The 72,089-nt window shown below is 33.8% G+C and overlaps 4 protein-coding genes across 4 annotated transcripts in view; 3 read left to right on the forward strand and 1 right to left on the reverse strand.

Annotated features, from left to right (window-relative positions):
• Nucleotides 1–17,334: 17,334 nt before the first annotated feature.
• LOC141668899 (BTB/POZ and MATH domain-containing protein 4-like) lies at nt 17,335–25,959 on the forward strand. The gene is made up of 4 exons (XM_074475965.1): nt 17,335–17,884; nt 20,317–20,662; nt 20,900–21,170; nt 25,442–25,959. The coding sequence occupies exons 1-4, from the start codon at nt 17,487–17,489 to the stop codon at nt 25,627–25,629; spliced, it is 1,203 nt and encodes a 400-aa protein (XP_074332066.1). The 5' UTR covers nt 17,335–17,486; the 3' UTR covers nt 25,630–25,959.
• Nucleotides 25,960–45,541: 19,582 nt separating this feature from the next.
• On the forward strand, nt 45,542–53,782 carry LOC141708730 (short-chain dehydrogenase/reductase 2b-like). Its single transcript, XM_074512488.1, has 6 exons — nt 45,542–45,612; nt 45,821–45,951; nt 51,474–51,586; nt 52,130–52,207; nt 52,298–52,483; nt 53,405–53,782. The coding sequence occupies exons 1-6, from the start codon at nt 45,542–45,544 to the stop codon at nt 53,780–53,782; spliced, it is 957 nt and encodes a 318-aa protein (XP_074368589.1).
• A 3,955-nt stretch (nt 53,783–57,737) lies between these two features.
• Nucleotides 57,738–60,014, forward strand: LOC141668908 (F-box/WD-40 repeat-containing protein At5g21040-like). Its single transcript, XM_074475974.1, has one exon. It carries the CDS (start codon nt 58,107–58,109, stop codon nt 59,784–59,786), a length of 1,680 nt encoding a protein of 559 aa, XP_074332075.1. The 5' UTR covers nt 57,738–58,106; the 3' UTR covers nt 59,787–60,014.
• Nucleotides 60,015–67,040: 7,026 nt separating this feature from the next.
• The window catches only part of LOC141708745 (uncharacterized), an 11,698-nt gene continuing 6,649 nt past the window's right edge, over nt 67,041–72,089 (reverse strand). Inside the window, exon 6 of the mRNA XM_074512513.1 lies at nt 67,041–67,049. Within this exon, the coding sequence (XP_074368614.1) occupies nt 67,041–67,049 (9 nt within the window). The remainder of the gene's footprint in view (nt 67,050–72,089) is intronic.

The following is a 72,089-nucleotide window of genomic DNA, read 5'->3' on the forward strand; positions in this document are numbered from 1 at the left end:
ACAACTTTTCTCTTCTCAATGCTTCTACCACTATCCTCAGATATTCCGCATGTTCTTCCTCCATTTTAGAATAGACTAAAATATTATCAATAAAAATAATGACGCACACGTGCAAATACTTTTTAAACACTCGATTCACAAAGTCCATGAAAGCTACTGGGGAATTCTTTAGCCCGAACGACGTCACCAAGAACTCATAATGTCCATACCTCGTGCGAAATACGGTATTTGTCCCCTGTTTTAATCTTCAGTTGGTGATATCCCGTTCTTAGATCGATTTTCGAAAAGTGTACAACTCCTTCAAGTTGGTCAAACGAATCGTCAATTCTAGAGAGAGGGTATCTGTTCTTAATAGTCAGCTTATTCAGTTCCCTATACTCTGTGCACAATCGCATACTGCCATCCTTCTTTTTGACAAACAACATTGGTGTGCCTCATGGTGACACATTAGGTCTCATCATTCCTTTGTTCAACAGTTCTTGCAACTGTGAAGTCAATTCTTTCATTTCAACCGGGGCTAGCCTATATGGGGCTTTTTGAAACTGATGTCATTCCTGATGCTAATTCGATAGCGAACTCTATCTCTCGGTCAGGTGATAATCCTGAAAGGTCTTTGGAAAACACATCCTCAAATTCGTTAAAAACTGGTATGTCACATACATCGGGGCTTCTCTCTTGGTACCCGCCACGTATGCTAAATACGCTTTGCTATAATTCCTCAATAATTGCTTCGCTTGAGCAATATTCAAAAATTTCTGGGTCTGACGCTGACCCTTAATCACAATTTCCTTACCGTTAGGCATTCGGATTTTAACTTTCTTTCCTTAATAATCAATCTAAGTACCATTGCTCGACAACCAATCCATTTTTAAGACCACATCAAATTCTCTCAGCCTGAAAGGAATTAAGTCCAACTTAAAGTCCTTCCCTCCTAGTTCCCACTTGCAGATTAGATGAATCTCATTAATTGGAACAACCTCTAAATTCACTATTTCTATTCGCAATAATTCTCGCATTGGAATCACATTAAGTTTTAACTTGGCCAAAAATCTCGCGATATAAAATACTTAGTTGCTTCAGAATTAAACAGAATATTTGCAGTAACCAAATTGAGTAAAAGGTTACCTGCTATCACGCCCTAGCTGGGTTGGGGCAGTTGCTAGAATAATGTCTTGGTTGGTTGCAATTAAAGAACCTCAGTAGCTCTTTTCCCAAATTACATACCCCGAGATGTTTCTCCCCACATGACTTATGATCTGGTAGGGGTGACCGAAACTGGTTATAAAACATAGTCCTATATTGACCACCTCCCTGGGCGATACTCTTGCTTACCGGTTCGCTAAACCTGGTACCCACTACGGGTTGGGACACCGCTCCCCTCTCAGTCCTAATCGGAAACTTCTATTTATCGCTCTACCGCCTTGGCTTCCGAACTCCTCTTCTTGCTCTCTTCCTCTTTTTGACCTTGCTCACTCTCTGCCTCTACAATCGAGGCCTTTTTGCACATAGTCTGTTATCTCAAGTAATGACACTCGGTCCTGAATTCATTGTTTCAGCCCTTACTGAAATCTCCTTGCCTTTTTCTCTTTCGTGTTCACAAACTCCGGCACGAATCTCAACAGTTCAATAAATTTGGCTTTGTACACAGCCACTGACATCTTATCTTACTTAATCTCTAGAAACTTCAACTCCATCTGAGCCTCCATAAACCTGGGAAATACTTTTCCCCATGTGATAATCACATCAGTCTCCAGGGTTCCTTTAGGTTCCCACTAATAATTTGCTTCTCCTTTCAACATATAATTGGTGAACACGGTCTTTTGTGTCTCTTCTATAGGCACTATCTCAAAGCTCTTTTCCATTTCTTTCAGCCAAGCTCTGGCCTTAACAGATTAGCAGTCCCTTGAAATTTCTGGGGGTTTTAACAACCTAAAGGCCTTAAAGACATTAGTAACTGGAACATGATCAACCTGGGTTGAGGGTGACAATTTAAATTATCTCGAAGAAGATTCATAATTTGGTCCATGGGGTTTCCGCTCTGGCCTTCCCCCTCGTTAGTATCCATAGTTTCTTCTTCATTGTAATCCTCTAAGTCGAATTCATTATATTCGACTTCCTCGTGTTCTTGGTTATTTTGGTTTACCAATTCAGCAGGGTTTGCTCTAGTTCCCCAATATGTCGGGGTGGCATCGTTATGCTAATATTAAAGATCACCAATATAACATTATTCGCGTCTCTCCTCATTATGTTAAAGTCGCTTAATAACTCGCTTTGCCACAAATACATTCTTCATTCCTCTTTAGTTACTCGCAACGTTGTGCCCACGCACCTGATTTGATGCGTTAACAAAAGACGACATCCTGTCGAGAATATACACGTAGCTCCTAGTGATATCCCACTCTTGCAATTCTGCGTCAGACTTATTGGTCTTCTCCTCCAGCAGTTCGGAGCTTGCTGCGTTGATTGCAGGAGCATGAAACTTTTCGAAAATTATTCTGTCGATTCTCGCTTTCCGTGCCGAGCTATAATGGCTTAACGGACGAAATGATTTCATATTATCGCATAGCATTCTCATCTTGGGACACGCTAAAATCTTCCTTATAGGACATAGATTCCTCAATAGTATAGCGAATACCCTTCTTGGTAGAATCGCTGTTTATCATGTATTGAACCCTTATTATCGGAACAATACTTTCAACCAATTCAGGTAACGTAATAACCTTAATAGTAAAAGAATTAAGAATCTTGATTCTTGCCTAATATGTCTCCTCAAGGACCCTCTATAAAGAGCTATGAGTAGCAAGACTCGGGTTTTCCAATCAACCCATGGTATTGGGGTATCGTTTTCATCCCGCTTTCTCCGGAGACTTAGCTCCACTTCTATATCAACATTATAAAAATCATGTACAATTTTCTCCTTTCCTCATTTTGTCGATCTTAAACGATCCCATCAATTTCCGTATAACACTTCACATAAACACTTCAACATAACTCCTGGTAGTCCATCAACAAACTCTATCGGCTCAACCAATGGACTCTCTTTTGCATATAACTCTTAGCACTCTTTTCTCTGAGTGCTACAACTCATTCTCTTCCCTTAATGTCGGCTTTTCAATCAACTGTTAATAACTCAACCAATGCCTCAACTCTTAAGGCTAAGGTCCCCTTGGGTACTACTGTCGCGACTACTCCATAGTAATCCGACTACGAACTCGATGAAAGTTCTTGTTAACTTTTAGATCCTCAGTCTACCCATTTTACTCTTACTGTTTCCAAGACTTATAACCTTTGGCTCTGATACCATTTCTGTAACACCCCCAAATCCAACGTCGTGAATTCGGGTTGTTACGATCACTTATTAATTAAATAATTCTCTTTTCACAATATTACTCGACCTTTTATTCAGACTCACACACACACAGGTTATATGCTTGGAAACATTATTAAATAAATCATTTCCACTTATCTACCTGACGGGGCTGGCGCACAAAAAGCCTACGGAACTCACGAGCGTTCCTTACCCGCCTAAGGACAACAGTCCTGGTCTGATCCATGCTGGTAGTCTGTGGTGATATGATATATAAAAGCAAGGGTGAGCATTAAAGCTCAGCAAGGTATATATCCCCATAATTAAGTATGTAAGGATAAATAAAACCAATAATTATACTTTGTATCTCCAAAGCGTTCTGAAAGTTTATATGCTTATCAAATTTATAAAATTCTCAAAATCAACTACAATAGTATATCCACTGAATACTTGTATTCATCTCCTTCTCAAAATCATTTTATACTCGTACTCATTTTATTTCAAAATCTCAAGATGTTACTCGAACCAAGATTCTCATATGGGTGTGATATATATTCGTCAACATCCCAATTTAAAACTCAGCCTTATCGGCAGATTTCTCAAATGGATTTGATATATAATCATCAACATCCTTATTTAAACTCAGTCTTATCGGCAGATTTCTCAAATGGATTTGATATATATTCATCAATATCCTTATTTAAAACTCAGCCTTATCGGCTCTCTGTTGTATATTTCACAACAGTTTTTCCAAAATGGAAGAAAGGGACTATACTGGAATAAACCACGTATCGGTGATCAGCCGAATACGAAATTTTCTCTACTAGTAGAAGGAATACAAACCTAGCCGCCTTTGGGCTCATCAAGACACTACACGGTGGTTGCCCATTGCCGTGCAAGTCCGAAAGTCAATGGTCACATAGACCATATAACCGTACAATGCGCCACTCCGCGCTTGCATAATGCGCCACTCCGCGCCTGGTCACTGCCCGATACCACTCCGTGCCGGGCAGGCCACATTCCAGTCCCAAAACATTTATATCTTTTGCTCAAAATCCTTTTTCGAAGGAATAGGTCGTTAAAAGTTGACCTGTAAATAAGATGTTTTATTCATTACTTTTAACTCAATTGATCTTTGGGAGTTGTCGGAGTTTTGAATTTAAAATCATTTTCAAATCCCTATCTGTAGTAGGGTGACACATATATTACTCACTTGTTCTTTATTGAACGAGGAAGCAAAACTCTTATGCTTCTAGACTAAGTTCCCTAAGGTTTTGATACGTTTCAAATGATTAATCTCTTTCAAGAGTTTTGAATAATTTAGAAAGTACCTTTGGGAAATATGTCTATTTTTAAATAAGTTTTTAGAAGTCCGAAGACATTAAATATCTAAGGTCTCATAATAATCTAAGAGGGATTTAATGAATTGATAAAATCTTATAAATAAAACATCTCTGTATAAGGTTCAATGAATTGATAAAATCTTAAGTACAAAGTATTTCTAATTAAGGTTCAATGAATTAATAAAAAACCTTAAATACAAAATATTTCTGAATAAGGTCCAACGAATGGAGACACCTTAATCAAATAATCAAAACAGGATTTGGTATCCTATAATTGCTCTTTGAATAGTTAAATCTTTATTAAATAACGTGAAATGATTTATAAACTATTCAGTATATTTTTAAATACTTTCTTTATATTTAATAATCCCTTAAGTATCGCTTTATAAAATAATCAATCAAGTAAGGGTGTCCCTTAAATGAATAAACCAATATTTCTCGAAGTTTAAGTCAAAATCTCAATCGTTCGCTTGATATATATATTACGCGAACGTACTTTGTTTATCGAAATAGAAATCTTTCGCGTTCGGCTCTCTCCGGAATTAAATCGTTATTAAAATATTTCCGACTCCCATTATCCTATATTATATTTGAAATACGTTTCAATTTCTCATACTCGTGTAAAACGAAATTTGTTTTCGTAAACAATCGCATAATTCGTATGCATTGATATCATAGACAAGCATATATATTTGAACTGTAAATCATGCCATCAATATCACAACAGTATATAAATATATAGCATGGATAGTATGAGATAGGGTTTCGAAAACTTGCCTCGAGTAATCGAAGTGGTATGGTATCTAGTGTTTGGTTGGCGATCTATAAACAAGAACCAACAGTCTAAGTTAGTACGCGATTAACGTCTCGCTTTTATTAAGCAACTTTCGCAACTACTCAAGTATAACGAATCTCCGATCGTCACATTCTCAACACTTATATTCTCACTTTATAACATGGTCGAGTTTTGAAATCGATCGTTCGCTTTAGAAAATTCATTTCGAGTTTTAAGCTCGAACGTGAGAAAACGCGCGTCAAAACTTGGTTTTTATGCGTTTCTCGCTTGCGCTCGCTTTACCAAAATATTTTTATAAAATCGAAAAATTAATATTTTCTCAAAATTCTTTTTGGAAAGTCTTCTCTACTGTCATATCCATTTTTTATAATTTTTCCAGAATCTCGAAATTATTTTAAGTCCTTCAAAATCACCATGCAAGTGGACTTAAGTGCAGTTGGCTAATCGCAGAAATGTTTTACACTAAAACGACCATAACTCCTAAACCGTAAATCTCCTCATGATGATCTACACATGTATAGAAACTACAAAACAAGATCTATCTGGTTATGGCCAGTGGTGTTCAAATTTTAACCATTTTCATGGCCGAATGTCCTGCAGAAAACAGATAAAGTGCAAGAATGCCCAAACTCAATTTCTACTACTTGATCTTAACACAATCACTACCTATAACCATCATAAACACAAGTACTTCTCAAGATCCACCCACATACACCTTATATGCTCTATATAGTACCACATACATGGATTACAACTCAACATCTCAAGCCTTTAGCAAGAACATAATCAATACAAACTCAAACAAACACAATCCTTTGGATCTTAACACTACAACAAACATAACTCTTAAATCCAACCATAAAACCTTAAAGGGTTGAAACTTATACCTTCTTGGACACTAGAAAAGGTAGTGCTAGGATTATTGAGGCTTGGTTTGCTTAGAAAACACTTAGAAGGGCTAGCTCCTTAAGAAACAAAACCAAGAAACAAGTTAGAATTTCGGAGTTACATTTCAGCACCTCATTCAAACATTTTTATAAAATTGAAAAAAAATAATTTGAGGCTGAAATTTGGTACGAAGCTTACCCATGATATAGAGAAGATATGGTAAAAATTTCATGATATTTGAATGAGTATATTTTGAGTTATGAATTTTTCTTTCTCCCTTGCTCAGAAAATCCGAACTGCTGGAATGAAAAATGGGAGAGCTTTAAGTGAGGGAAAAGGGGTTGTTTTCTTTTGTGGCTAAAGTGTGGGAGTGTATAATGAATATATGGGATGTATGCAGCAGATTTGACAATAATTTGGCAAAGGTATGGGTTGGTTTGATTGTGTGGTGAAGTGAGAAAAGGGAGAAGTATGGCTTGTGTACTTGTTTGTCTCCCATCACTATTCAACACTATTCTACTAACTATTCTAGTTAGCTTCTAATCATCTAGTTACACTCCTAACTACTAGTTAGGACTTGGTTATGCATGGCCAACTTGCATGGGATTTAATTTCTCATTCGTTTATTTATCGTAAACGCAATCGTCGTTCCATTCCGATAGTTTCCACGTATAACGACTTGTTTCGTAGCGATTTCTTTTATCGCTTATAATCCTATAACCAATTCCATTCCTTCTCTTGATCATAGAAACACCTTGATATATTATTTATTTCACGTAGTATTCCCGGTTCTACGCCATTCTTTATGGATACGAAAACACGTAGTATAATTGTGAATCTTCGAATTCCGTCGGCTTTTACATTCACTTATTTTCCTCGATAAACAAGAATATGATCTCGGATTCTCAAAATTCCACTATTCATTTTATGATGATCCCCATACGTATTACTTAATTAGCTCAAGTTACTATTCACAGAAGTTTTAAAATATTACAAAAATCAGGGTTCTTACAGTTCATCAGAGATAGGAAAGACAGAGATGTTTACCAGCCTCATGAAGGTCCCGATTACGGAGGTTAGTGCTCTAATTGAGAACTATGGTTCTAATTGAAAATGGGCTTTTTGTATTCTTGTACATATATGTTCGATTAAGGTTTTATTTTGTTAGAATATGAATTTATAGTTTAGTTTTGAATCTTTTTGTTTGTTTAAAGTGTTGCATGTTCTTCGAGCTGTATTCATGTGGTCCTTTTCGTTTTTATACTAAAAAGTGATAAAAATATGTTTATGGTGCTCCCTTCTGTTTCATCAGGAGTGTACAAATAGTCGAAAATGATTGTTTTTTTGTATTTTAGGTTTTGTTCTGTACTATTAGGGTTTGCACTGTTTTAAGTGTATAGAGTATGAATTTGTATGCAGTTATTTCTTCATTTTCTTTGCAGAGTATCCAGGACTATTTAGTATTAAACTACACTATGGTGGAAAGTTTGAAGAGAACCCTGTGAGATATGTAGGTGGAGAAATTGATTTTGTTGACATGTGTGATAGTGACACCATGAGCCTTATAGAGTTAGGAAATATGTTAAGGGATTGTGGTGTATTAGGAGCACACACCTTGTCATATAAGTTACCAAAGACAGATATTTCTAGAGGTTTATGGCCTTTACAAAATGACAGTGATATTGTTGAGATGTGTGAACTAATGTCTGCTGATAGAATGATATATGATTATTCAGAGACCATGATACCTCTGAGTGCTGTTGATATTGATGGTGTACCTACCCAAGACTTTCAACCTTCACAAGATATGAACATTCAGTATGTTGAACCTATGAATGATGTTGAGGAAAATGTAGAACAGATGGGTGATGTTGAGGAAATGGTTGATGATGAAGGTGATTTACAGAGTGATGGGGACAGTGATGAGGAGTACATCCCAGATGAGCTAAGTGAGTGCAGTTTTAATTCTGATTCCTCAAATTTAGACAGCACTGATGATGAAGTATGCTACCATAAGAATGAAAGACAAAAGAAGAGCAAGGAAAAAGCTAAGAAAAAAGGTAAGGACAAAATAACAGTCAATACAACTGAGATGCAAGGTCAAAAAAACTGATGAAGAAGGCAAGGCCAATGTGCAGATGGAGAAGGAAGCAGATTGTGTTAGTGAAGATGAAGAAGGGTATGAATCTGATGCTTCTAGTCATTTCATAGACAGTGAAGAAGAGAGGATGGCCTCTAATAGCACTGATGAGGATGAGATTCCCTATCCAGTATTCAACCCTAAGACAGACATGAAGGAACCCAAATTTCAGATTGGTATGCTATTTGCAACATCAAAAATGTTTAGAGATGCAGTTAAAAAATAAGTTATACTGGAGAGGAGACCTATTAAACAGTACAAGAACTATGGAAGTAGGGTGAGGTTTATTTGTGAAGGGAAATGTGAGTGGAAGATATATGCCTCAAAGCCACAGAGGACAGACACCTACCAGATCAAGGTGTATAATCCTAAACACACATGCACACAGACTTTTCACCAGAATAAGATAAATTCAAAATGGATAGCTAACTATTATGAGGATGATATCAGAATGAATCCCACATGGCCCTTAGCCTCATTCCTACAGAAGGTGGTAAATGATTGGAACTGTCATGTTTCCATTTTTGCAATAGGCAGGGCAAAGAAGAAGGCATTGGAGAAAATTATTGGGAAACATGTTGATCAGTATGGGAAGTTGTGGGAGTATGGTAATGAGCTGCTGAAAGTCATGCCTGATAGCACTATCAAATTGATGACTGAAGAACATGAGGTGAGTGATGGTAGGAAGAGATTTAAGAGATTTTATATTTGTCTTGGGCCATTCAAAAGGGGATTTAGGGCTGGATGTAGGCCTCTCCTGGGTTTGGATGGTTGTCACTTGAAAGGGCCATATGGGGGCCCATTACTAGCTGCCATAGGTACAGATGCCAATGATGGCATGTACCCCCTAGCTTGGGCCATAGTAGAAGCTGAAAATTCTGACAGTTGGAACTGGTTTTTGATGAATGTTAAAGAAGATTTGAATATAGAAAATGATGGAGGATGGGCATTCATATCAGATAGGCAGAAGGTAATTGCTTTAATCTTGTCTCAACTATACATGTACCATAGTCTCATTAATTGTGCACCTTCTAATACTATTTTTGCAGGGTCTGATTAATGCACTTGAAGCTGTTTTCCCCAATGCTGAGCACAGATTTTGTGTGATGCATCTCTATAGGAATATGTGGAAAGACCACAAAGGAATTGGAGTTAGAATGTTGTTGTGGTTGGCAGCTAGGGCCACCACTGACTATACTTTTAATAAATACATGGAGGAGCTAAAGAAGGTATACATAATCTATATTGTCTTTACTGTCTGCCTTATCCATAACACATCTGATATGTTGTTGACATGGGCAGCTGTCAAAAAAATGCTATAACTGGTTAGCTGAGAAACCAAGAAGCCAATGAAGTAGGAGTGCTTTCAGAGCAATATGCAAGAGTGGCATTTTTGTCAACAACCACTGTGAAGTCTTCAACAGTAGCATCACAAAGTATAGGGATCTTCCGATAATATCAATGTTGAAAGCAATTCACAAAGATGTGATGAGGATGATACAACAAAGGAGGGACAAAATGCAAAACAGCTATGCTCTGAACCCCATATGTCCTAATGCCATGAGGAGACTGAATAAGTAAGTATTTTTATCCTAATTACAGTGTTCTCTGTGTGTGTTTTTAAGTGACTTATATAGGCAAAATAACTATTTGTATGTAGGGCAATTGACCAAAGCAAATGATACCATGTTTTATGGAGTGGTGGTGCAAGATACTTGGTCACCATGACAGCTGGAGGTTATGAGATGGTGGTTGACTTGGAGGCACATAAATGTGCTTGCAAGAAATGGGAATTTTTAGGTATCCCATGCTATCATGCTTGTGCATGCATAACATGGAGTAAAAAAGGTTATGAACCATTTATTCATCAATGTTTTACTAAAGAACTCTTCTTGAAATGCTACAAATATATTGTTGAGCATATCTGTGGTGAAGAGGAATGGACCCCATATCCTAAACCTCTTCCACCAGAGGTCAAGCCTCGAACAGGTAGGCCTAAAAAGAAAAGGAGCAAGAAAAATGATGTGGTTGGTGTTGATGCAACTAGGTTGAAAAGGCAAAATACAACTGTTAAGTGCACCTATTGCACTGAGTATGGACATAATACAAGAACCTGTCCAGCAAAGGTAAATACCAAACCTTTTGTCAATAATTTGGTAAACACACACATGTAGTGCTAATGACTATTTATCCATGTGTGTTAGGCTTCAGACATTGCAAATGGATGTGAAAAGACAGTTAAGACAAGGAAGAAGTACATCCCCAAGAAGAAGGCACCAGAGGCACCCACAACTGGACAAACTGATATTCCTCCTGTGCAGAATCCTAATTCCTCATGAAGCTAGAAATGTGACTCAGACTGACATATCAGTTCATGAGGTGCAAGGAAGAAGGACATCACCAAGAAAGATAGTGAGAGTAAGGCAGAAGTACACCCCAAAGAAGAAGGAACCTGAAACACAAACAAATGTTCCTCATGTGCAAGATCCAATTCTTGACAAATCAATTCCAGAAGTTGGTGGTGGATCCTGTGAGGGTACCCAAGGTGGTGTATTCAAGACAAATAAATGTCAACAAAAGTCAACGAACACTCCTCTTGGAATTCAGCCCAAGATAGTGAGCACCAGGAACAATGTCACAACCACTACCTATGAAAATATTCAGGCCAGGAGAAGAGAAATGCAGTCCAAACGTAAGGACAATCCAGTTTGGAAGATTTAGATTTGTCATGACTTCTTTACTATGAAAGATTTTCTGTGGTTTTTTTATGCTCTTGGACTATTTATGCCTTACTTTTGGATGTAATCTGATGACTATTTATGCCTTACTTTTGGATGTAATTGGTATGTGTTAAGACAGTTGACATTACATCATGTAATGACACAAGACAATGGTTATGTCAAGGCACTTGATTACTTATGCATTTGATTTTATATACCATTACTGTAGGGACTTCTTATTGCTCATACTGGTATATGGCTAGTGAAATGAAATAAACAATACACAAGATTTTTCAGGAAATACAACCACCACTACATTCTTTCACTTAGATTTGTTCACAATAAAAATGATCATAGTACAAAACAAACTGATTGCATAGAAAATCAAACTAAAACACTTAAGCAAACTAAACATAGGTGTACCCCTCTACTCGTCGATTGAGTCGTAACCTTCCTCGTCCACACTGACTTATCCCAATGACTGCAACATCATGTTCATCATGAGAGAGAAAAGGACAAACATTGCAATGACTGTAAATTCTTCCTTCCTCTTCAGCTTATCCAACTGAGCTTGGTGCCTTGCAACCATTCGATCCATCCTCCGCCTGAGCTTGTCGATCACATCAACATTTCTTTGTTGTAGCTCTTCAATCACCTCTACTGCTCGAGCACTAAGTGGTGGGTCGATCCACTTGTGATACCCGCAATTATCATCTCCACATTCTCTGAACCTCCTTCCTGCATTTACTCCAAACCAACGAGTCTTCACAACACTCATTCGGTAACAATCACACATGATATCGATCAAGTCTTCACCAACAACAACATTGGAGGAGGCCATTGTGATGCTCACTTTCTAATTAGGGTTTAGAATTCGGTATATACATGTAATTGGGGTAAAAGGCGTGTATATATAACTGATGTAGCCGTTGTAATAAGGATATGACAATCATACCCCTGCAAAAAGAGACGAAGTTAGTGGAAGTTAACGGAATCACGCAAACTGTAAAAATTTTATTACTGCGGTATTTCAAGTGAGAGATAGTGGAAGTTAGTATTGCAAGTGGTCTGACACCCAAAATGTAAGCACATAAAGTGCTTTTTACTCTTATTTTAATATATATATATATGTATGTATATTAAAATTGAATATTTTAAGTCTTTCCTATCTTTTTCTAAAATGACAATTTAGTCTAATAATAAGTTTAAATATTTAATAATATTAAAGGAAATATAAGATGTTAACTATATTTTAAAAGTTAAACTTATATGTTTGACAATTTTTTTCAAAAATTTATTTATTTTTTTAAAGTTTTTGATTTTTTTTGTATGATGACAAATCTAATTTTATACTCCCTCCGTCCCACTAGGTTTTTAATATCTGAAATAAAAAATTTGGCACGCATTTTAAGACTCTTATTTAGTATAATTCCATTACTTATTTTTAAAATTTTATTTTTCTAAATAAAAGTTTAAAAATTAAACTTTTATTCAAAAAAAAATTTTAAAAATAAGTTATGAAACTATTCTAGATAAAAACTTTAAAATGCGTGTTGAACTTTCCATTTCAGATGTTAGCCGGGACAAAGGGAGTATAATTTTATAGATCATAGTAACAGTAAAGCAAATATAAGACGTTTACAATTTTTCTTGAACAGTAAAATTTATAAGCCTTACAAATAAGTTTGGCCTGATTGGAAATTACATACATATAAGTGGTTTATTTATTTAGAAGGCATAAGTGTTTATCTACGAATATTTGTCGACCTAACATATAAGTCAAATTTAAAACTAATAAGCTGATAAATTGAATGTTAGTAATGACATACCTTTTTCTCGACTTATTTTAATTTTTTATTTTTTTATTAGATTTAATTTTAAATTTTTTGTTTTTAAACGTTAATCTAATTTAAAATTCACGAATCACGATAATTATATTTAAGAACAATTTATTTTAGTTCATTTAATTTAAAAAAATATGACTTATAAGTAAAATTATCCAAACCCTTATATAACTTATAAGTATTGATCTACTTATCATTTGTAAGTCATTTGCTAATTTTAAGTAATAAATTATTTATTTTAAAATTTTTCAAACTGACACACATATATAAGATAAGGTTTGTACTCTTAAAAATTAATATTAATTTCATCAAACAATATAAGATAAAATTTGTACAAGTAAAAAATCGAACCTCTCTTGGGCTCTTGCCTTAATCAAGTTATGAAGTGAAATCGAACACAGAATGCAAGAAGACAAGAGATGAATCATTACTAATTAAATTATTTTATCACACTCGTAATTTCACAAAATTATATTAATTTCATCGAACAATATAAGATAAGGTTTATATTCATAAAAAAATTATATTAACTTAATATGACAGTATAATATAAGATTGAAAGATAATCCAAAATATCTCATTTTTAAGGTTTAATTGTCCAAAATATCGAATTTATGAGCCATAGCATGAGATTAAATGTGGTTTAACTTGGTTCACGTTAGGGGAGAGTACGGTTCGGTTCGGCTCGGTTTTATGATAAAACCGGAGCCGAAACCGAAGATCCTCGGTTTTAAAAATCAAAAACTGCAACCGCAACTGAATTATCGATTTCGGTTTCAAAAACCCCGGTTTTTGTTGTAATTTTTGGTTTCGATTTTAAAACCGGAAAAAAAATATTTTTACAACTTGAATAAAAGGAGTTCACTTAATTAAAGAAATTAACACCATCATCTGAGTTTTTAATTGAATCGAAATAAAAAGTGACATTAGAAAGTAACATTGTCCGAAAGCAAAAAAAATTGATTAAATTCATCAGATATCTTCAATTTTCTACCCTTTTCAATTTCCCCTCGCTCTTTGTCCTTTGCAATTTGGATTCACCGTGTACTACCTGAAAATAAAGCAATTAAAAGTATAAGATGTTAAATAATCACAGAAATCCTGACCTAAACACACAAACATAAATTCTGGTAGATTAAATAAGATGTTAAATAATCATGTACAACTGTGATATGGCCTAAACTTTGGACATGATTAAATGCTCTAAGTTATACATATATACCATTTTGTTTGCAATGGATTGAAAGCAAAAAGAATGTTGGAGATACTATTACTCAGTCTTACGCTTGATAACTGCCTACGAGCAAGTAAGATTAGAATTATACGTCAGGAGAATAATTAGAAGCAAAATCCATGAAAGTGTGCTCCTGAATTGTTTCTCCAATACTATATATCTTCGAAAATATACGTATTGTCTTATTCTTTCTATAACTGATTAAAGACAAATACTGAATTTTAGAATAAAAGCTAACCAGCTGAGCAGAGCTCCAGAATTCCTAAATAGAATGAAATATGAGGTATTCCAATTTCGTAGTCCTCTGATTCTTTGTATAGTCTTTCAAACCATCCTTCACCACCAAATTCAAGATATGAACACAACATCGTATATGTAGAAACTTGTTGTCCAAAATAGCCTCCGGTCCTCTAAGAAACTTTTTCAAATGTGAGATTGCAGTGTCATTTGAACTTGCATTATCTAGTGTGATAGTGAATATACAATCTAAACCCCATCTTGCAAATAATTCAACCAACATCTTACCAATTGCATCACCTTTATGACTTCCAATTTGGCGAAAGTTTAGAACTTTTTTGCAAATCTTCCAATCTTTATTGATCCAATGAGCCGTAAGACACATGTAATTTATGTTTTGGATTGAAGTCCAGGTATCCGTAGTGAAAGATACTCTTTTGGAAACCAAACTTTTTTTTTCAATTTCACCAACTCCTCACCATATATCTTTAGACAATCTCTTGCAACGGTCCATCTATTTGGCATCTTAAACCTCGGCTCTGCTTCATTCAACAATTCTCTAAACCCCCCATGCTCTACAATCCTAAAAGGTTGACTGTCTTTAATACACATCAAGGAAACCTTCTTCCTTAGTCTCTCTTGATTAAACGTATGACCCTTAAGTGTGTGAAATTTATCATCCTTCGATAATTTCTCAAATTGTAATATTTTTTGCAATTTATCTAGATTCTTACGCAACGTCGATTTAGGACACACTAATTTTAAGTGACTCATCATAGCGGATGTACCATTTCGAAAAGAATTGCACGCAATTATCACACCACAAAATTGACATTTAGCCTTCTTAAAACCTTTTGGACATCTTGTTACAATATCAAAGTAGTCCCACACTTGCGAACTTTTTTCCCAATAGTATCACATTTCCCCCTGATTATCATCTTCTTTCCCTTTATCATCTACCAAGTCAACATTTATCTAAACATGAACAAATATAAAGGTAAATATGTAGGCAGCAGCAGCACTCTAAATGACTAAATATAACCAATTAACTTGTTTCTTCTAATACTACACAAATGATACTTTATAATTTGTATATCCGACAAATCAATTCATAATATTACACAAATTAAAAAAAAGTTGCATAGGATTGTAATATCATACCATTGGAGACGGAGATACTGTTTCTTGGTGACAAGTTTCTTGGTCGGACATGGCAACTCGCGGGCCGCGACAATTCGGCAGTAGCACTGTAGCAGCTTCAGGCTTCAGCTCGAAGTCTGAATCCTTTTCGGTGGACTATTTTGAGCGGCTAATTGTTAGAGACTCAGAGACCTAACCTGAATTTTGTGTTACGAATGGACTGGACTTATCCTAAAGAACTAAACTATGAGCTCTGTTATGGATTTAGACAAGCTCAAATAATAAAAAGTACTGGCCCAAAGTTTAATTTCTTAAATTAATTATTTATATGTTTATGATATATATTTTATACAATATATATATATTTATTAATATATTATAATAATCAGTTCGATTTCGGTTTTTTCGGTTCGATTTAACTCCAAAACCGAAACCGGACTTTTAGTAACGGTTTGGTTTTTCGGTTTCTCGGTTTTAATTCGGTTCGATTTTTATCGATTCGGTTTTAATCGGTTTTTACCTGTTTCGGTTCGGTTTCGGCTTCGTTTCGATTTTTCTGCTCAACCCGAGTTCACGTGGTTTGTACACTATGATCCCGTGGGTTTTACCCAATACGTACCCAAAGGTTAGGACCGCGGTCTAAAATGTGCATTCAATTTTATAAAAAAATAATTCTGAAGATGTGTACCCATTACAAGATAAAAATAGAATATTACATGAATGCACGTCCTTTGTTATGTTTTTAAAAAAGTGGATACCAATCTTCCATTTAGTGAGCATTTTGAATGAAATATCCCATCAAACCACTTCTTAAACATTTACCCCAAACAGTGAGTATTTTATTTTTTCACCAATAAAAATTGTAATAATAAGAAATCAAACATTTCTTAGTTTCTTGGCTTTATGAAATTATTATTTTAAGAATACGGGGCATATATTTTTAGTATAAAATATTAATCACATTTTAATATATATATATATATATATAATATTTACATGAGAAATTTTTATAACATCTCTATGAATATTTTTTATAATATCCGACAAACTTATATAAGTTAACCCCAACTATTTTACCCGGTCAACTAAAAACATTAACCGCACAAAATAAAGTCGAACATAATATTCCCTTGATTTTAAATAAGTGCCGCTTTAACTTTTAATACATATTTGAAGATGTACAAAAAGGGACTTTCCCTAATCATTTTTATCGATTTACTTTTTTAATAAAAATGTAATATTTAAACTTTTATTTGAAAAAATAAAATTAAAAAAATAATGTATTTTAGTCACTTTTTTGCACCTTAACTTACATGTAGAAGTACTCCCTCTATTTTTTTACATATTTTTTTACATGTTATTTGTCTTTTTTACATACAATTGTAAGTCCTTTGACCGCATATATAAAATAATAATTTTAATTTTTTTTTGTAAATTAAAATTTTAGTGGTAATTTTTTATTCACAAAAATAAAATTTTAAAAATTATTATTTTAGTTATATGGTCAAAATATTTTAGTTATAGGGTCAAAATATTTAAGAGTGTGTGCATAACATTTAAAGGTGAGGTAAAAAAGGAGCAGTATTTAAATTGAAAAAAAAGTCAACCAAACATAACATGCTGACCTCTTTTAACCACGGTTAAATCAAAATTACATATCGTGTGTATAATTCTATCACCCCCTTTCCCCTTTTTAACGTACACATTTCCAAACACAAAACACCAAACCCTAATCTCTCTCCTCTCTCAATCTCTCCCAATCTCTCTCAAATTCCACCTCAATTCCACCTATAAACACACACATCTCATGCATACACACCAATTCAACCCATAATCAATGTCAGAACTCGCAATCACCGACCTCAAAAACCCCTTAGGGACTCCTACAAGCTCCCGATCCATCACCGAGACGGTGAATGGGTCCCACAAGTTTGTAATTCAAGGTTACTCGTTGGCGAAAGGCATGGGGATTGGTAAACATATTGCTAGTGAGAATTTTACGGTTGGAGGGTACCAGTGGGCGATTTATTTCTATCCGGATGGGAAGAATCCGGAGGATAGTTCGACTTATGTGTCGGTTTTTATTGCGTTGGCGAGCGAAGGGACCGATGTGAGGGCGTTGTTTGAGTTGACTTTGATTGATCAGAGTGGGAAAGGGAAGGATAAGGTGCATAGTCATTTTGATCGATCATTGGAGAGCGGTCCTTATACGCTTAAGTATCGTGGCAGTATGTGGTATGGATTTCTCGATTTTCGTTCCGTATTTTATGTATTTGGATGAATTATGATCTTGTTTTGATTTAGATGATTGTAAGCTATGTTTGTAGAAATTACGATTTGTTTATTTAAGATTAGAGGTATCTTGATAAGTGACTTACCAAATATGTATAATTGGATTTAGATATTAGTTTAGTTAACCTAAAAGATATGAATTCGAATATGTATTAGCTTGAGGAAGTATATATGGTTCTTTGTGATTGGACTAGGTGGATTTTTTTATATTGAGAAGGATTTGGAGATTTGTTATGTGGAATCAGATGTCTGGTAAATGGAAACAAAAAACCGATTTTATATTGGGGAATGTTTGGTATGATTTACAAATAGGTTCTTGAGTGCTTACTTGTGGTGCATAGATAAATGGGAATGCTTTCTGGAAGCAGGGGAAATTTTTTCTGAAACATGCATAAAACACAGAGGTGTAATGTGCAAAATATTTTTTTGGATAGTTGCTTTGTGATTAAAAAGAAAAAAGTTACTGATGACCGTTGACCATGTAAGCTTTGTGTTGATTTCTTCCATTCTGATTAATTAAATTCAGATTCACTAAAAAATCTCAGTGAGGTGTCTCCAAATTGATGTAGGTTTAGAATTTTTATAAGGGATGTACTAACACCATCAGATCAAGTATATTTTCCATTGAAAGTCTCCAGCTATGTAATATTTAGCAGTGAAGTGTTCTGAGACACCCATTTTGTTTGTCATCTATTGGCTCTAAATAATGTATATGTTTGAGTTATATCATATATGCACTGCTTTGACCTTGCTATGATTTGAAATGAGAGATTTTATAATAAATGATAGGTGTGGTCATGTGGATAATTGAAATAGGTTTGGCCACAATTATTATTAAAATTTCAGTTTGGTAGAAAGCAGGGTTTCTTCACTTGCCAGCCGCACTGCGCACCGGATTCTTGGGGATCTTTGGTGCACGGGGATTATTCTCACCCACAAGTGAGAGAAGTTAATGTAGATACTTAGTAGTTAACATGTAGTCCCATTAATTACGTTAAATTGCATCAGTTGTGTTATCAGGTAATAATGATATATATTATTTAGGGTAATAAACGGATAATGAACTTATTTAGTCCACTCTTTAGTTTACTTTAAATGAAACTCTTAATATATATTAACATTTGCCGAATCACCCCGCACCCAAACCCCCATATTTTTAATTTTGTCAAATTCCCGTATCCTTGCACACACACCCGCACTCGCACTCATGCTTCCTAGATTACTTTGATTACTTTGTGAAATAATATTTGCAATTTGTTATTTTTTTATAGTATGTGAATTAAAATATTGGGTATTGTTAGATTTGAGAATCATGATTTCTCACAGATTAGTTTGATGATAACAAAAAGTTAGGCTGTCGGATCATATTTTCTTAAACATTGGAATTTCTTTTGTCTATAAATGTCAAATTGTGAAAAATGCACTTTATCCATATATTTTTATTCTCCCAGTCCCTGGATTGTTCGGGTGGCAAATCACTAGAATCAACGCAAGATTGAATAATTTTTTTTGTTAAGTTAGCGATGGAGGAAACCTCTAATTTAAGGAATTAGATCACTTACCAAATTACAGTGAAATGTCATGGCATTTGCCAATAGGATGCTATCGTGGCAATTTTATTTTTACTCGCCTAGCACAGTGTAACCTGATGTAACTTTGGTTAGACTACTAGACTATGGCCTTCACAATGCAAGGATCATGGATCAGATAAGCTGTTGATGCAGCCTTGTCAGTGCGCATGTGCATGACTTATCCTCATTATGTTGGACCTCATTGTTGTCCATTATGATGATGATAGACAATCATCTTCAGGCTCCAAACGCGGAAAAGATACCACTTTGTTTGGTACCATGCGCATAATGGCTTGCAAAGATTTTTTTTTTTAATTCCTGTTAAGGCTTTATTTACTTCGGCAAGTTCTGAAAAACATTTATCAAATGATTACTAAATGTTGGTAGTTATTGGCTTAATCTTTATTTTCTTCTTTTTATTCACTTACTACTGTTTTTAGTGGTCTTGTTAGTTTTATTGTGGCACTTTACCCATCAGAGGAAATAAAGGGTGTTGGTCTAGTGGTCTGTTTAGTTTTGTTTCGTATACAAGGAATTATATTGTACTATTATAGAGGTTCTACCTTGTGTCCATGTTTGCAGTTTCATCCATTTGTTAGGGTTTTTTTGGGTGGATAACATATTTTTTTATGAATAAGTTGATGTGGTGGGAGGATTTAAACCCAATACTTTATCATGTGAAAGGAGGTGGAGGGATGTTTTACGTTTGATTCTCTTTACTTTTGACTGGCTAATTTTTAAGGCAACTTATTGCTAAAAATTCAAAATTTTCCAAAATTTTAATTATATTTCATTTCCTGTCAGGGGATACAAGCGTTTCTTTCGAAGAGCAATGCTTGAATCATCAGATTACCTGAAAGATGATTGCCTGAAAATCAATTGTACTGTTGGAGTCGTAGTTTCTGCAATAGACTGCTCAAGGTTACACTCGATTCAGGTCCCAGAATCAGATATTGGAGCACATTTTGGTATGTTACTGGACAATATGGAAGGTTCGGATATCACCTTCAATGTTGCTGGAGAGAAGTTCCATGCTCATAAGCTGGTTTTGGCTGCTCGTTCCCCTGCTTTTCGATTAGAGTTTTTTGATAAAATGGTGGGAGATGAACAAGAGGTTTCTGTTGAGGATATGGAACCCAAGGTTTTCAAAGTGAGTAAATGTTGAAGTGATTCCCATTCATTCAGTACCACCCATATTTCTGCATAAATTGCTTTATCAGATGTCTTATCGCTTTTGCTACTTGTCTATTATTAATATATGTATTTTATTTATATGAATAATGCTGGCTGAGACCAAGATCTTTATTGTGATTGTCTTTCCAAATGCTTTTACACTTCTCTTTCTTCTGGTCTGAGTTTTGTGCTGAAGTTATTTGATTCATGGCAGGCTATGCTGCACTTTGTTTACAGAGATGCACTTCCAGAAGATGACTCAGTTGCTTCTGGTTCTTGTTCTCCTATAGCTGAAACAATAACAGCAAAACTCTTAGCAGCAGCTGATAAGTATGATCTCGGAAGACTCAGAAGGGTGTGCGAGTCTCGTCTCTGCCAGGATATATCTGTAAACTCTGTCTCAAGAGCTCTTGCTCTGGCAGATTGTTACCATGCCACAGAATTGAAAGCTGTTTGCCTTCGGTTTGCTGCTGAAAACCTTGCAGGTTTGTGAACTCTGTATTATTTTCTTTTTCCATGTATCATGCTTTGGTGATCAAACTTTCCTCTAAAACATCGTTGTAAATAAAGGAAAACCTGCATTATATAATTACTGTTACTTTGGGACCTTGTTTTTGGACTTGCTCATGAGTAATCTGTAACAGCTACTATGGTTATGTGTGTTACAGAGTTATCATCGAGATTCGAGCAACACAATTAGAATGAATGTAACCGCGGAGTGGGGTTTTTTTTTGGGGGGGGGTATGATAGTGTATATAGTATGATTTGATATAATATGTAATTGCAGTTCTGAACCATGTAACTTTTATAAACGCTACATTATAATGTACATAACTTGTAAATTAAATAAGTGAACAAAATTTGCGATCCTTTTCTAGTTTTACAAATAAAAGTTCCAAACATCATGGTCACTCTGGCATACTTTGAGCTATAGGGGGCAAATGTTCAAAGCTCCACCACAGTGAGCAGATGGGCAATGTACTCTTGATTATTGACATTGGATCCTGTGAATGCTTTATGATCAACATGGACTTTTTAAGCCATGGTGTATTCTTGCGCAACAGCCTTTGGAAGAATTTCAGCCCCATTTTCTTTTTCCAGACACCGTCCTGAACATTCCCCAGATTTAGATTGTATATAAACTTCACAAAATAAAGAAATAAATATACAAGACATCCAGAAAGCCAATAACACAATAAAGCTGCTATTTTTTATATTTCCGTAACTAAATGAGCATTTACCGAATGCCGTACAGAATACACTATTTTGTAGTTTTGTATGGAACAGTGCATTTCATCCATCTGTAATATGGGAGAGAACTTGAGTCTCTGCAGGCCTTTACCATATAAGCACACACACACATACACATATATATATAGGGGGCTGTTCCCCAGCCCACTCACCTGCGGCAATAAAACATTGCGGCAGCCCACAATGAAATATTGCGACTGGTGTATTCCAGCCAAGTATATTTTGGGGGGGGGGGGTATAATGATATTAGCTGGTTTATAGGTTCTATATTATTTTATTTATTGTCACCATACTCGTCTGAAGAAAGGATGGTATTATGTTTTGTTGAAGTAGTTTTTTATCCAATGGAGTTCATTGAATCAACAAACCTTGGGGCTAGGGAGAGTTCAGGTTGCGTTTGTATATGGTGAGGGTAGTTGGAGCTCATTGTTTTTATCTCAAGTTCACTGCTAGTATTTAATGAATGGAGGACTTCATTTTGGGTAGTCCGTGGTGCTCAATGAAACAAGTGAATAAGCCAGATTCTTTTATTTCGTATACCATGTGATTTGCTATTTTGGCTTCTTAATGACCTTAAATCAGTATCTTCAAATCATCAGCTATGTAATTATGAATTATGTTCTTATTTCTAGTAATCTGTTTGCAAAGATTAATCAATTAAAGTATCATTTTTTTCTGACAAGGTCAGTTTTAAAGTATCTCTTGTTCTGTCAGTCCAAAAGAGGGTTAAATATCAAAGTGGTCACTTGACTGAAGGTCATATATCAGTTTAATTATCAAACTTAACGGGGTATCATTTGGATCACTAAAGTAATAATAAATATCAAATAGATACCTCAAAATATGTGCTCGAGAATTAAAATTTATTTTATGGAGTTCTAAACATTTTTTTTAAATCTTATTACAACCAAATGAAAAGTTATATATTGATTTTTTTAGATTTTTAAAAATTTATCTACTAATTATTTTTATTTAAATAAAGCAAATGACTTCAAAATTAAAAATAAATAGTAGATAAATTTTAAAAAATCTTATTATATTATACAAAATACTAAAATTCTTACATTTTCATTTGGTTGTAATATAATTCAAGAAAAATATATAGAACTCCATCAAATAAATTTTAATTCTCGAGCACATATTTTGAGGTATATGTATGATATTTATTATGACTTTAAGGATTCAAATGATATCCCGTTAACTTTGATGATTAAACTGATATATAGCGTTCAGTTGAGTGACCACTTTGATATTTAACTCGTCCAAAAGATAAGTGACGATGTTTAGCTACAGTGATTGATTTTTTTCTCTTCATTTATAGGTCTGGTCTGTTAATGCGTCTAGTCATAGACAACGTTATATAATTTCATAAAGCATATAAATTAACACACTCCGCCTCTCGCTGTCAAAGTCTTTAATGCAATCATCCAATATGTTTTCCTATAATGTTATCATTGATGTTGAGTGGGTATGGTGTAAGATATACATGTATATATTGGAAATTAAATATGTTCTATAAATTTATCAGTGGATGACGCTGAAGTTATGCTAGTTTAATTTAGATTGTATAGTACGTTATTGCAATAGGTTGTATATTTTTAAATATGTATTATATAGTTGTAAATGTATAGATAACCATCAATAGTTGGTTTTTAATTAAATTATGTTAAACATAGTATTTTATCTGCTAAAAATTAGTCTCAACTACTAAAACACATTGAATTATTATGGTGATACAAGAATTGTGCTGTTCGTTTCATCATGTTGTTTGTATTGTGTTCTCTTCCTCGTTTTATGTCTTGTACTTTTTGTCAACTGTATGCAGGTTTATTTCTGACTTGAGTTTTCTTGTCATATTAAATCCAGAACCTCGGGGTCTCAGATTTGGGTTTTTGTAATGCAAATTTGTTTCCAATAATAAAAAAGGATGTTGATAGGCTGAGGCTCTAGCTTAATCTCTTGTTCTAGTCTTGGCTAGTGTGCAATTTTATTCGAAGTGTTCTCTTTGTTCCTCTTTATTTGTTTCCATTCAGTTTTTTTGCATCTTGTCTCTTTCCTACTCTTTCGCTCATTGCTTTTATTTTGTTAGCTACACATCTACAGTCTTCTATTCACTTGATATTTATGCATGTGATTTATAATCCCAGCGGACGGATAAAAAGATGAGCAATCATTTTCATATTTTAGATAGTTAAAAGACATAGCTTTATAGAGGATGGGTACAAGTAGTTGTACTCAATCACAATATTACCCATATGAAATTCTATGTATACACGTAGCCATTCTGAATAACCAAAGATGGTTACTGTTCCCCCTTCTAAAGTAAAGGTAAATTTAAGATTGTATGGGAATTATGAATTCAATTAGGATATAATTGAAAATCAGCTTTTATTATCTTTTATTTCATGCCGAAACAAGAAAAAAAGTTATATATATATAAACAACAATAACTCTGTAAAAGTTTAGCAAAAAAAAGGAACAGAATAACTCTGTAAAAAAGCAAATATATCGAAACAGAGGCAGTGTTATGCATGAAGAGAAATTATACTCCATATAAATCTGTATTATAGCAAATATATAGTTAGCATAGTTGCTCATGCTATTGCACCTTTTTTTCAGATCTTAATACTCTGTATATATATTCTGCGATTGTATATTTTTAGGACTGCCAAATGGCAGGGTTCCAATTATGGCTACCCCACATTTCTGCTCGTGAGCAGGTGCTTATTGTAATTTTTCCTCTTGGTATGCTTGAGAAACTTTTCTTTGGCATGTTAGTTTTTGGTGTGTTAGTACTAAGATGTAACAGGTTGAATATTGAAATGGGGTACATCGTACGTTGTCCGTGTAACTCATGCTTGCCCTTTTAGTAGTCTGCAAATGCCCCCCCTCCTTTCTCTTCATATTCAAAATTGAGGTTTGCTTGGGGATATTAATATTATTACATTTTCTTAAGTTCTTGGGTTTACGAATGGTAAATTATTATTTAGAGGTTTTTTCACATCTAGATTCACTTTCACCGTATAAAGTGGCCTTGTTGGCATATCTGTTTCATTTTTTCCCCAGTATATATGTTTTTATTATGTAGCCTGTAAACCAGTTTGATATGTATGAGATGATGTGTGCATGCACACTTAGGTTTAGGATGAATTATTAAGTTTTCGTATATGGGGATGTCCAGTTAAGAAAGGAATTGCATACTGGGCAATTGGTCTGGTCTTTTAAAGGGCTTAGCAGTAAGAGAGGCATTCAGTTTATTGGAGTGCTGCAAATGTCAATTTGGTGATTTTTTGCATGTTGAGGAAGCGATTTGAGCTCTTGATGGATTTGGTACATTAATTAATGGGTTAGGAATTATATGTTCAGAAATAAATCCTCACGGAGCTCAATTTGAAATTAATCACTCGTCAGAGGGTTCCATCTTCATGAGTTTCTCAAAAGTCACTAGATATTGTTTATTATTTTCTATGCCTAAAATAATTGTTGTTTATTATTTATGCTGTAGCGGTTATGCGATCAGATGGTTTTGAGTACCTTAAAGAAAACTTTCCTTCACTACAATCGGAGCTCTTGAAGACTGTTGCAGGCTGCGAGGAGGATTGTAGTAGTGGAGGTGGCAAGTCCCTAAGTGTTTGGGCTCAACTTTCAGATGGTGGAGATACAAATGGTAGGAGGGTTAGGCAGAGGACCTGATTGATACAGACGATGATTGCAGTTATTGTTGTAAAATGGAAGATGGTCATCTCTAGGAGAAGCAGGTGAGATCATAAACAATGAAGTGCTACAGAAAGCAAATTATAACATAGGCTCGTGTTTTTTTGAACACTGTTGTAATGTTAATGTTGCTTGTAGGATTTTTATTTTGAACATTTTCAAAGTTGTGTTTAGGACTGGGGCCAAGTATGCCAGTACTATTGTCTGGGGCCAACTATACCAGTACTTTGGTTAATCAGTACTATTGTATACTAATCTTTTTCTTGACGGGGAATTCTGTTCTTTAGAATTGGTTTGATTTATTGCCTATTTTGCCAATCTCGTATTCAACAATACTTGAAACCTTGACTTCCTGTAAAGACGGTGAGTTTGACACAGAGCAGGAGCTCACTGAACAGTCTTTTTCATGTTATTTGCTTTTGCTACATGTTATAAATTGGTATGTCAAATTCTAATATGTAAGCTTGTTATTCAAATGGGTTGAATTTGATCAAATTCCCGATCCAAATTCCAATATATTGGGTTGGGTGTTAGAAAGAGTGTCACATGCCGCCCAATCCAAATTCTCATAGCAACTCCAATAGGGCAGGGTGTTAAAACGAGTGTCACATGCCATGATGTGAACTCTAATTGGCTCTGCATCGAAGTAGCAGGAGTCGGTCAAAATTGCCGGTTTTTGGCACCCAGTGTCACCCTACCCTTCAACAAATAGAAAAATATGTGTTACGTCCAAGTGAAGACATTTATCTTTGTATCTGGTTTTTTTTACAGGATCTTTGTATCTAGTGTTGTACTTGTATGAAAATATTGGTGACTTTGTGTTGGGAGCAAATTTTAGTAGAAAAGGTTAGTATGGAAGAAAGACAAAACAATTTATTAGTATATTTAATGATTTGACAATATTATCAATTCTGGTCGACAGCTCTATTGGTATTAGATACACTTTTAGTACTTTTAAACGCCAAATTTGATCTAATCCGGTGTTTGAAATTGAATCCTTAATACCAAACAAGCAATTGTTAGTTGCCTTTATGTAGATGAGAGAAAAGTGGAATGGAAGATGAACATAATTTTATGGGCCTTTTTGGATGATGCCAAATAAGTGTCTTATTGACTTATAAGCGCTTATGGATTTATAAGCCTATAAGTGCCTATGGATGAGTGTTTGTTATAAGTTGAATTTATAACTTATAAGGTGATAAAGTTGAATGTTAGTGATGATGTACTTTTTCTTAACTTATTTTGATTTTTCGTTTTTTTTTAAATTTTAATTATGAAATATATGTTTGTAAATGTTATTTAAATTTAAAATTTACGAATTAAGATATTCGTATTTTAAAATTATTTATTTTACTTCATTTAAGTAAAATAAATTCTGACATATATATAAATTATCCAAATACTTATATAACTTATAAATATTTCATCTACTTATCACTTATAAATTATTTATGTATTCTAAATTATAAGTTACTTATTTTAAAATTTTCCAAACAGTCACTAAATCTTTGTTCTAGAGAAAAAGTAGCTTTGATAAATGGAATATACTAGTGCTTGTCAGAGTAAAGAAAAAAATACTCCCCTTATCCCTCTCATTTGTTTACACTTTTTTTTGGATATGCCTTCCAATTGTTTTTACATTTCAAAATTTTCTAAAAATAGTAAAGTTTTTATAATTTTAAAATAACTTCATTCACTGCTTCTCTCCATAATACCCATTTTATACATATAATATTAATCGGTCCCACTACTTTACTCATTTTTTTTTAACTTTTTTCCATTATTTTATTATTTTTCTTAAACTCCGCGTTACTTTGATAATCATAATTATATAGGACATTTCAAGTAAACTTTGGAACTTATCAAGTACATTCATGAGTTTAATATATTATTTACTAATATCAGCAGTTAATTACTACGTACCTATTTGGGAAATTTTAAAACAAGTAACTTATGACTTAAGATGTATAAGTGATTTATAAGTGATAAGTAGATAAAAACTTATAAGTTATATAAGTGTTTGAATAATTTATTTATAATTCATTTTTTTTACTTTAATGAACTAAAAATAAATAATTTTCAAAGACAATTCTCTTAATTCGTGAATTTTAATTTAAATAACATTTACAAACATTAATTTTAAAATAAAAATTAATAAAAAAGTAAAAAATCAAAATAATTTGACAAAAATATGTCGTTACTAACATTCAATTTACCATCTTATAAGTTCTAAATTCAACTTATAAGTTGGGTCGACAAACACTCGTCGATAAGTATTTACGGACTTATAAGCTAATAAATTGCTTATTTTATAATAATAAGTACTTACAAGATTACAAGTTAATAATTTGCTTATTTTGTAGCAGCCAAACGCGCCATATCTTTAGCCATAGATAGACTCATTGTATATGTTTTCAAAATCAACTAGGGTTGGGCACAAGAACCTTGAAGGGATTGATGCACACGTGCTTCAAACTTTAAATCTATCCCCGATCATTTTGGCAACAACTATTCCCTCCCTCCCCAAAATGTTTATATTTGGGTTGGTCACAAAATTTAAGAAAAATGATAAAATAATTGAACAAAATTTATAAAGTGAGTAAAGTAATGAGACCGATTAATATTATATATATAAAGTAGGTATAGTGAAGAGAAGTAGTGGATATAATTATTTTAAAAATTATAATTTTTTTACTATTTTTGGAAAAATTTTAAATGTAAATAATTGGAAGAGACATTCCTAAAAAGAAAGTGTGAAAAAATGGGAGGGACAGAGGAAGTATTCCTTCTGTTTTTATATATGTGTCATTTGACTTTTTTTGCACACATCTCAAGATGCTTTGATCGGATATTAAAAATAATTATTTTTAAAATTTTATTTTTCTAAATAAAAATATATAACTTGCACTAAAATTCACAAAAAAAGTTTAAAAAATAATTATTTTAACTACATAGTCAAATTATATTAAACTACGTGCATAAAAGTGAAACAACAATCGAATAAAAATGGAGGGAGTAGTAACATGTAGTAGGCTAATGTTGACCTTCTCGTATTTCTCTCATCATCCCCGTCACAATTCCTTTCTAATTAATTAGACACGTAAAGAGTTGAATTCTTGACCATCGGAAGAAAGACACGAAACCAATGCATCAACCCTCGACTCAATTATCACATTTCAAAATTTCAACATACGTTTTTACATAATAATTAGCTTTTTAACCCGTGCAAGGTACAGGTAAATTTTATAATAATAATTATTTTTTCTAGAATATAAGATATATCTAAATATTTACGATAAATGATTTAGTGTTAAATTATTTATATGATCGATATCTTGACATGATATAACGTATTTTATAATATTAATAATCCCCTTTATTTAATTATTCTTATAAATATGAAATTTTGATATTTATTACATTGATATGAGTTTATATTTGTTTATAGTCTAAATATAATTCAATAGGAAAGATGGCAAACGGATTAGATGTATATATATTGCTACATGCATGCGTATTATCTATTTTATAATTTACTTTTTATGATACGTAAATTATGATTATTTTATAAAAGACTATTCATATTAATTTGCATGTGTATTCTGAAAACGTCATTCTAAATTCATTAACAAATTCTTTCACATACTATTAATTAACAATCGATACCATAGTAAATTTGGTATTACCGTTATCTTTAAAAATATTTCTCATTTTTCGTGTTCAGGTGCACTAACTCTAACAACGATTTTCCTTGAATATAATCGGTAAAATAAATATATTCCTTAAAATGATTAATTTTAAACATTTTTTTATCGATTTGTGTTAATATTATAATATGATAAATATAATTAATGTAAAGTACTAAACTGTTAATAAAAATAATTAAATTGTAATGCTTATCTATACTATATTATAATAGAAGAAACATTAAAAGTTCGGTAGTCGGTACTTGCTGAAATTACTCAATTAACCTTACTTAACTATATTAATAATTATTGTGTCGATCAATTCTGTAATGTATAATAGATGATGTCAAAAATTACTAGAGCTAACAATGTCATTAGCATCTATGATCTAAGTAGAAGATTAATGTAAAGTGATTTTCAGTAATTAGTTAAGCTTGAGGTCAACCCTAAGTAAGTTGTATTGTTATCTAAATTTGTATTTTGTACTTGTAACACTTAAAGTCTGTAAAAATGCAAAGGAGTAGACTGAAGTCTTTTTCCTAAAACAGTATCAAGCCTAAGGATTCTATTTGGAAGAAGATCAAGAAGATCATGCCTCAGAAGAATTTTGAAGAAGCTTTGAATTGAATAAATCTGTTTGGAGAAAAATGTTCTAAGTCAAGATATCTACAAGTCACAGATTTAATGTTATAGAGAAGTCATTCGAAAACTCCAGAATGGCTTATCGAGAAGTCATTCAAACTCCAGAGAGTACCGACGGATGAGCAAAATCTACTCGATAGATGAGCAACTTCTACTCGATGGATGAGCAGTGTCTACTCGATGGATGAACAACTTCTACTCGATGGATGAGCAGTGTCTACTCGACGGATGAACAATGTCTACTCGACGGATGAATAATGTCTACTCGACGGATAAGCCTTATCCACCGGGAGTAGAGAAGTCAGGAAAGCTACTCGAGAACTCAAGAAGATATCGACAAGTTATTTCTTCACTTGAGAACTCAGAGTTATCGAAAAGTCTACATTCATTCGAGAACTCAGAGATATCTACAAGTCAAAGTGAAGATATGAAGACTAGAGATCTCGACAAGCTGAAGACCTCTACAAGCAAAACTCATTATGGAGTGCTAGAGATCTCGATAAGCGTATGTACTTATCGAGATGTCAAGTATTCTATTAATTCAAACTGGAGATCTCGAAGTACAGTCTCAAAGTACAGAATTGCAGATCAGTTCAATATCCAAGATAAACAATCAACAAACAATCCAACAGCTGGATTGACAAGTCTACAAAAAGCAGCTTGAAGAGTGTGCAAGATCAATGGCAAAGATTAACTAACAGAGGAAGATTAAAGTAAACACGGGATGCCAAAGATATACTAAGCCAAAAATGGAAGATTTGCTTTTCTATAAATAGAAATGACAAGTGACAGTTTAGAAAAGTTAATAGCATGTTTATTATCCATTGTGTAAACCAGTAGTTAACTGAGATATAAAGTTAACACTGGTCCTCTAGTTAGAAGTAACAATTTAGATAAAAATTCTTGTAACACTCTCGAGAAGAAGCTGAGCTCTTTAACTTCAAAGAGCTTAGAAATTTTTTAGCAAAACATCTTAATTTTTAATACAAAAATTAAGTGAGTTTTGAAGATCCGTGTTCTTTATTTTCTGCAAGCTTATATTCTGCATGAACACTTTTCTATACAAGATTTAATTTACTTTGTTCAACCATTAACTTTCAAGAAAACCCTAAAATCAGAAAAACACATCCCCCCCTCTATGTGTGATTCATTACCTAATAAGTGGTATCAGAGCAAAATCTGAAAGTAAATAGATTCAAGATCTTGGAAGAATGAATACACAGAAAATCAGTAGCATCAAAATTCCTACCTTTGACAAAGCTAACTACACTCTTTGGAAAAAGAAAATGATGTTGTTTATCAGAATGGCCAATCCACTCTACATTCAGATCCTCAAGAATGGACCCTTCATTCCTATGGTAATAGTTGAGGAATCTACAGATGGAGACATGGTCATACCAGCTCATTATGCTCCCGAAGATCCAGCTGAGTATTCTTATCCTGAAAAGGAGAAAGTCTCCCTGGATAGCAGCTTGCAGTTAATATTGATTGAGTCACTTGACAATGTGATGTACAAAAATATTGTTAACTGTGACACTGCCAAGCAAATATGGGAGAAGATTGAAATACTCTGTGAAAGAACTGAGGAGGTTAGATCTAATCAAAGAAGGATATTGATTTCACAGTATGAAGGTTTCATGGCTAAGCCTAAGGAAAGCATTACTGATGTGTTTGAAAGATTCAATAAGCTGATAGATGACTTGCAGCTTCATGACAAATTCTATGAAGCTAAAGAAGTGAATATGAAGTTCTTGCTTACTCTTCCTGACCATTTGGAACAGAAAATATCAGCAATCAGGGAAGGGAGAGACTTGAGCAGAATAACTCTGGAATATATGGAATTCTTAAAACCTATGAACTAGAGATGATTCAAAGGCAATCTTTGAGATCTGGGCAAGGACATGTTGTAGATGGTTCAAGTGCTTTAATATTAAATGAAGGTCAAACATCTAATGATGAACCAAGATCTCATATTCCAGTTGCCTCAACAAGCGAGCAGAGAACAATTGATTCGAAAGTCATATAGAATTGGAAAAGGATGAGTTCTATACTCTTGAAGAACTGGATGAGCTAGATCAGTCAATGACCTATCTGGATAAAAATTTCTCTAACATTAGAGTAAGGAAGCCAAGATACTTCAAAAGTAAAGGACAGTCCTTTAACAAAGACAACAGCTGGAAAGAGAAAGGGAAGTACAATTATGATAGCAAGAGTGGTTACAAAACTGGAACTGTTGACAGATCTAATATAAGGTGCTTCAGCTGTGATGAACTAGGCCACTTTTCTACAGAATGCAGGAAACCCAAGAAGGCAAAGAAAGATAAGGCTTATCTTGAACTTGAAGCAAAGTATGAAGCTCTTCTGAAGAAACGGCAAAGCAAAGCTTATATTGTAGAAGGTAAAAGTTAGGATGATTCTGAAAATGATGAAGATGAAGAACTTGGAAACTATGCACTCATGGCCTTGGAGCAAGGAGAATCATCCTCATCTAAATCACAGGTACCAACTCTTACCTCCACTGATTTAAATGTAAATCAATATAAGGAAACTATTGAAAAGATGAGCACAAAAATGTTTCACATTCATACAAGCATGGTTGCTGCTAATGAAGAAGTTGGCAGATTAACAAAGTTAAATGAGAAGTTTGAAAGTGAAAAATAAGAAGCTGAATTGTTGATAGTGGAGCTTGAAGCCTTGAAACAAGAAAATGGCTATCTGGAAAACAAGCTCAAGTGTGCAAATGAGATTGAGGGTGTGCTAAGGGAAAAACTGGAGAAAAGTGAAGTAAAGTTGAAGTCCTTCAAGAATGCATCTGAATTGGTTGGTCAGTACCATGAGAAAAATAAACCCATGTGCAAAAATTGCTATTGGTCTTAATTATGATGCCTTAAACAGCAAAAAGAAAAACACTGGTGACAGAGGAAAAGCAACAAAGAGTGAAAATGTTCTAGCAATGCTGAGAAATATTGGGTCACCTGTGTTTAAGACTTGTGAAGTAAACTTCAGTGAAGAAGAATTGATCATCAAGTAAGAAATTATCAATGAGGACAATGAAAAGAAAAATGCAGGTTCAATTCAATCTTCTAAAGCTGAAGAAAATCTTATGGACAATCAAAGTACCAAGACTCCTGTCAAAGAAACCAAGATTGAAGATGCAAGAAAGAAGAAGAAAAATAGAAATGGGAGAAAGGGGATAACCAAAAGCAATAATCTGGCCTATGTTGCAGATGTTCCTGGCAAGAAGTGTGGAAAATGTGGCTCTACAAATCATCTAACTCACCTTTGTAAAAAGGGTGTTAGTAAGCCAACAGAAGGAACTTGCAAATATAATGAAGCAGATTTAAATGATCCCTACTCATTCTGTGATAAGTTTGATTACATCCCCTGCAACTTAAAAGTGATGAAAAGTTGCCACAAACTGAGAGTAGATCTTAAGGAAACAAAAAATGAGTCTACATCAGAAAGGGAAAATGCACAACAATCATAGAACTCTATTTTATTTGAAATAAATCACTTTATTTCTGCCAAATTAGTTAACAAGAAGAAAGTATCCAACACTGCTTGGGTCACTAAACACACCTGAATCTCATTGTGTGCAGGGCAAAGTGAAAAAAGTCATATGGATCATTGACAGTGGATGTTCCAGATATATGACAGGTGATAAGGCCCTGCTATCACAGTTTGAGGAGAAAGATGGCCCATTGGTGACCTTTGAAGACAACAACAAAAGATTCATAATGGGATATGGCAAGATTGTTTCTGAAAATGTTGTCATTGATGATGTAGCACTAGTAGCTGGTCTTGAGGTGAATCTTCTCAGTGTTAGCCAATTTGCAGATAAAGGCTTTGAAGTTTTATTCAATAAAGAAGAATGCACCTTTATCAGCAAGAAAACTGATGAAATTTCTCTGAAAGGGGCAAGGAAAGGAAGCTTGTTTGTTGCAGACTTGGACTCAACAAATAAGGATGGTATTTGTTGCTTCTCCACCAAGGCATCAGAAGAACAAAGCAAGCTATGGCATAAGAAGCTGTCTCACTTGAATTTCAAGGCAATTAACAACTTAGTCAAAAAGGAGTTAGTGAGAAACATGCCCAAGCTGGAGTTTGCTCAAGTTGAAGTCTGTGAAGATTGTCAGAAAGGAAAGATGAAAAGATCTAATCACAAGTCAAAAACTGTGAATTCTATTAGTGCACTCTTGCAGCTTATTCACATGGATTTGTTTGGGCCAATAAATGTCTTATCAATTTCACGGAACAGATAAGCACTTGTGATGGTGGATGATTTCTCAAGATACACTTAGGTAGAGTTCATGTACTCTAAAGATGAAACTCCACATATCATAATTGAGCACATCAAGAAGATAGAAAAGAAGGCACAAGATTACAATTGTGTGAAAAGACTGAGAAGTGACAATGTAACAGAATTCAGAAATGTTATATTAAGTGAATTCTGCAAAGGCAAAGGCATTGTTCAAGAATTCTCAGCTGCTAGGACACCTCAACAAAATGGAGTAGTTGAGAGAAAGAACAGAACATTGGTTGAAGCTGCTAGAACAATGCTGCAAGTTTCTGGGAAGAGGCTGTCAACACTGCATGTTATACTCAGAACAGATTTCTCATTAACAAGGCACATGGCAAGTCACCATACTCAATCATGTCCAAGAGAAAGCCTACTGTAAAGCATCTTCATGTGTTTGGAAGCAAGTGTTACATTTTAAAAGACAACTCTGCATATGTGGGAAAATTTGACTCAAAGGTTTTTGAAGCAATTTTTCTGGGATATTCACTAGAAAGAACAGCTTACAAAGTCTATATAATTGATCAAAAGAAGTTTATGGAAATCACAGATGTGACCTTTGATGATGAAAAGTGTCCAGGCTTGGAATGCCTTGATGATAATGAAGCTGAAGCCCTTGCATTTGAAAACCTCAGCATTGATAGTGATTCTGATGGAGAAGGTGAAGGTATTGCACAACAAATAATGAATGAAGAGTCTACTGAACAGGAAAATCATGGGAATGGAAGCTCATCTCAAATACCTGAATTTGATAGCACAAACTCAGGGGGATAAAGAGAAGAAGGATTTGCCAGTCATACCAATAATGGAGAAAATGATGAAGGCACAAGTCAACAAACTCACACAAGGAAGTGGGATATAAGTCACTCTAGAGAAGCAATTACTGGTGATCCTACTGCTGGTGTGAGGACTAGAAGTGCAACAACTAATGAGTTCCTACATGCATATTTTCTGTCTCAAGTAGAGCCAAAGAAAATTGATGAAGCTCTGCTTGATCCTGACTGGATATCTTCCATACAGGAAGAGCTGAATCAGTTTGAAAGAAGCAAAGTCTGGGAGTTAGTTCCTGCACCAAAGAACAGAAGCATTATTGGAACAAAATGGGTGTTCAGGAATAAAATGGATGAAAATGGTATTGTTACCAGAAACAAAGCAAGGTTGATTGCAAAAGGCTACTCACAAGAAGAAGGGATTGATTATGATGAAACTTTTGCTCCTGTTGCAAGATTTGAAGCTATAAGAATTTTTCTAGCATTTGCAGCACATTCAAATTTTAAAGTGTATCAAATGGATGTGAAAAGTGTCTTTCTGAATGGTGAGCTAGAAGAAGAAGTTTATGTGCAACAGCCTCCTAGCTTTGAGGATCCAAAATTCCTAAATTTTGTGTATAAGTACTCAAGGCTCTTTATGGACTAAAACAGACACCTAGAGCTTGGTATGACACACTATCAGATTTCCTATTGAAGCATGGTTTTACTAGAGGAACCATAGATAAGACTCTCTTCTACAATAAACATGGTGAAGATATAATCCTAGCCCAGATCTATGTAGATGATATCATCTTTGGTTCTACTAATGAGAAGTTGTGCCAAAGATTCTCTAAGCTTCTGCAAAGTGAATATGAAATGAGTATGATGGGGGAACTGAGTTACTTCCTTAGACTTCAAGTCAGTCAAAGAAGTGATGACATCTTCATCATCCAAACTAAATATGTCGAGGATCATTTGAAAAAATTTGGAATGGTTGATTGTTCACCTGCATCTACACCTATGTCTACTGCAACAAAGTTGGATGAAGATAAAAAGGGCAAGAGTGTAGATATCTCAAGCTACAGAGGGATGATTGGATCATAGCTTTACTTAACAACAAGTAGACTAGACATCAAATTTGCAACATGTCTATGTGCAAGATTTTAAGCCAATCCAAAAGAATCACATTTGATGGATGTAAAGAGAATTTTCAGATATTTAAAGGGAACTCCAAACTTGGGATTATGGTATCCTAAGGGAACTGGTTTTGAAGCTGTTGGATACACAGATGCAGATTTTGCTGGATGCAGGGTTGACAGAAAGAGTACCAGTGGAAGCTGTCAATTTCTTGGACAAAGACTTGTATCTTGGTACATCAAGAAACAACAATCTGTATCAACTTATACAGCTGAAGCTGAATACATAGCTGCAGGAAGTTGTTGTGCTCAAGTGCTTTGGATTAGAAATCAGCTAATGGATTATGGCCTAGTGTTACACAAAATTCCTATCATGTGTGACAATACTAGTGCTATATCTATAGTAGCTAATCCAGTTAATCATTCTAGGATGAAGCACATTAATGTGAGGTACCATTTTATTAGAGAACATGCTGCAAATAGTACCATTGAGCTCATTTTTGTACCAACAGAAAAATAACTAGCTGACATTTTTACTAAACCTTTGGATGAAGCAACTTTCACTAGACTTGTAAGTGAAATTGGAATGCTCAATTCTTCATCCTAAGGTAAGAACTCAGCTAAAATTTTGCAGCAGATTAATCTCCAGTAAATCAATATTAATTTGATTAAGTTGGAAATTAAATGAAATATAAATTATAAATATTTCAGAAATCTTTGCATATTTGTTTTTCAAATTCATTTAACTTGGGATTTTTCAATTTCTGAGTAAATTGCTTAGTTGTTAATTTACATCCTTAATATGTAAAATTAACTCAAGACAGAATTACAATAACCAAAAGTATCTAGAGAAGTGAGTTCTCGATAAGCATAAATTGACTTCTCGACAAGTCATTTTTGAACTTCTCGAGTGAGTCATCCATAGGTCAACTTACAGACTTCTCGAGTGACTTCTCGAGTGACTTCTCGATAGGTTTAAAATGACTTATTGATAAGTCCTTGTAGAGTACTCTAATAAGGATTCATTCACAGAGTTCTCTACAAGTACAATTCTTGACTTATCAATAACTCAGAACTGAGATAATTTAAATTGATAAATTATTTTGGTAAATTGCTTTTGGAAAATTTATTCTAGTTTTATTTTGAATTTATTCAAATAAAAGTTAAAATTAATTAAGTCCTTTTTGGACAAACTGAGTATTTATCTGACATTTCGATAAATCATTTTTGAGTTCTTTATAAAAGTAATTTTAAATAACTTCTCGATATGTACTTCACTTCTCTAAATGACTTCTCGATAGACAACTTTTAATGTCTATTTTTGAGTTCTCGACAAGTCATCTACTTTTACTATAAATACCCAGACTTCTCGATTATTTTAACTTGGAATTTCTCAAAGTTCTGAGTAAACTGAATATTTATTAATTCATATCTTCACTATATGAAGTTAATAAATAGCAGATCAAAAGAAGCAAAAAGTATGAAAAACTGATATAATTTAATCCATAAATTATGTTCAGCAAACTACTTTTGACATACCTTATCTACAATTACTCTGACTTATTGATATATTTACATGCTTTTTATTTTTTGTCTAATGGAAGTAGACTAGTATATAACTGATGTTTTGAGATAGCTGTTAATAGTTAAATTATTTGACTATATGCTGATAGGAGAAGTTACTTTTATGTAGGGAGTACTTGTTTATTTGTATGGGGAACAGTTATTCTAAATAGTGAACTAATATTCTTGAGTACTTGCATGGGGAATAGTAACTAGTCATTTCTAATTGTCAAATGTGCTTATGTGATTATTACTCTTATTATCCGGGCAACTCAAGGGTCTATTGGTTTCTATCTTTACTCCCTCTATAAATTAAAACGCTTCACTCTTTATCATTCATCACTCTCCTATTCTCAACAAACATCTAATTTCAAACTCACCTCCTGTTCATCTCTCTCTCTCTCTCTCTCTCTCTCCCTCTCTCACTGAAATGGATGCCCCAGTCTTTTACAGACTTAATCATGGAGCTTACCAGCCTGTCCATCACCTAGATGAAGATAAAATTTACTTTGATCCCTTCGAACTTTGTGTCTGTCTCAGGGGGGTTGTTTGCAGCCCCTTTGATATTCCAAGAGAGATCTTTGATGAACTCTCATGGGTTGATCAACTCAGCATCCTTTTCTTTGAGATGGAAGTCTCTCTCGAGCAGGAGAGACGTGCAAGAGTAGCTGAGCAGCAACGCCTTGCTGCTTTGGAGTTGCAGGAGAGAATCATTTCTCTTGTGCACTCCATGTCCAGAGCTTACCAGCGCTGGGCAAGGAGGTTGGAGGCAGAGAAGAAGAAGCCCAAACTAGAGTAGTTAGGATTATGATTTACTTGTTGGAATCTATGTCTTAATGTACTCTATTTTCATTATTAATGAAAATCCAAATTCTTCTCTGAGCATTCTCTTGTTTGTGTAATGATTACTATGTGCTTATATTTGTGTTGAATATTGTTTTCTCTGCAATAATGCTTGAAACTAAAATATCTTACAATGTATTTGTCTAATGAAATTACAAAAAGATACATATGTTCAATGTATTATAGGTCCAACACAATCTACTAAGACAACAACAGGGAATTCAGATAATCAATCCACATGTATTAGTGCTAAAACTGCAGCTAAAACATTTCAAAAAAAACAAATTGCAGTTCACCCAAGCACAACAACACAAACACAAACTCAAACATAATCCCACTCAGGTAACTCTCAAAAGGAATTTGTCTTCCAAAAGGACAGAATCCCCAGAATGTTCTCAGTTGTTTTGTTGTTTGAGAAAAGAAACATGGTATCACAAACATGGAAACCCATCAGTTGTTTCATGAATGTCACTAATGCACTTTCATGTGCAAAACAGTCTTAACAGACTGATAGGTTTGAGGGTAGTACTCCTGAGGGGGAGCTATCTAAATCCTCTCCAATTCAATTGGAGGTTCCTCAAGAAGGAACAACTCCCCTCACAACTCTAGCAGAAATTGCCTCTGCAGTTGAAGCTAGGAGTACAATTGCCCATAATCCTGTCATAGGGGAGGCAAGCATAGCACATTCAAGTGCCAGTATGTTGCAAGACACACAAGGGTTTGAGGCTGGTGCACATGGCAGTAACACAGTCAAATCCCCTCCAATTCAATTGGAGGTTCCCACTACAAGTGGAGGACAACATACTGTCAAAACCACAGAGTAATATGTGAGTCAAACTGTGATCCTAGTCATAGATGTTTATGAACTCATTCTTCTGATGAAATGAGTATGATTAGACCCATATGGATTTCCCCTAATCATATGATCACTGATAAACTTTTCTCAGCCACCTCTTATTACTGTAGGTCAAACAACATTTGAGCCTTTCATGTGAGAATAAGAGAAAAGATTGAGTGAAAAAAACCAGAGAATAAGAGAGGTAGGATCCTTCCTGGAAACATGAGAGGTAGATGATTGTATGGATTTAGTAATCCTTGTGAGGGAACTTTGACTCTCAAAAGTCATGAGACTAGTGCAATGAGAAGTAGTGAGACTACTTATTCAAAAGAACAGAGAGCTTAGGATTGTTATCACTGACAGACTTTTTCTGCAGATCTAAGTAAAACTTCTATTCTATTTGATAATCTCATCACCATAAATCTCAATGAAGCTTGAAGCTGCAAATAGTGTTCCAAATGGATAATGACAGCAGCTTGAACAATGTGCATTTAGGGTTGATGTTTAAAAATACCCATTTTTGGGGTATAATGGTTGAAAATACCCATTTTTAGAATACATGGCTGAAAATACCGTTTTGGTTACGCATTTTGAATTTGGGTAAGTGTAATACGCATTTGAGAATTGGGTATCTAAGAAAATTACTAGAAATACGCATTTGTAGTTTGGGTATTACCATTGAGATACGCATTTGCCAAATGCGTATCTTAAAAAAAATAAAAAAAAATTGGATACCCATTTGACAAATGCGTATCTAGTACAAAATAGGATACCCAAATGGCAAATGCGTATCCAAATTGGTATTTTCAGCCATCCACTTCCAGAATGGGTATTTTCAGCAATTTGCCCCAAAAAATTGTTATTTTTAACATTTTTTCCTTATTTAGCTAGATCCCTCTTCCTGGAGATAATGTCAAAAAGGGGGAGAATATATATATATATATATATATATATATATATATATATATAAATGCCAAAACAGCTAATGGATGTAATCTAAATGCAACTCAACAAAAGAAGACCTGATGGGAAGATTGCTTTCTGCATTTAGTTAAAGTTTTGACATCATCAATCATAACTTGTGCATAATTTCATAATGAACAAGTTGGGGGAGATTGTAATGTATAATACATGATGTCAAAGACACCTGGAGCTAACAATGTCATTAGCATCTATGATATAAGTAGAATATTAATGTACAGTGATTTTCAGTAATTAGTTAAGTTTGGGGTCAACCCTAAGTAAGTTATATTGTTATATAAATTTGTATTTTGTACTTGTAACACTTAAAGTCTGTAAGAATGCAAAGGAGTAGACTGAAGTCTTTTTCCTAAAACAGTATCAAGCCTAAGGATTCTATCTGGAAGAAGATCAAGAAGATCATGCCTCAGAAGAATTTTGAAGAAGCTTGGAGTTGAATAAATCTGTTTGGAGAAAAATGTTCTAAGTCAAGATCTCTACAAGTCACAGATTTAATGTTATAGAGAAGTCATTCAAGAACTCCATAATGGCTTATCGACAAGTCATTCAAACTCCAGAGAGTACCGACGGATGAGCAAAATCTACTCGATGGATGAGCAACTTCTACTCGATGGATTAGCAGTGTCTACTCGATGGATGAGCAACTTCTACTCGATGGATGAACAGTGTCTACTCAACAGATGAACAATGTCTACTCGACGGATAAGCCTTATCCACCGGGAGTAGAGAAGCCAGGAAAGCTACTCGAGAACTCAAGAAGATATCGACAAGTCATTTCTTCACTAGAGAACTCAGAGTTATCGATAAGTCTACAATCATTCGAGAACTCAGAGATATCTACAATTCAAAGTGAAGATATGAAGACTAGAGATCTCGACAAGCTTAAGACCTCTACAAGCCAAACTCATTATGGAGTGCTAGAGATCTCGATAAGCCTATGTACTTATCGAGATGTCAAGTGTTCTATTAATTCAAACTGGAGATCTCGAAGTACAGTCTCAAAGTACAGAATTGCAGATCAGTTCAATATCCAAGATAAACAATCAACAAACAATCCAACAGCTGGATTGACAAGTCTACAAAAAGCAGCTTGAAGAGTGTGCAAGATCAATGACAAAGATTAACTGACGGAGGAAGATTAAAGTAAACACGGGATGCCAAAGATATGCTAAGCCAGAAATGGAAGATTTGTTTTTTTATAAATAGAAATGACAAGTGACAGTTTGGAAAAGTTGATAGCATGTTTATTATCCATTGTGTAAACCAGCAGTTAACTGAGATATAAAATTAACACTGGTCCTCTAGTTAGAAATAACAATTTAGATAAAAATTCTTGTAACACTCTCGAGAAGAAGCTGAGCTCTTTAACTTCAAAGAGTTTAGAAATTTCGTAGCAAAACATCTTAATTTTTAATACAAAAATTAAGTGAGTTTTGAAGATCCGTGTTCTTTATTTTCTGCAAGCTTATATTCTGCATGAACACTTTTCTATACAAGATTTAATTTACTTTGTTCAACCATTAAATTTCAAGAAAAGCCTAAAATCATAAAAACACATTCACCCCCCCCCCCCGGCGTGTGTGATTCATTACCTAACAAATTCTAATTCTACTTGATATTGAAGTCAACTTCCTATGTTGCTTTACCAATTTCAATTCTAATTTATATCGAACTCTATATATCATTATAATTTATATTAAATTCAACTTCTTCTAACAATTTAAATTTTAATTCATATCAATATCTATATTATTCTAATTTGTTACTTCAAATTTAAGCAAAATAAATACAATTATGTAGATTTAATTGATATAATGTGACCCAAGCTAAGATAAATAATAATACTATCAGTCTTCCTAAAAAATTATACTAATGAAGTTGGATAAACAAAATAATATATTTTATTTATCCAGAATAAAAAAACATTATGCAATTGATTTAGACTAACACAAAACTAAAATAAAAATACAATTCGACCAACAAAAACAGAATCATATATACTAATTATTTAGTCTAAAACAAAACTACCTTATTGATCTAAACTCTAAAAAAAATAAAATTAAACTAAAAATAATTAGTTTGATTTGATCGGTGTAGGGGGCATCGGGCTAAAATAAAATTATGTAAATCACTTATACGAGATAAATTAAATTAATATTAGACTAGGTATAATTCGTATCCTATTGATTTGAACTAAAAAATTAAATTTTAATTAAAACATAATTTTTTTTAAAAAATACACATATAAATATCAATAAAACTATATCGTTCAATTAGTAATATTATCTTTTTCAAATATATTTTATATAATTATAGTTAATCAGTTAAGTAATCATCATGCTAAAATAATATTTTTTAAGGTCCCAAAATAATGGAGACATTATATTATTTTTTTATCGTAGGTAACCCGCAGCTGCTACCCTTCGGGTTCGGGTGCGCACTGGGTAAACCCTACGGGCTCACATAATATTTTCCCCACTTATACTTACTAATGATATCACTTTAAATAAGTTTAAATGTTCTAAAAAGTTTTGAACATATACGTCTATTAATATAATTATCATGAATTCATATCATTTAAAGTTTTTAGATAAATAAAATTAATAATTGAATTCAAATTTTTTTTTTTAAATTATATAATATTAAAAAAATTATGTGCCATCTGTGCATGACACGTGTTTTAAGCTAGTATGTAATAAAGAGAAAAAATGCCCAAAATACACCGTTTTTGGCTTTCAACTGCCCAAAATACCCAGATGCGCGAGAACCGCCCAAAATACCCACGAAATACGCATTTAAGGAATTTACATTCAAGCTTCTAGAATTTAATAAAGAATACGCATGTTGTGCGTATTCACTTCTGTTTTAAAAAAGAATACAGATGTTCACCATGCATATTCACAAAAAAAAATGTGAATACGCATGTTGAACATGCGTATTCTTTGTTAAGTTTTTAAAAGCCGAATACGCATCCCCCAGATGCGTGTTTCATGGGTATTTTGAGCGCACAGTACCGTCAATTGGTATTTTGGTCACTTTACCCCAAATGGTGGGTATTTTAGTTTTTCACCCTAATAAAGACTAATACGTGTATATTAAATTAAATTCAATTCCTATAAAAAAAAATACAATTGATTCACATGTGTAATCGTTCCAAATTTATTGACAAATTCTTTCACCCTACGATTAACAATCGTTGTCATAATCAATTCGCCATTTATGAAAACTCCAGTCCGTCTCTATTTATATTTAGTTTTGATGGAACGATATTCTTATAATAATCTCCATTACCTCTACCAGTAAAAGTTATCTTAAATTTTTCGTGTTTAAATCTACAAACTCTAATAGCGTTATTTTTCTTAAATATAATCTATGTAATGAATATATCCCCTCAAAATAATAAATTCCAAACATTGTGTTATCAATTGGTGTTAAAATTATAATGAGATAAATGTAAAATTAATATAAAGTACTAAATTGTTAATATAAATAATGAAATTGTAATTATTAGATGTAATAAGACTAATTAATACATGTACATAAATTAGATACAAATAATACATGAGTATTAAATATAATATTCTTAATGAGAAAAGTTCTATGGAGACCACATTTTTATCGGAGACTTCGGAGACCACCTATGTTCTGCATTCAAAATACTATGAAATATATTTTTTGTGAAGTATTATCTACGAATATCACTAATTCATTAAAATTGTTGAAAATCTTTTAAGTTTAATAAATATAATGTGTATATTCTGTAATTTGAATAAAAGTTCTGCAAACTAAACATATTTCGCGGAATAGAACATTTTGTAATGTTCTACATGCAGTATATGCATGATATTCAAGATTTTTAATAAAATAATGATATTTGTAGAACATAATTCGCAAAATATTACGTTTTGCAATATTTTTATGCAAGATTTTAGTTGTAGAACATAAGTGGTCCCTAAGGTCTCCATAGAACTTGACTCTATCATTAATATATAATAATATGAGGGCAACATAGTAATTTCAACATGAATAAAATGTCTCACAAACCCCCTATTTGCTCTATTATATATATAATAAATTTTATAGCTACCAATTTATATATGGTTTATGGGGTCATCTCAATATAATAAAATTCGGGAATTAGAAGAGATCGATCGAGTTAATAATTTAGAATTAACAGAAGGAAAAAGTGGATACATTTTATATTTGAAATTATTATTAATTTTATATCCTTATTTTAATAATAATTTATAAGTTAATATATATTAATCATATTATATAATTTATAATTATTTAAATTTAATTAAAATTCTATATTATATGTATATAATATAATAATGTGAGTCAAGTTATATGGAGACCACGTTTTTGTTGGATATCTCGGAGACCTCGGAAACCTCAGAGACCATCTATGGTCTGCAATCAAAACACTATCAAATATATTATTTTGTGAAGTATATTTTACGAATATCACGAATTTATTAAATTTATTGAAAATTATTTAAATTTAATAAGTATAATGTGTATGTTCCTGTGATTTGAACAAATATTCTGCAAACTAAACATGTTTCGTACAATAAAACATTTTGTAATTTTCTACGTGCAGTACATGTATGATATTTAAGATTTTAGATAAAATAATGATCTTTGTAGAAAATAAGTCGTAAAATAATATGTTTTGCAATATTTTGATGCAAGATTTTATTTGCAGGACATAGTCTCCGTGGTCTCCAACAGAAATGTGTTACCCATAGAACTTGATTCATAATAATGTATTTGTAATATACCAATCAATAAAAATACATAATAATTAATAGAATTTCAAAAATCGAATTGGTCACATGACATTTCAGGGGATTAATCTGATTAATTGTTAAAATCAGGATCTTTATAACCACGGGTCACCTCTCGAGTAACCCACTTATGACTGGACACAGACATAACCCCTTTGTCTAGACAAGGATTCATCTGAGGTAATATTGCATTCAAGTTCCATCACAACCCAGATTTTAAATCCAATGATCCAAAATACTTTATATTCAAATAAATGGAATCTTTGTAAGCCTTTAAGATATAATAACAACAAGGGATACCAATTTCATGGCACTTCAACAACTTATCAGTTCACAAGCATAGGTAGCAGCAGAAGCAAAATGAAGATGGTATGTATCCAGCATGGTTCAGCAGCAACATCAACAATGTTAGTTCATGGAAAAGATGCAAATGAGAGGTACTTAAACAAATCTTGTACGTATTAAGTTACCAACTAATCTAAATTTTTAAGGTGTCAGATGACGGTCTCAACTGGATCTTATATTATAACGAGAGTTTTACTTTAGAATTTTGATCTTCGATAAGTTAGTTTTGCAATGTTTTTGGATGTTATATTGGACAAGTTTATCGATTATAGGAGAATGTAGTTTAATGTGTGTGTTTAGGTATGCAGTGGTGACAGGAGCAAACAAGGGGATTGGGCTTGAGACAGTGAGGCGACTTGCATTAGCAGGAGTGACAGTCATATTAACAGCTAGAGATGAGAAGAGAGGTTATGATGCTGTGGCTTCATTGCTGTAATGGAATATAATCGATTTACTCACACAGACCTCGATTTATAATAATAGACTGAATTACTGAAACAAGAGTTACTACGATTGACAATTACAACTGAAATTAGCACTCGGGGCGTTCGAGAGGCCCGTCTCTCCCAAACCCTAATTAGACATCACCCAAAACATAACATTCATTCAACGCCCTATTCCCCAGTACATACTTCCTTCCTCCCCTGAAATGTCTCTTTTACCCCTGTGACCTATTTGACTACTGACCATACGATAACTATACATTTTATTTATCTCTGTTGGTAACAATTACTTCCTTGCCCCTCTGTCTTGCCCTTGTATATACTTTTAAAGCTTTTGAATTACTTTGCTGCATGACAATACCCCCGCCCCAAAGAGTCACCTTGTCCTAAAGGTGAAAAGCAGGGAACTGATTTTGTATGGAATTTACGTCCTCCCAAGTAGCTTCAAATGCTGGCAGATGCTTCCATTTTATTAATGCTTCAACACGCACTGTGTTACCCACTTGAACCTTTCTCACTTCCAGCAATGCTTCCGGTTCGACTTTCAACTCTAAATCACAGGTTAGTTGCGAAGGAAGCTCCCGCGAAACCGATGACTGTCCCAAAGATTTTTTTAACTGGGAAACATGAAAAACTGGACGGATTTTGGCTGAATCTGGCAGTTTGAGCTGGTATGCCACTGTGCCAATTTTCTTCACAATCTGGTATGGTCCATAAAATCGAGCAGCTAGCTTTTCATAAGGCCTACGAGCTAGAGATTGCTGTCGATATGGTTGTAATTTCAGATAAACGAATTCATCAACCTCAAAGGACACTTCCCTTCGCTTTAAATCCGCAGATGTCTTCATTATCTGTTGAGCTTTAACTAAATAAAATTTGAGATCGTCCAGAATTGCATCTCGCTCTTGCAGTAATTCCTCCAAGCTACAAACAGGTGTTTGCCCTGTTCCCATACGCATCAGGTGGGATGGGTCACGCCCATAGACAGCTTTAAACGGGCTTATTTTCGTAGACACATGGGGTGATGTGTTATACGAATATTCAGCCCAATGTAACCACTTGGCCCAAGAATTTGGCTTGCTTCCAATAAAACACCGTAAATAAGTTTCTAAGCTCTTGTTGACGATTTCCGACTGGCCGTCGGTTTGGGGATGGTACACCGTACTTTTCTTTAATTCCGTCCCATGTAACCTGAACAGTTCACTCCAAAAAGTACTAATGAAAATTCTGTCACGATCCAAAATTATCGAAGTGGGGAACCCATGTAATCGTACTATTTCCTTGAGAAATACTGCAGCTACCTTGAAGGCATCAAATGGGTGTTTGAGACCCACGAAATGAGCATATTTCGACAGTCTGTCGACTACGACTAACACAACATTGACTCCATGAGACATGGGCAGGCCTTCTACAAAGTCCATGCTTATATCACTCCAAATTTGTGATGGAACAGGTAATGGTTGTAATAGCCCGACAGGTGAACGCTGTGACACTTTTTGCTGTTGACAAACGCTGCACTGCTGAACATAACGACTGACATCTTTCCTCATTCCTGCCCAAAACCAGTCAATTGCCAACCTGAGATACGTCTTAAGTTCACCTTTGTGCCCCCCAGTCACACTATCATGGTACTCCTGAAGTAAGGTGTTCTTGAATGTTGAAGTTTGAGGTATCACACGTCGTCCCTTATAGTAGAGTTTGTCATTTACTAGACTGTAATTGGGATGCCCCTTGGGATTGGTGACTAATTCCTTCCTTAACAACTGAATAACCCTGTCATTCTTAATTTCCTCTTCTAGTTTCGCCCATGACACAACAGGGGTGGTTAGCATAGTACTCAAAACTACTTCGCCATCTTCTTTTCTTGAGAGTGCATCTGCAACTCTATTAGAGGCTCCCGTTCGGTACTGTATCTCAAAGTCAAACCCCAGAAGTTTCGTCACCCATTTTTGATACTCGGGACTCACCTCGCGTTGCTGAGTGAGGAACCTAAGACTTTGTTGATCGGTGCACACAATAAAATGTCTTCCCATCAAATATGGTTTCCATTTCATCACAGCCAGGCAAATGGCAATTAGTTCTTTAGCATAGATGGATTTTTGTTGAGCTCACACACCTAAAACCTTGCTGAAATACGCTACTGGTCTCTCTTCTTGTAGCAACACCGCCCCTACTCCGTAACCCGAGGCATCCATCTCAATCATAAAAGGAAGGCTGAAATTAGGCATCGCTAACACAGGTGGCCTGACCATTGCCATTTTGAGCTCCTGGAAGGCTTTTTCAGCTGCTGTACTCCACACAAACTTATCTTTTTTTAATAACTCAGTAAGGGGCCTTGCAATGTTGGCGTATCCAGCAACAAATTTTCGATAATACCCAGTCAACCCGAGAAATCCTCTCAATTCTCTCAAGGTTCGAGGTGGCTTCCAGTCCAGCATAACTCTTACCTTATTCTGATCCACCTGCACTCCATCCTTAAAGATTATGTGGCCAAGATATCCAATCACCTTCTTGTCGAATTCACATTTTTTTTGATTAACAAACAGTTGATACTCCATCAGTTTGTCAAAAACCATTGTCAAATGTTGTAGGTGTTCCTCTTGTGATCTGCTATAAATTAAGATATCGTCGAAGAAGACGAGAATAAATCTTCATAAATACGGCCGAAAGATATCATTCATTAACGATTGGAAGGTGGCCGGCGCATTCATCAATCCAAACGGCATTACGAGAAATTCGTAATGGCCGTCATGAGTACGGAATGCCATTTTATGCGTATCACTTGGCTTTACCAAAATCTAGTGGTAACCGGAACAGAGGTCCAGTTTGGAGAACACCGAAGCGCCCTGGAGTTCGTCCAACAATTCGTCAATAATGGGTATCGGATACTTGTCCGGGACTGTTTCCTTGTTCAATACCCTATAATCGACGCAAAAGCGCCACGATCCGTCCTTCTTTTTCACTAATATGACTGGGCTAGAAAACGGACTTGTGGAAGGTTTGATAATTCCAGCAGCTAGCATCTCCTCGATCAACCTCTCGATCTCAGCTTTCTAAATTTGGGGGTACCGATACGTTCTAACACTTATTGGGTTGCTACCTTCCTTCAGTGTGATTGAGTGTTCATGATTTCTAGAGGGGGGAAGTCCCACAGGCACCTCAAAGATTTTTTGGTACTGCTGCAACACTGGTGTCACAAAAGTGTTTTGCTCCCCCACTCTAATCTCATTTCCCCTGCCTGCTGTTCAATCACTTTCTCCACACTGTTACATTCTACCCAAAATCCGCACCTGTGTTTCTTCAAAGTTCTTCTCATAGCCTTTAAGGATATCGGTGAGTGTATTAGGGAGGGGTCCCCTACCAGTGTTATAGGCTCACCCTTAATCTCGAACTTCATTATTTGAGCCTTCCAATCGGTGAGTACCATCCCCAATTTCTCCATCCACGCGATTCCCAGGATAACATCTAAGCTGCCCAGTTTTAATGGCAAGAATTCTTCTACCACTTCTAACCCACCATCTAACTGTAATGTCACCTTCTTGCATACTCCTACTCCCTGAATAACCTCTCCATTCCCCAAGGAAACACCAAAACTAGTTGTGCCCTCTACTGGTATTCCTAACTCAGCCACTGTACTCAAAGATATAAAATTATGGGTCGCGCCTGGATCTATCATTACGATCAGTTCTTTATCTCCGATCAACCCCTTTAATTTCATGGTTTTAGGATTTGAAATCCCCACCACAGAGTTCAAGGACACCTCCGTTAGTATCTCCTCAATTGGGGAGGGAGGTGTTTCACTCCCTTCTCCTTCCAATTCCCCTTCTTCTTCAGCCATTAACATCACACTTAACTCTTTTTTTTGCATCTGTGGCCTACTGCCCATTTAGCATCACATCGATAACACAGGCCCTTGGCCCTCTTCTCTTGCAGCTCAGTTTCTGTCAACCGCCTTACATCCCCATGGCTTTACGGAGAAAAATTGGAGTGAGTGGGTGAGTGCACAAAAGCCTGAGACTCCGCCGCACGACTTCCCCAAACTCGTGATAATGGTGGGCTAGGTGGGGATGTCATGGTGTAAGGCCCAACAGAACTGGTCCCTTTGATGTAGCTCAAAAAACTGTTGAACCTTGTAGCATTCGAGTTTGTTCTCCTCAAATTAGTCACCCTCAACTTATCTTCTACCCTCACCGCTTGTTCCATAGCTTGTTCAAGGCACATAGGGTTTATCAATCTTATCTCAGCCTTTATTTCCTCTCTCAACCCATTGATGAAATGGCCCATTAACATATCTTCCGAGACACTTTCTAAGGGCCCTACAGTCTCAATAAACCTCCGACGATAATCATTTACTGTCGTGGTTTGGACCGTAGACAACCATTATTCGTACAACGTCCCACCACTCACAGATCTGAATTGGCGCAATATGAACCCCTTCAAGTCAGCCCATCGTGTAATCGGGTGGCGCTTATTCTCCCATTGAAACCACCTTAAGGCGTCTCCTTCCATAGCCACCACCACTGCCTCCAACATCTCCTCTTCCGATAAACGATAAAAACCAAAATACCTCTCTACCCTTAAAATCCATCCGTCTGGGTCGGTGCCGTCAAACACCGGCATATCAAGCTTCCTATACCTCCAATTACCCTGACCAGTATGTGTAACATTACCCGACCCATATCCTAACCCATCAACCCCCCACTTATTATTGAGTCCCAGATTCGAATTAGGGCTGGTATTAAACAACTCACCTCCATTAACACTGGTCTCGCCCTTCTCCTACATCGATCCGTGTATAGCTTGCAACCCCGCAATGGTGGATTTCATTTCCGCTTGAAACTTCAGCTGATCATTCCTCATCGTGTTGATGAGGGTTTCATGATATTCTCGTCCACGATTTACACGCCCCTCTAATCTTCCAGACAGAGCTTCAAACTCCGCGACCATCTTCTTTGTCGCCTGATTTTGGCCGTCCATCAAAACCTCAGTCATGGTATGTCGCATGGCTTCCATCGCCCTATCCACCGTCTTCCCCACCATCTCCTTCAAAGTCTCGTCCATACTCTGTAATTTCTCCTCTACCATCTCAACTCGTTGAGCAACAGTTGGTGGCCCCATGGATTCGTTTACGCTCTGATACCAATTTGTAATGGAATATAATCGATTTACTCACACAGACCTCGATTTATAATAATAGACTGAATTACTGAAACAAGAGTTACTACGATTGACAATTACAACTGAAATTAGCACTCGAGGCGTTCGAGAGTCCCGTCTCTCCCAAACCCTGATTAGACATCACCCAAAACATAACATTCATTCAACGCCCTATTCCCCAGTACATACTTCCTTCCTCCCCTGAAATGTCTCTTTTACCCCTGTGACCTATTTGACTACTGACCATAGGATAACTATACATTTTATTTATCTCTGTTTGTAACAATTACTTCCTTGCCCCTCTGTCTTGCCCTTGTATATACTTTTAAAGCTTTTGAATTACTTTGCTGCATGACAATTGCCTTTGCCCAATGTTGTTTTTCATCAGCTTGATGTTCGAGATGATAAGAGCGTGTATTCTTTGGTTGATTTTATTTCTCAGAAATTTGGGAGGCTTGATATAATGGTAAGTATAATTCCAAGTTTCAGTACTAAGTCACACACTCACACAATTTTTACAACACGTATTGTACTAATGGGTAATGTGAACTAACACAGACTATTTAAGAAAAACACCCCAAGTGTGATGCAAACAAAATTGTTTAAGTATGATTCCAAAGTTACAACACTAAAGCACACTCACACAAGCATTTGCACAGACAAAAGTTTGTGATAGGTATTGTTCAAGCCTCAAGGTGTATAACATATTGAATAATTTTCGGCCAAAGTATCACACTATGAAGGACCACCATGGCACATTGGCACCCCATAAATAAATTGAATTACATGAACATATGCATTACCCAAATGTGTTTCAAGAACAGATCTCGCTCGTTCACACCTTTGGTGTGTAGCACTGTTTGGAATCATGATGTTTTCGAAAATTTTGTTTGAGATTATGATGTTTAGAGCCAACTCCAAAATGTCTCCCCTGTATTTAGCTGTTAATTTCATTTTATTTTTACCCTTTTTTGTTTTCTAGTTTTTGATGAAGATATAACTTTTGCAGGTAAATAATGCAGGCGCTTCTGGGGTGACTGTTGATGAAGATAGCCTCAGAGCAATGAAAATAGATCCTACATCTTGGGTAAAATTGATATATTGTTGTAATTCTGTCTGTTTTTTAGTACAATATAAACATATACATGAACTAGTTTGTTGTTACATTATTAAACAGCTCTCAGGCCAAGCGATGAATGCTGTTCAAGGTGTCATTAAGACAAGCTACCATACGACAAAAGAATGCTTGGACACTAACTACTATGGGGTAAAGAGAGTTACACAAGGACTTCTGCCTCTTCTAGAGCTTTCAACTTATGGAGGGATGATAGTTAGCGTCTCCTCACTCCGCAGTGAATTAAGGGTAAGCACTAGGTACTTACTGTTAAAATTTAATCACCTGCACAAAAAAGAAGTTGAAATTGACAAGGTCCAAAGTCCAAACAGAGTTTTCAGTACCTAAAATAAAAAATTGTCATTGGGCTAGGAATAGATTGCATCAATTGCAAGCTTAATGTATCTCCTTCGAGGAGTATAGAGTATTCGGCAGGCAAGTAGGTAATCTGAAAAGAAAGTGAATTGTATTTAACAGAGAAAGAGTATAAAGACTATCGACCACTGAAAGCTTTGACAAAATGTTGTGTAGCTTGAATGAAGGTTAATCTTTTTGTACATAATTTAGGTTAGAATTGTCATCCTATAACCGGTTAAGATTGTAGTACCCTTGTTTTCACAAGATCCCTTAATAGACTGTAAAAGTCTTATAAGGTGAGGGTTATCTTGTATTTGCTAAACAAAAATATGATGTAGTAATTAATCTTGATTCCCAGGCAACAAATAAAAACAAAAAAAAGTATTTAGTTTGCACTTAATACAACATACCGCTAACCCTAAGACAAACCTGTTCCATAGTGTGACACAACACTAAAATATCACAATATGGGGCCTTTCATAGCGTATTTATTGTTAATCAGTTCTATAGTGTGACACAACATTAAAAAATCACAATATGGGGCTTGTCAAACCATATTTGTAGTTAATTTGTGCCGAAATGTAGCCTATTTTCTCCATCCCCCAAATCCAACCATGTAGTCATACAAGAAAATGGGCGAGTGTTAACTGTTTTCTATTTTATGTGCTAAAAGTCTTATTATAAGTCCTAAAAGTGTAGATTACTTAGATTTTATTAGTTATCAATAATAAAATTCTCGCAGATTTGATATAACATCATAACTATCTTGTCCAACATGATTGGATTTTTTACAAAGTTTGATGTTTTGTGCAGAGAATCCCAAGTGAGCAGATAAGGAAAGAACTTGGTGATATCGAAACTCTTACTGAACAAAAAATCGATAAGATAGTTGATCGGTTTGTCCATGATCTGAAACATGACATGCTTGAAGCTAATGGATGGTCGATGATGTTGCCAGCTTACAGTATTTCAAAGGCAACTCTCAACGCGTATACAAGGGTTCTAGCGAAAAAGTATCCTAATATGTACATAAACTGTGTACATCCAGGTTATGTTGATACCGACATTAATTGGCACACCGGGACAATGACCGTGGAAGAAGGTGCTAAAGGTTCAGTTATGCTGGCTCTTCTTCCTGATGGAGGCCCTTCTGGTTGTTATTTTGATCGAACAGAAGTTGCTGAATTTTGATTGCATTTCTTTTCGACAAAATGCTATCAAAGTTTCTGTTGGTTTTATTTAGTTTGTGTTTATTTGAATAAGTCATGTCGCGTTGCTTGTTTTTAGGAGATGACCTGGTCTAGAGTTTATGTAGGTATAGGTTTGTTATTTCCTTGTTTTTCTGGCTTATTGTTGATGCACGTTGCTGCACACGTTGTAAGGTTTGGCTGCTATAAAAGCCATGGTTTCTTTCATGAATAAGATTATTCTGTTTTCTGATTATATTAGTGCAAACATTACTTTGTTTTCATCATATGGTATCAGAGCAAATACAGTGTGAGCAAGGTTAAGAAAAGTGAGTGTTTGGGAGGAAAAACACTAAAGGAAAAATGGCAGAACAAGGCAATTTTAATGCACCAGCTGTTCCGAAATTCGATGGAGATTACGACCACTGGAGCTTAGTCATGGAGAATCTTCTGCGTTCAAAGGAGTATTGGAGCGTCATTGATCCAGGTTTTGATGATCTAAAAAAACTTGAAACTCCGAATGCAACACAGAAGGCTGCCCTTGAAGAAGCAAAACTCAAGGATCTGAAAGCGAAGAACTACCTGTTTCAGTCAATCGACAAGACCACTCTGAAAACGATCACCCAGAAAGAAACTGCTAAACAATTATGGGACTCTATGAAGGTCAAGTACAAAGGCAGTGCTAGGGTGAAGCGTGCACAACTACAACGGTTACGAAGGACGTTCGAAGTTTTACAAAGGTAGTAAAAGACATTGTGATTGAGGAAATGTGGACAGGAATCAAGCCAGGAGTTGGTCACTTCAGAGTTTTTGGCTCAATAGGTCATGTGCATGTTCCTGAGCAGAAAAGGATAAAGCTTGACGATCGCAGTTACAGATGTGTCTTGCTTGGAGTGAGTGATGAAGCAAGTGAAACAAAAGCCTATCGACTTTTTGATCCAATTACAAAGAAGATTGTTATTAGCAGGCATGTCATATTTGATGAAAACTCTAAGTGGGAGTGGAATCTACACAACTCATCAGAGCAGAATGTTCTTGCTTGGGGAGATGACGGAGTTTGTGAAGAAGAAGAAACTGATGAAGACAATAGTGATGCAGAATCAGAAGAAGGAAATGAAGGGGATAATGGTGACAATGTTGAGGATGAAACAGAGGCTTCACAGACAAGAACTCAAAGAGTAAGGAAAGAACCTGGATGGATGCGTGATTTTGCAAGCGGAGAACAACTAGATGAAGAAGAATTCACAAACTTTGCTCTAAATGTTTGCTATGCTGATCCAGTAAGCTACAATGAAGCTGTAAAAGAAGAAAGGTGGAGGAATGCAATGAAGTCTGAAATTCAGTCAATAGAAAAGAACAACACCTAGGAGCTTGTAAGCCTGCCATCTCATGCAAAGAAAATTGGGGTTAAATGGGTGTACAAAACAAAGCTGAATGCAGAAGGAAAGGTTGAAAAATGCAAGGCCCGGTTAGTTGCTAAAGGGTATGCGCAAACTGCAGGAGTAGATTACACTGAAGTATTTGCACCAGTTGCTCGTTGGGATACAATCAGAAGTATTTTAGCAGTAGCAGCTCAGAAAGGATGGTGTGTTCATCAACTAGACGTCAAGAGTGCCTTCTTGTACGGTGAATTAAAGGAGGAAGTTTATGTAGATCAGCCTGAAGGGTTCATCAAAGTAGGGGAGGAAGACAAAGTTTATCGATTAAGAAAGGCTCTCTACGGTCTAAAACAGGCGCCAAGAGCTTGGTTCAGAAGAATTGAGAGTTACTTCTTGAAGGAAGGATTCCAGAAAAGCAACTATGATCACACTTTGTTCTTGAAGAAGGCAGGAAATGGAATTTTAATGGTAAGTCTTTATGTTGATGATTTAATATTTACTGGAAATGATGAGCTCATGAGTGCAGAATTCAAGGCCTCAATGAAAAGGGAGTTTGAAATGACAGACATGGGAAAAATGAGTTTCTTTCTGGGGGTAGAAGTTTGTCAAACAAATGGTGGCATACACATCTGTCAGAAGAAATATGTCAAAGAAGTTCTTGAAAGGTTCAATATGTGGAGTTGCAATGCAGTCAAGAATCCAATTGTTCCAGGGACAATTATTTCAAAGGAAGGAAGTAATCGGGTAAATACAACGCTTTATAAGCAGCTGGTTGGATGTCTTATGTATCTGACGGTAACACGACCTGATCTAATGTTTGTAGTTTGTTTAGTATCTCGTTTTATGGCTGATCCCAGGGAGGAGCATATGTTGATTATTAAAAGAGTGTTGAGGTACTTGAAGGGAACATTGGATTTCGGAATCTTCTATGGAAAGTCTTTAAACACAAATCTTCTGGGCTATACAGATAGTGATTATGCTCGTGATATGGATGACAGAAAGAGCACTTCTGGGTATGTATTTCTGCTAAATGGTGCAGCAATATGTTGGAGTTCACGGAAACAGGACATAGTTACTTTGTCTTCTACTGAAGCTGAGTATGTTGCAGCAACATCAGCAGCGTGTCATTGCATTTGGCTAAAGGGTTTGTTGCAGGAATTGGGAGCTGTAGGTGCAGTGTGCATTGACATCTTATGTGATAACAGTTCAGCAATTAAGTTGTCAAAGAATCCAGTTATGCATCGCAGGACAAAACACATTGATGTAAGGTTCCACTACTTGCGTAATTTATCTGGGGAAGGAGCTATGCAGTTGGTTTTCTGTGGAACAAATGATCAAATTGCAGACATAATGACTAAGCCAATCAAATTGGAACAGTATGTGAAGCTCAGGAATTTGCTTGGAGTTCAGAAGCTTGAAGTATTAAACTGATGCTGTCTAGCATTTCAGTTTAAGGGGAGGATTTGTTGGTTTTATTTAGTTTGTGTTTATTTGAATAAGTCATGTCCCGTTGCTTATTTTTAGGAGATGACCTGGTCTAGAGTTCATATAGGTATAGGTTTGTTATTTTCTTGTTTTTCTGGCTTATTGTTGATGCACGTTGCTGCACACGTTGTAAGGCTTGGCTGCTATAAAAGCCATGGTTTCTTTCATGAATAATATTATTCTGTTTTCTGATTACATTAGTGCAAACATTACTTTGTTTTCATCAGTTTCATGATTGTTATAGGGAACCAGGAGCAGATTAGAAGATTAGTTTCTCTAGTATTCACTAGCCAGGGATTTATTTAAATAAGCAGTTTGTTAGTTCTGAGAATTAGGATTCACTGAATTGCAATACCAAACCAAAGTACATTAATTTAATTGTTATCCCTAATGACATATTGAATTAAAGTTTCTGTATTCATTTGCATTAAGTGACCTATTATTACTGATTTTCCAGAGATATAATGCTTACAAATTACAGAAAGATTGATGAGATTAGGTGGTAACAACAATGTATAAGCAGGATGATATAAGAATGCACACATGGATCATACATAGTAGAAACAATCAGATAGAGAGGTCTAAGCCAGTCAGGGGTGGATCTGGTAAGGAATATGGAACTGTATTTCCTAAAACAAAATTGTGAGTCATTGACGTTCATGAACACAATATACCAACACATCTTGGTGTAATAGGTTTACTCCTTTTATGGGATATAGAGAATTTAAATCTACAGTTGGGTGTGCGAGTGTATTGGACTGTTAAAAGAAAAGCATTGGGTCATGTGTCAAGTCTGAAATTTGGTGAAAAAATTGATATTTATCTGACAGCAAATATTTGATACAAAGTATTCAAATTTTTTATAAAATTACAAAAGATAATAACAAAACTTAAATCATATTTATATAATTTCAGTGATCTACATAAAAAAGTATAAGATTAAAATTTTTAAGAAATTTAATAACGTTTTTAAACAAAAAAACAGAAATTTACCAAAGTAATTTCAATGGAGAAGATATTTATGTTCCAAAAATTAAAAATAAAGACATCCAATCTGACTTAGGACATCCCACAACACACGGATAACAACAAATCTCCACCGTTGAATGTCCGAATTCAATGTATACATATAAACAAATCAAATTTTCATGTCCTTCTTTCAAAAAAGCCCTAATTTTGTAATTCATCTATGAGGTAAATTCTCTGTAATTCAATCTCTTTCACACCCTTTTATTTTATTCTATATCTTTTTTTATACACACAAATTTTATTAATATTGTGTTCTAATTGTGCTTGCTAATTGTTTGATTTGTGTTAGTTTTTTGGTTTAGGGTTTGATTATTGTTATTTATATATAATTCACAAAAGGGTGTGATTGAGTTGTTTATATATTAAGTTCTTGTGTCTATAAATCTTGATTTTTGGAATTTTCAAGTTCTTGATTTTGTTAAAGATCGTATTTTTATGGCCTATGAATTTCAAGAAGAATTTAAGATTGAAGTAGGAGAGGATTTAGGGGGTATTTTAAAGAATCCTGATACGAAAGTTGTTGGTTTTCATTTGGGTAACTTAAAGAATTTGATTGGTAGCTCGAAAGACGAAATTGATCATTCTGAGAAAGTGGTGTCTGATATAGATTTTGTGAAGGAGAAATTGTTGTTGAGAGAATGTAGGTTGGTAGAGAAGGTATTGATTAATTCATGTCCGTCGATTACTGATCTTCCGCCTGTGTTGGTATCTGAGATATTGAATTGTCTTGACCCGAAGGAGCTTGGTATTGTTTCTTGTGTGTCGACATCTCTGTATAAGGTTGCTGCAGAGCATCATGTTTGGAAGGAGTTTTATAGTGAGAGGTGGGGACTTCCGGTAGGACAAGCTGGTTTAGGTTCTGGGTATCCGGATGAGAAGTCGTGGAAGGAGCTTTTTGTTGAGAGGGAGTATAGGAGTAACACGTTTTTGGGACGTTTTAGTATTGACTGTCTTTATGGACATAGAGAACCTGTTAGAACTGTGTTTCTGTTGAATTCCAAGAAGCTTATATTTACTTCTGGTTATGATTCGATTGTGAGAATGTGGGACATGGATGAAGGTTTAGCGATTTCTTATTCCAGGCCACTTGGTTGCACTATTAGAGCTGTTGCGGCAGATACTAAACTATTGATTGCTGGTGGTACTGATGGTTTTGTACATGGTTGGAGGGCAGAGGAAGGACATCCTCATTTGTTTGACCTTAGTGGTCCTGAAAACCAGAATACAGAATTTCGACTTTGGGAACATGAAGGGCCTATTACATGCCTTCAACTTGATCTTACTAGAATCTTCAGTGGTTCATGGGACATGACTATTCGTGTGTGGGATAAAAATACTTTAAAGTGCTTGACAATCTTGAGGCACAATGACTGGGTCTGGAGCCTTGCCCCTCATGTGACTACAGTGGCAAGCACAGCAGGTTCAGATTTATATGTTTGGAATATTGAAAGTAGTACTCCTGTTGTCGTTATCAATGATGCCCATGTGGGTAATGCTTATGCTTTGGCTCGAAGCCACACTGGGAAGCTTCTTTTTACTGGAGGAGAAGATGGTGTGATAAGAATGTTTGAAATAACTAGCAAAGCTTGCGGTACTGTTCGACATGTTGCAAAATGGATTCCTCACACTGGCCCAGTTTATTCTCTTGCATTTGAGTTCCCATGGCTTGTTTCAGCTTCGAGTGATGGAAAGCTGTCACTTATTGATGTCAGAATGCTTTTGAAGAAAAGTAAGAATTGTTCATCATCGGAAGGTGCTTTGAGGTTAAACCATGATAACAAAAATTTTGTTGAACCTCCACAGAGAATGTTACATGGTTTTGGTTGCAATTTATTTTCAGTGAATATTGGTTCCGATCGTATTGTTTGTGGAGGCGAGGAAGGCATAGTTAGGGTATGGAACTTCTCACAAGCACTGGAGATTGAACAGAGAGTCCGTGCTCTGAAAGGAATACGGTTAGAAAACCGGATGAGGCGGCGCAAAAGTCAAACCGAGATGAATAGTAAAGGTGCCCGAATTGGTCATTGTTTGGTTGCAGCAAAAAAGAACCAGATGAGTGGAGATCGAAATAGTGTATGGATTAAACGTGGAGTTAGTGGAAAACTGAAGGCTTAGTCTTTCTCTCGTTAATCACTTCATCTTGCGGGTTTAGCCAGAAGCTCAAGCTAATAGTTCATCCCACTTGTATGAAAGTGTGGTATATATGTTGGACCGTACTTGGATAGTTTAGCTATACTATATATTGAGAAGAATCTTGCGTTATTTCCGTTACGTTTTATGGTTTTATAATGTAATCCAGTTCTGCTAAACTTAAATTTTCACTAGTGGAGATTTATTTCGCAATTGTCTGTTCCATTGAGATTTTGTATGGGCGAGTTTGGTATTCTCTGGGCATGATGTTTTACGTACCAGTTCTTACAAGTTACAAGTACTAGATTCACAACAGGTGTGATTTCATTAATATTTTTATATTATTTAAAAATTATAATAAATTTCTTTTAATTAATATTAAATAGTACTCCCTCCGTCCCTTTCAATTATTTATATTTTTTAGAGGGTCTTCGACACGCATTTTAAGGTGCATATAAAGTATTTTTCTGTAATTTTTTTTACAATTTTGTTTTTGTGAATAAAAATTAAAACATTTAACTTTTATTCAGAAAAAGAAAATTGTAAATTTTTTTTTACAGAACTATACTTTATATACACCTTAAAATGCGTGTCGGACACTCTCTCAAAAATGTAAATAATCGAAAGAGACGGAGGGAGTATATAATTGATGAGATCGGTACCATTAATCTTATTAGTATATATATAAATAATAATAATAATATTTGATATTGATGGGATTCGAACATGAAATTTGGATAGCATATAAATAATAATATAAATATTTGTTGTTGGCGGGGTTTGAACCTTAGAGATGCAAAATAATAGTATAAATATTTGTTGATGGTGTGATAATAGTATAAATATTTGTTGATGGCGTGAGAGTTTGAGTAGTGTATATTCTTTTAATATTTGAATCTAACGGTCCTCCTCACTTTTAAAAAGATCTGAATGTCATAAATGGGGATAACCAAACCAACCAAAAAAAAATCATACCAAATTATATTTCATTCCGGTCATTATAGTATAATAGCTTAAAACCCGTGCGATGCACGGATCACACAGATTTTTATTAAAATTATATAATTTTTTTTAAAAAATTGAAATTAATTTTAGATTTCTTCATTTAAAACTTTAAATGATATGATTTCACAATAATCATATTAGTAGACGTATATATTCATAACTTTTTAGAACATTTAAACTTATTTAAAGTGATAACACTGGTAATGAGGGAAATATTATTTTGACGAAATTATTATTTTATTGAGGGTAAAAATATAATGTCTCAATTATGTTGGGACCTTAAAAAATATTATTTTAGCATGGTGTGATTACTTAATCGAATAACTATAATTCTATAAAAGATATTTGAAAAAGACAATATTACTGATTGAACGATATAGTTTTATTAACAATTCTATGTATATTTTAAAAAAATAATATTTATGTTTTAATTAAAATTTGATTTTTTAGTTCACATCAATAGCATACGAATTATACTTAGTCTAATATTAATTTGATTTATCTCGGATCAGTGATTTACATTATTTTATTTTAGCCTCATTCCCAATACACCGACCAAATCAAACTTATTATTTTTAGTTTTTTTAAAGTCTGGATTAATAAGATAATTTTGTTTTAGACAGAATAATTAGTATATATAATTTCATTTTTGTTGGTCGAATTGTATTTTTATTTTAGTTTTGTAAGAGTCAGAATCAATTGTATAATGTATTTTTTTATTCCGGATAAAAAAGATATATTATTTTGTTTATCCAAGTTTATTAGTATAATTTTTTTAGGAGGATTGTTAGTATTATTATTTTATATCAACTAAATCTTAATAATTATATTTAGTTTTCTTAAATTTAATTTAGTCCGAAATAACAAATTAGAATAATATAGAACTCGATATGAATTAAAATATAAATTGGTAGAAGAAGTTGAATTTAATTTAAATTATAATGATATAGAGTTCTATATAAAATATAATTGAAATTGGTAAAATAATAAAGAAAATTGACTTCAATATCAATTATAACTAGAATTGATCGACCAAATAATTAGAGTCAGAATAATTGAGGGTAATTAAGTAATTTTAGCAAGTACTGACCGACCGACTACCAAACTTTTAATGTTTCATCTATTATATATACTAACTTAAATCTCGTGCGATGCACGGGTTTTTGTTAATATTTTTTTAAAAAATTTGTTCCTTCATATTCTAATTTTAAAATATTTTTGTAAATATATGATAATTATAAATTTATAATGAAATAATAGTATAACTTTAGTAGAATAAGTAGATTGCTTTAACGATTTAGTAGTTTAACGGATATATAACATTATTTATTTATTTTTTAATAATAGGATACGTTGTGGTCGTAGTTTATTAAGATAAGTAGACTATATCCGGTGGTTTAACAATTTAGTAATTTATCGGAAATATAACACTATTTATTTATTTTCTTTAATAACCAAAATTAGGGAATAACCGTTGAACCAAATTATACATCATTCTGGTTATTATAATATAGTATAAATTTTATTTATCCAAGTTTATTAGTATAATTTTTTTAGGAGGATTGATAGTATTGTTATTTTATATCAACTAAATCTCAATAATTATATTTAATTTTCTTAAATTTAATTTAGTTCGAAGTAACAATTAGAATAATATAGAACTCGATATGAATTAAAATATAAATTGATAGAAGAAGTTGCATTTAATATAAATTATAATGATATAAAGTTCTGTATAAAATACAATTGAAATTGGTAAAGGAATAGAGGAAATTGACTTCAATATCAATTAGAATTAGAATTGATCGACCCAATAATTAGAGTCAGAATAATTAAGTAATTTCAGCAAGTACCGACCCACCGACTATCAACTTTTAATGTTTCTTCTATTATAGTTATATCCTATATATAATTAGTGTAAGCCACTTAAAATGGTACGGTAAAATGGTACTATAACATAACTACACACGCTTACAACAAGAAAAACTAATTATTTATTTTATTATTTCCATTATATCCTATATATAATTAATGTAACGGTAAGATGGTTCGGTCGGGGGTTGGGGAACCCTCGGTCAGTTCGAGTTTCTGGGGACTTAGTCAAGTCTCGTACACCTGATTTTTTATTCTTGTCTGAAACTTTTGTTAAGAGTGATAAAATAATTCAACTTTGTTCTAAGTTTGGCTTTACTAGTTGCTGGTAAGTTGATAGTATTGGGCATAGTAAAGGTCTAGCTATGTTCTGGAAATCTAGTGTTAAGTGTTCTGTGGTGGATTCTTCTAATAATCACATTGATGTAGTGTTCTTGAATAATAATAGCCCAAGTTGGAGGATGTCCTGTTTTTATGGTTTCCCCGAGAGGAGTAGAAGGAAAGATTCGTGGGAATTTATTAAAAATCTTGCTAATAAATCTGCTCTTCCATGGTGCATTTTAGGAGATTTCAACGACATGTTATATGCAACGGATAAGAAGGGCATTCATAAAAATCCTCAATCTTTATTGGATGGTTTTCGTAAAGCGATAGAAGAGTGTATGCTTGTGGAGATCGATCTTACAGGGGGTAAATATACTTGGAAAAAGAGTAGAGGTTCTAAAGATTGGGTTCGTGAGAGGTTAGATCGAGCTTTTGCAACGGCATCTTGGTGGCAGAAATTTCCTCTATGTAAACTTTGTGTTCATCATACTATATGTAGTGATCATGAGCCTATTCAGTTGGAGTTATGCAGTTTAGCCCACTCGAGAAGACAATTTCGGTTTCGTTTTGAGAACACCTCCTTGGCTTAAGGAGGAGTCTTTTCATGATGAGGTTTCAGCGTTTTGGAAGAATATTTCTCCAGTCCAGCTGCTATCGAAGTTATCTGCAATATCTGTTTTTATGGAGAAATGGGGGAGGGAATTTTTTAATAAGTTTCGTGAGAAAATAAAGAGACAGAAGGAGGTAATTCAGTTGTATGATGATTGCAGCAATGCAGAGGTCACAGAGAAGTATTTTCAGGAATCTCATAAGTTGAATGAGTTGCTAGTTCAAGAGGAATTCTACTGGAAGCAAAGAGCCAAAGCTTTCTGGCTAGCGGATGGAGATTCTAATTCTAAATTTTTTCATGCTTTCGTGACCTCGAGGAAAAAATTAAATCATGTTGATAAGCTGAAAAATGAAGAGGGAGAGGAAGTGACGGATCATGAGGAGATGTGTCAGGTGGTTCAGAGGTATTTTACAAACCTTTTTTATTGTGAAAATAAGGAAACTGAAATAATTACTGAAGTTAGTTCCCATATTATTTTGAATGATCAAAATGTTGGGTTGATAGCTGATCTTTCATTGGAGGAATTTACAAGGGCTATTAAACAGATGCATCCGGACAAGGCTCCAGGTCCGGATGGTTTAAATCCAGCTTTCTACCAACATTTCTGGAAACTGCTTGGGCCAGAGGTTTATCTGAGTTGTAAGAGTTGGATGAGTGATATTTCTTTTCCTGCAGAACTTAATGACACTATTATTGTGTTAATACCGAAGAAAGAAAATGCAGATGCAATGAAAGACTTACGTCCTATAGCACTTTGTAATATCCTCTATAAGGTTATTGCAAAAGTTTTGGCTAATCGCCTTAAGGACATTCTCCCTGATATTATCACTGAAAATCAGTCAGCATTCGTACCAGGTAGGAATATTTCTAATAACGTTTTAGTGGCATTCGAGTTGTTGCATTTTATGAAAAGGAAGAATTATGGCTCTAATGGTGAAGTAGCTTTGAAACTGGATACTAGCAAAGCCTACGATCGAGTAAATTGGAATTATCTGAAGAATCGTATGGAGCAAATGGGATTTGCATCTAAATGGATTAGCTGGATTATGTTATGTGTTCAAACTGTCTCTTATTCAATCAGTTTTAATGGTTCCCAGATCGGTCCTGTTAATCCTAATCGTGGCTTACGTCAAGGCGATCCCTTATCTCCGTATTTATTCTTATTGTGCGTGGAGGGACTTTCATTTCTCCTTACCAAAGTAGTTGAGAATGGGAAGATTCATGGTTGTCATATCAATGCTCATGCCCCTTCTGTTACGCACTTATTGTTTGCAGATGACAGTTTTCTATTCTTCAAAGCTTCTTCAGAGGAGTTAAATGAGGTTGTTTCAGTGCTTCAAAAATACGAAGAGCAGTCAGGGCAAGCTATTAACTTCTTAAAATCTGGAATCTTCTTTAGTTCAAATATAAGAATGGATAAACAACAAGAGATTAAAGAGCTGTTGGGGGTTCATAGTGATCTTAGTGTAGGTCATTATTTAGGTCTGCCCTCTCTAATAGGCAGATCAAAAAAGAAGGTGTTTGACTTTATCAAGGATAAAATGTGGAAAAGAATCCAAGGTTGGAGTACGAAGTGCCTTTCAAGAGCAGGTAAAGCTGTGTTGCTTCTAAATGTGGCTCAAGCTATTCCTAATTATGCTATGTCTTGTTTTATGCTTCCTAAGTCGCTTTGTCAAGAACTTGAGAGGATGATGAATAGTTTTTGGTGGGTTTCGAAAGGTAATAATAGGAAGGGTATTAGATGGTTATCATGGGAGAACATGAGTATGGCGAAAGGGAAAGGAGGAATGGGTTTTAGGGATTTGCATGGGTTTAACCTCGCTCTCCTGGGGAAACATTGTTGGAACATGGTTCAAAATCCAAACACACTGGTTGCTCGCATATTTAAGGCTCGTTATTTCTAAAATACGAGTTTATTTGAAGCCAGTTGTGGAGGGGGGTGAGTTATGTTTGGTCTGGTATATGGCAAGCCAAGGAAGCACTCAAACAGGGGTTTAGGTGGGTGTTGGGAGATGTGGAGGACATTAGAGTGTTTGAAGATGCTTGGTTGAAGGGTAAGACTGATTTTCGAGTAGACAGTGGTAACAATAATCGTGGTGGCATATCTAAAGTTAAGGAGTTATTTATTCCTGGTGAGAAGAGGTGGGACACTTTTAAGGTACACAATTTATTCTCTAGTTGTGATGCTAAAATGATTTTAGCAACACCTATCCCGAGAGGCCAGGTCTATAAGGGCTCAGCTGATGGTAAGTTCACTGTTAAATCTGGATATCACTTTTGGCACTTTACATACAGTTCAATCAGATGGGTGGAAGCAGCTGTGGAGGTTAGATATCCCTCATAAATTGAAGATCTTCTTATGGCGTCTGAGCAGAAATAATATTCCAGTATGTAATTTATTAAGAGGTAAGGGAGTGCAAACGACTATCCTGTGTCCTATGTGTGTTTCAGACGTTGAACATCCTATGCATATCTTTTTTGATTGTGTTTTTGCAAATAATTGCTGGAAGTATTGTGGGTTGGAGTTTGATGTCACTAGAATGGAAGTTGCTTCAGATTGGTTGCTTGATAAACTGTCTTCAGAATCTACGGAAGTATGTGGACGTATTGTTGCTATATTTTGGGGTATTTGGTTTGCTCGAAATCAGAAAGTGTGGGAACAGAAGATTTTAACACCAGATTTAGCGATGCAATGGAGCATGAAACAGGTAACTCAGTGGAGGGAAATGAATCAGAGTAAAAAGTTGTTGTTTAGTGGCATGTCTCGATCTCCGTTGAGTTTTGTTGTTAGATGGAAAGCTCCAGTAGAAGGAAGGGTCAAACTGAATGTAGATGCTTCTATTTATCCTGGTACGTCTTCATTTAGTTTAGGGATGGTGCTTCAGAATCATGCTGGTAGTTTTATTCAAGCAAAGACCATGGTGAAAGCAGGGGTAGTTACTGTGCTGGAAGCTGAGGTCTGGGGCATAGCTGAAGCTATTGAATGGGTGCAGTCTCTAAGCTTGTTTAATGTGGATATTGAGAGTGATTCTTTGCTAGCTGTAAATGCTTTGTTGAAAGGTGTAAAGTATTTCACAGAAGTAGGGAATGTTCTGAATGTGTGTCAAACTAGTCTTAGAAGCCACTCGGGGTTGTCTGTTTCTTTTGTTAAAGTTAAAAAGCAAGCCAATAAGGTTGCTCACTTGTTTGCTAGAGTACCTTGTATGGTAGGTTGCTTTAAGTTTTTTCAGTCTCCTCCGTCTTATATGTTGGAGACACTCATGTATGATTCTACTTTGATTTGATTTAATGAGATCGTATTTTGTTTTCAAAAAAAAACATAGTTATCCTATATATAATTAATGTAACATAACTACACACTAAAATTCTATATATAATTAGTGTAAACCGCTTAAAATGTTACGGTGAGATAGTTTTGTCGTCCATAGTTATCCCGTCTGTGACATAACAACACACGCTTACAACAAAAAAACAAATTATTTATTTTATTATTTAAACTCATGAAACATAAAGATATAGTTTGTTCAATAAAACTCATTCTAATAATTTATAATATGTAATTATTTTAAATAGAAAACCCTAAACAAATATAAAAAAAATAATGGAAACAAACAAACATATATAAAGAACAAATATATAAATAAAAAATATAAAAAAGGTAAAAAAAGTCACATCAATTAATTAATAAATCAGAAAGTACAGAAGTACAACAAAACAATAATATTTTACGAAAAATAAAATAATTAAAAGATAAATAAAAACAGGATATACAAATATAGACAAAATAATTTAAAAATATAGATAAAAGATATCATTTCAAAACCACAACATCATTTTATAACTATGGTCGTAGTGTGATTTGGTCGTCACCGTAATTTTCATAATAAACTCGAATTATTTCTAATGCATTTATAATAAGTAAGTATCGACAATAAAGAACGATTAATTTAAGTTAAAATATTATAATATATTAAAAAATTAATATAATTAAAATATATAATATATAAATAAATATAAATTCCAAAAAAATACTAAGATGTAAATAATCAAATTAACACGAAAATGAAAAAATTTAACATGTTTATACATGAGATACAATAACCATAACATAAACACCGCAAAAAAAAAATATAGAAAAACTTGAAAACATATTATATATTACTTAACATCTTTAAAAGTATATTTTATATAATCTAATTTTAAAAAAAAATATAAATAAGCTAACATAATAATAACAAACATGTAAAAGATAAATTTTACTACACTAATTTTTGGTAAAATCATAATTACCACATAGATATGTTATAAAATAATTTTTAAGGTGACTTTAAATTTTTAATTACAAATTTCACTATACATATTCCCAATATTTATACATGAGATACAATAATTATAAAATAAGATAATATATATTACTTAACATGTTTAAAAGTATATTTTGTACAATATAATTTAAAAAGATATAAATAAGATAATATAATAATAACAAACATGTAAAGATAAAGTTTACTACCCTATTTTTTGGTAAAATAATATTCACCACATAGATATGTTATAAAAAAGTATTCTAATTTAAGTTAAAATATTATAATATATCAAAAAATAATATAACTAAAATATATGATACATAAATAAATATAAATTTCAAAGAAAATACTAAGATATAAATAATCAAATTAACACGAAAATGAAAATATGTAACATGTTCATACATGAGATACAATAATCATAACATAAACACTACAAAACAAATATAAAAAAACTTGAAAACATATTATATATTACTTAACATGTTTAAAAGTATAATTTATACAATATAATTTAAAAAGATATAAATAAAATAATGTAATAATAAAAAACATGTAAATATAAATTTTAATTTACTATTTTTTAATAAAATAATAATCATCACATAGATATGTTATAAAAAAAACCTTTAAGGTGACTTTAAATTTTTAGTTACAAATTTCACTACATATATTCCCAATGTTTATACATGAGATACAATAACCATAATATAACATATTATATATTATTTAACATGTTTATAAGCATATTTTATATAATAAAATTTAAAAAGATATAAATAAGATAATATAATAATAACAAACACATAAAGATAAATTTTACTACACTGTTTTTGGTAAAATGATAATCACCACATAGATATGTTATCAAAAAAACTTTTAAGGAAATTTTAAATTTTTCAGTTACAAATTTTCCCAATATAAAATTATGAATTAGATATTTAGATTTATTCAAATTAATATTTTGCAAAAATATAGTTGTAAATAAGTTAAAAAAATAATTTCACTTAAATAATTTGAAAAATTATTGTATGAAGTACAAAGATGATACTGAGGAAAAAAATAAACACTACAGACTTTGTTAATTTCAAAATTACAATAACACAAAAATATATCAAATATATATTCTAAAATTAAATAAAATTACATATATAACTCCCATTAAAAGTAAATAAAATCAAATTATAAGATTAAATTAATAACATAACATTTAAAAAACTTAAAAAATTTAAAATATCCCGTGTATAAAGCTAGTACAGAGAGAGATAGTACATATATGAACAATGTTTGGTCAGGTCACCAAGTAATTTTCTTCCTTTTTCGATTACATGCCTATTGCAAGTAACAACCAGAATGTTGACTCCCACTGACACTCCTTCAAACTAAACAATAGTTTATAGGTGAGTAAAGTTTTTGTTCTTGAAATAAGTGTGTTTGATCCAAGATTGACTTTGAAAATATTACTTGGTTGATTGAAAAAAAAAATCAGAAAATCAAGGGTAGACCTGCCTCCACTTCCCTTAGTTTTTGGTATTATTTTTCTGTTTTTTGTTTTCAGAGCTGAGTTTTGAAAAATGAAAACAAAAAAACTATGCGCCTGTTTATTTCAAAATAGTTTAATTTAACTATTATTTGTTAGTTTGATTAAAATAATAATTATATAATATTTTTCTAATATTAATATATACATTATATGAAAGAACTTAATAATATAATATAAATAACTTATATGTTAGATAAATAAAGAAGAGACTGCTGATTAGAACTAGAACTTAATTACGAGTTATTCCGCAGAAAATTCTTCAAAAAGTTAGTATATAATTAATAATTGGATTATTTAATAAAATCTACTAAATCATATATATATACTTAGTCATATAATTAGAAAATTTCATTATTCAACCTATTTCATGAGACTGTTTTTATATTTTATTTGTTATCTTTAATTATATTTTATCTAAAAAAGTTATTTAAACATGTTAAAAAAACATGTATATACAATGGAATTTGTGAGACGTTGCTCTTCTATATATTTACTTAAATTATCTTGTCATTAACCGAAAATAGAAAATTGACCATATATTATTTTGGTATTTGGAACACATGTTCTCAGTTTTCAACTGTTTTTTAGAAATGAAAATTTCAGAAAATTTTAGAATAACAGAAAATAGAAAAGTGAAATAATTTTCCACAAGTAAACGACCAAAAATTCAAAAAATCAACCTCAATCCAAATTTATTCAATTTCTCATTTTACTCTAAATAAACTTATTTGATATTAAAGTTGTTATGCACAAAAAATGAAAACTTTCATTCTCACAATTTAAAATCAAATGCAGTTTTAATTGATCTCAAAACAATCAATTCGGGACAAGGAACTCAATGAACCAACTTCGATTCTAAACAGAAATCATACACTTACAAGACGGACCTAACACGGTTTATTCTTTTTCTTGTAAATTGAGAGATTATTATGTATTCGTAGATTAAGATTTGACGAATATGTAATTAATTAAAATTAGTCCCAAATATGTGAAGTTTCGGAGTTTGACTAGTTTGGAGTTATAAGGGATAAGTGGTGCCTTGGTTGTAATAATTTAGGCCCTTATTTTGTCATTAGTTCCCTTATTTGTTCCCTTCCTTGATACTAATCCTAACTTTTTGGCTTTTATCAAAAAGGGGAAGAAAGTACTCTATGGGATAAAATAAAATTATCGTTATCTAACATTTTTCTTGCAATTATCAAAAGAAAAGTTTCGATAAATGAATAAGTGATAAGATTCTGACACTTATCACTTATGGTAAATTCTAGACTTATCTCTTACGTGCTTAATTGTTTTGTGTGCCTCTATTGAGGGGAAACTATTCTCCGTATTTTTATTTTGTATCATGAATACATTTAGGGAAGTAACTTGTGCACACATATATTTAATTTTCACTAGTAGTTTTGACAAATACCAAAAATTGGAAGATTGAGAGATCAATATTGTTAGTGTTTGTGCCATGAAGACAACATTATTATGTTTTGTTTATGACATTTGAATTATTAATTTTATGTTCTATCGATTATTCTTTTTATAATTTATTATGTCTTAATTTACTGCCATATAAATATTAAATTAATAGATATCCTTGGAATATGATATGCATTCTATATCTCTAAGTACGTGACTTAGAAATGAGATTATGTAAATAGTATCGATATTCCCAAATATCCCTAGTCGAGTATTATTATTAAGGGACAATAATAATGTATTAAAACTAGTGTATTTGTTGACTGAATATCACATCTCATTGATCTTAAGTATAGTGATACTAAAGTCGAAAACACATGCAGATGTAAATATACATTGTGTTGGATAAACCCAATGTGAGATTCTAAATGTCTGTTGTGTCATAAGTAATTCTCACAGTTATAATGATTTAATGGTCCTTCGACTTGAAATCATTATATTTCTATACGATGATTAATATACTTTGATTACATCAAAAGTTACCTTTTCCCGGATAATGATAAAAGTGTACTTCAACTATATCGGGAATCATGAAATATGAATGATCTAGAAAGGATTTAACCCTCATAATTTTGGAGAGATATTATTGGCCTCTTGTGTGAGCTAGACTGTGAAATACGTGGCGTTGTGCTCCAATAGTGATTTGAAATGATAGTCTACTCATTGATCAAGGAAACCTGGATCAAACCATGAAGAGAATGACACATAACATGCCTTGAGTTTAATTTACAATATATGGTTAAAGGGATTAAATTATATTATACATTATTCACGAAAGGTTTAATCGATCACTGATTTAATTATTATTACTTGGGTGGCAATGATGTATTACTAGATGCCGCTCATTGTTTACGATTTTAAATTAGATTTAAAATTATTGCCAACGTAATAATAATCTAAAGGGTCACACAAAGAATGATTGAAAATTTATTTAATTTAATTTTAGATTTAAATTAAATGTAAGTAATTCGAATTATTTATTATTAATTAAGTAAAACTTAATGAATTAAATAAATAAGAAATTTGAATTTACTATTGTAACACCCCCTTCTTAAAATAGAAGGGAGATATTACTTAAAATCCAAAAACCTGCAAACAGAGCACTAATATATTTCTAACAATAATTTAACAGTCTAAAATGATATTAAATCTCCAAA

The sequence above is a fragment of the Apium graveolens genome, chromosome 1, assembly GCF_009905375.1.
Source record: "Apium graveolens cultivar Ventura chromosome 1, ASM990537v1, whole genome shotgun sequence".
Taxonomy (NCBI): domain Eukaryota; kingdom Viridiplantae; phylum Streptophyta; class Magnoliopsida; order Apiales; family Apiaceae; genus Apium; species Apium graveolens.

Excerpts from the sequence above, each read along its gene's own strand:
- LOC141668908 (XM_074475974.1), top strand. The coding sequence starts at position 58,107 with ATGGCCTATGAATTTCAAGAAGAATTTAAGATTGAAGTAGGAGAGGAT.
- LOC141668899 (XM_074475965.1), top strand. The coding sequence starts at position 17,487 with ATGTCAGAACTCGCAATCACCGACCTCAAAAACCCCTTAGGGACTCCT. Across the intron at positions 20,663-20,899 it reads TGGAACCCAAGGTTTTCAAA|GCTATGCTGCACTTTGTTTA; the intron begins GTGAGTAAATGT and ends GATTCATGGCAG. Across the intron at positions 21,171-25,441 it reads TGCTGCTGAAAACCTTGCAG|CGGTTATGCGATCAGATGGT; the intron begins GTTTGTGAACTC and ends TTTATGCTGTAG.
- LOC141708730 (XM_074512488.1), top strand. The coding sequence starts at position 45,542 with ATGGTATGTATCCAGCATGGTTCAGCAGCAACATCAACAATGTTAGTT. Across the intron at positions 45,952-51,473 it reads TGATGCTGTGGCTTCATTGC|GACAATTGCCTTTGCCCAAT; the intron begins TGTAATGGAATA and ends ACTTTGCTGCAT. Across the intron at positions 52,208-52,297 it reads AAATAGATCCTACATCTTGG|CTCTCAGGCCAAGCGATGAA; the intron begins GTAAAATTGATA and ends ATTATTAAACAG.